This window comes from Triticum aestivum, chromosome 5A, assembly GCF_018294505.1.
Source record: "Triticum aestivum cultivar Chinese Spring chromosome 5A, IWGSC CS RefSeq v2.1, whole genome shotgun sequence".
In the NCBI taxonomy this organism is placed as follows: Eukaryota; Viridiplantae; Streptophyta; class Magnoliopsida; order Poales; family Poaceae; genus Triticum; species Triticum aestivum.
In genome coordinates, this window is record NC_057806.1 from 649,156,644 (window position 1) to 649,228,732 (window position 72,089).

At 44.6% G+C, this 72,089-nt stretch overlaps 1 protein-coding gene and 1 pseudogene across 3 annotated transcripts; both read right to left on the minus strand.

Moving 5' to 3' along the window:
• Positions 1-32,625: 32,625 nt before the first annotated feature.
• LOC123105619 (putative pentatricopeptide repeat-containing protein At5g43820) lies at positions 32,626-37,671 on the minus strand. Of its 3 annotated transcripts, none has more exons than XM_044527714.1 (4): positions 35,891-37,671; positions 35,086-35,152; positions 33,884-33,938; positions 32,626-33,031 (listed from the first exon to the last, which is right to left on the minus strand). In XM_044527714.1, exon 1 carries the CDS (start codon positions 37,598-37,600, stop codon positions 35,999-36,001), a length of 1,602 nt encoding a protein of 533 aa, XP_044383649.1. In that variant the 5' UTR covers positions 37,601-37,671; the 3' UTR covers positions 32,626-33,031; positions 33,884-33,938; positions 35,086-35,152; positions 35,891-35,998. The 3 variants fall into 3 exon arrangements, with proteins under 3 accessions (XP_044383649.1, XP_044383650.1, XP_044383651.1); XM_044527715.1 differs by having other exon boundaries at positions 35,086-35,193; XM_044527716.1 differs by having other exon boundaries at positions 35,884-37,671.
• LOC123109311 (uncharacterized) lies at positions 33,364-33,459 on the minus strand (annotated as a pseudogene).
• Positions 37,672-72,089: the final 34,418 nt, after the last annotated feature.

Genomic DNA, 72,089 nt, shown 5'->3' on the forward strand with positions numbered 1-72,089 from the left:
CCCGTTCTGGTAAGGCGTGGTCCAGCAGCCATGCCTTCTTCGTCCGGGTCGATGCCACAGCTATCAAGTAACCTCTTAGGTAATTTCTGAAAACAGTTGACATGATATATGATCATGTCACGTGCAATTATTAACAAAGCATACACTTCAAGACACATATATCATTGGATTCAACACTGAGCATATATATCATCACATCACTACACTATACGCCAAGCATCAAATTACTACAGTAATTAGGCATATCATTAGATTACTGCGTACACTAAGCATATCATCGCATATTACTACACTACATGCATGTCATAAAATTCTTCACTAAATGAATTCTAAACTAGGCCTCTCATCACAGTACTACAACATGCATATCATATGAACTACTACACTAACTAAGCATGCATATCATGTAATTACCACACTAAGTAACATACCATGATATGCCGTTTAACATTCGTCCTTGTGAGACGGGTCACGAATGGCTTCCCTATGTAGTCTTCACGTAGCGGAAGCATGTCCTAGAGGTTGTCGATTTCCTCGTCGCCCAGTTTGAGTCCTTGGGCATACAGGTATTCAATAAGTGGGTTCTCATCATCATCTGAATCAGCACCATCTTCCTCCTCAGGAACTTCATCCACTATTCGGAATCAAATTTAGATAGATAACAGAAATCCTGGGCCTATCTCTTCTGAAGGAGAAGCTGATCAATTCACCCCCACTAAGACGCATGCGGGCGATGAAACGATCCCAATCATCTCCTCCTATCTGGGTTGTCTTTCGCCCCTTCTCGACCTGCATAGTGTATGGGCCCCCAAGAGCGTCGAAGGTCACGGTGTCTGCGACGAGCTCATTGAATGCCAATCTCACATTGCATGGTATGATCTGTGTAAGATAAAAACAAATAACAGACACAATACATTAGTGGAAATAGCAAAAAAAAAACAAAAAGAATGTACTGTCAGAAGGTTCATATAAATTGTTACCGCGGCAAAATCAAAAGAAGGCTGGAAGTAGATACCGAACATCGTGGCAGTAGAAAGGCTGGTCCGGCACTGTGAGTTGCAGCGTCCACATTGTGCTTCCTCCATTCTACACAGAACATGTTGAACTCTAAGTTGAATTGTACATAGTACAATACAAAGATCATACATATAATAAATCATAGTGATAACCTATACTGGCAATGGCCAATCAATCTATTTTATATCATCTACGTAATAAAGCAATGCCAATGACAATGGCAATGCCCGTCTCATCTAAACCGGGGAATAGTTCGGCATCCAAACTAAAACCAGTCCAATCCACGGCACACATCAAAACCAAACCAATCCAGATATTTTCATTTAGAATCTAGACCAAACTGAACTATACATGCTCGTCATCCAACCCAGTCCAAACCGTTTTCAACTTTTGGATTGAATCAAAGGTTCAAACCGTGGACAAAGCCATATGCGAGGCCACGTCATGAATCTAGATCAGACATGGCGTCAAAACTCGAGAGAGCCGATGAGCTCCGGCCGGCAACAACGGCTCTTGGATTTGAAGCAGTAGTAGGTGGTAGTGGCGGCTCAAACTAATTGATTGATTTGGTCTCAAACCATATAAACCAAATCAAGATCCAATCCAAAAACTAAGTTTCAGTCCAAACCAATCGGCTCAGATCCGCCTCCGTAGGGAGACACGGTTGGGGAAGGGAAGAAGAGGGGAGATCTCACGTACTTGCCGGAGTTGGCGGCGGCCGCACCGGCAGCGAAGAGAGGGGTCATCGGGAGATGGCGGCGGCGGCGGTGCTGGTCGAGAAGGGGAGAAAGAAAGATGTGGAGTGGTCGAGACGGGGAGAAAGAAAAATGTGGTACATGTGGTGGCTCGGTTGTGTGGATGACAAGGGGACCCACTTGTGAGACCGATAGCAATTGATGGCAAACCGCAGGAGGTGCACGACTGCATGCACGACCGCCACGTCCCCACGTGGAATGGGGACGGCCGTGTGGGTGTGTCAAGTCAAATCGGCACCCGCGGCTTCTCTGTACGGCATAAATGGCATGATCCAGCATGCCTTCAGCACTGGCAATGGACATGGTAAGAAGCATAAAGCCAGTACTCTAGCTAAACATGCTGCCTATGCACGCTTGCTCGAGATTGTCAAAGTCAATGAGCCCTACAACATGCATTGAAGAAGGAAGAGAAGTGATGTGCTGCTAGAGTGCTGCTGCTGCCCCAGGACCATCGTGTCCTGTTATGTTTGTTTGTTGTTGGAGTCTAAAACGGATGTCCTATGGTGTGTCTGAACCTATGCTGAGCGGTGGTTGATCTGCCGTTTATGTTAAGAGTTTGCTGCTACTCTGGTTTAGTGTTCCTAGTTGTTAATACTATTTTGGTGATGCATGTTTAAGCCTTGTACGATGCTAGATGCTTAGGGTGGTGCTTAGAAAAATAAACAGGGTATTTCTGAAGCACCGGTGCCTATTTCTACAGGAGAGACGCCTAGTTATGCGTCTACCCTGTATAAATAAGCACATGTGCTTAAGAAAAGCCTGGTTTATTTCTATAAGCAACTCCCCTAAGCACCTTGCATTGTACAAGGCCTTAGCAACTCAAGTATCGTACGGTGGTCTATGTTATGGTTGATGTGTTATTCTGCCGTACGGTGATGCATGCTAGGAACTCTAATAATATGACTATGGTAGTTATAGCTTGGCATGACTATGTTTAGTGTATAACTCAGCATGTTCCTGCCATATCTATGAGAAGTTACAACTGAACTATGCATTAATTTTTGACAAAATTAAAGCATGCAAATGATTGCCGATTCCACCTATTACCAAATCAAGCTTTGTACTGATGATGCATTAGATATTGCAATAAGTAGAGGATGCTCATGATTGCCAAAAGTACCTATTTCCACTTTCTGATAAGAACTAAACGTGTATCAAATGATGCTAAAAGTAGAGCATGAGCATGAGAATGTATCAATGCATTAGATATTGCAATAAGTAGAGGGTGCTCATGATTGCCAAAAGTACCTATTTCCACTTTCTGATAAGAACTAAACGTGTATCAAATGATGCTAAAAGTAGAGCATGAGCATGAGAATGTATCAATGCATTAGATATTGCAATAAGTAGAGGATACTCATGATTGCCAAAAGTACCTATTTCCACTTTCTGATAAGAACAAAACGTGTATCAAATGATGCTAGAAGTAGAGCATGAGCATGAGCATGTATCAATTGATGATCAATTGATGCTACCTATTTGTGTTTGAATGGGCTCAATAAAGCTGGTGCTGGTTTATGCTCTCTGCATGACCGTGATGGTAACGAAGACACTTGGTTGGCTATGGTCTTGCTGTCAAATTTAAGTTTTAGTTCTTTAAGACTCTTTGTTTTTGCTGCTTGCTCGGGATCGACTAGTTTTCTCGGGCGTCCACGTGCTCTCTTCCTTTTGGGGGAGTTGGGTGCACCATTTTTGGGGGAGTTGGGTGCACCATTTTTGGGGGAGTTGGGTGCACCGGTATCCTTCTAGGAGTTGGATGTGTCAGGTTCGTTGGAACCATCAGGATTGTTGACTAATTGTACGTCCTCTTCTGAAGCATCAGGTAGAACTTCTTGCTGGGCATCGTACACCTTCTTCTGTATAAGAGAGAGTGCTGCGTTAGTTCTAATCATGAGACTTATGAAATAAATGATATATTCTTCATGTAGCGCTAACCGTTATGGGGAACTTATATGATTCGAGACGAAGCGCATTGCAATTTGAATGCAGTAAGGCTGTACATATTTTCCACCTGAAAATACCTATCCTTGCCTATATTGTATAACCGACACTGACGTCAGCATAGCTTTCAAGATAAACAAAGTACAAATTTAAATTAGGCATTCAATTACCTGGTTCAAAATATCGGTCATTTCATCCCCGTTCCATGACAACATGTACTGCAGTGTCCAAACCGCACAGGAAGTCCTGCGGTGTTTAGTTAAAGATCAGTAATCTTATTCGTGTACGCAAATAATAATTTATGAGGCCATGCGTACCCATCGGTCTGTTGTGGTATGTTCTCATAGCGTTTTTTGGTCCATTCGGCAAAATTGATGTTATTAGCCGGTGATATCAACCCTTTCTTGACAGCTTCGTCAATGCAAAATTGAATCGAGTCCACCTAGGGTACGACGAGTTATATATAGGGTTACGGTACTTTTGGAGCTCATGTTCCATGCGGATCAAAAGAGGCAGCAAGAGAACACTTACAAGAGAATCTTCCTTGGTCTTGTCGCAATGATAATTCATGGAGTTCAGAGTCTGAATTTCTTTTTTGTCAAAATTAAACATCATTAGCATCCAATGGTTTTGGTGTACATTGAGTGGGACATGCACCTGCAGTAAAATTTGGGTTGGGTTGAGAACCGAAATTTGTGGTGTACAGTGTGTACGTAAACTATGAAAGTGTGGAAAACGTGTACCTTTCGGTGCCCTACAAATTTTCCTGCTACACGAGCTAACCATGAGGCTGCACGTCCAACAGGAACCACCCGCTTCATTTGTAACAGCTTTTCGGTTTCTTGAGGGGATATGATTGAGGTAGTATCATTCTCAATTTGGCTAATGCGAGCATATGCCATAATAACCTGCCAAATTTTCAATCATACAATAATAAGACAGTTGTTGCAGTAATGATGTAGAATAGAGTATAATGGGCTTACATCACCATAAATGTATTTATCGTCCAAATTTCGCTTCAGATTTTCTGCTGTGAGGGAAATGTCTTCGATTCTAGCTATTTCAACAGGGTCGTATGTTCCGCGGATGTAAACGGCTGTCTCTATGTCCTCATCCGTGAACTTGTAATCATTACCAAAGACAGGCTCCATCGGAGTTAATTGTGGTTCCTCATTGTTTTCCGTCACATGCCTTGCACTTGGTGTACTCGAAGTCCCTGTCATGAATTGGCTAGCCCTAGGAGTTCCTGTCAGGGATGAATTGCACACATTGACTTGATCCTACAATGAAGAAAGGTAGTTCATCATTAGTTTGTTACTTTTAGATATTGACGTGTTGGGCCATATTGATCACCTGCACGCGTCCTTTCTGTGACACTGATTGTCGGTTGCTTGTAAATTCGTATTTTAATTCCTGTAACAATGCAAACAATAATGAACATGAAGGAACATATTCATAAAAAATACAAAATGCATAGTATGACATACATGGAGTTCCCTCCTTAAGTCTTTAATTTCATCCTCGGCCTTCGACAACCTAGGATTAGTGCCAGTTTTAGTCTTCATGTCGATCAAGTCTTCACCTAGAGTCTGGTATTTGACATCAAATCTGTGCTCCATTTCCATTAACTTTCTGCCTACCTTATTTTCATGATCAACAATGCGTGCATTCATGACTTCAACTACCATTTCAATCTGTGTAAACAAAATAAAACCCCGTTGATAACAATAGCTAAATGAATGAGGTTCCATGACACCTATTTGTGATATTGCAAAAACAAATAGTCCTTGGACTACATACTTGTTGGCTACTAAATTGCTGTCCTTGTGATGGTGCTCTATACGAATCATGTTGATGCACATGTTCATATTTTTTTTCTTGGAAAATTATTAGAATTCTCGGATGGTCGTTGAGGAGCACAAATTTCCATGACAGCCTATTTTTATAAAATATAATGAACCATTTGTACCAAATTAAAAATTGGATATAGAAAGTTCAATTGTAGATAGGTACCAACCCGTTATGAAGACCTCCTTTCTCGTAAGCATCGCTTCTTAAAGTAGCCATCATTTCGTCCCATCGTGCGATCAATGGAGGGGGTCTAGAAGCATACATTAATCGACCACTACGCACGTGCTCCCAGTACCAATACTACACAATAAATTAGTTCATCACCATACAGATATGCAACAGAACAATAATTAAAGGACATTAAGTAGTGATCTATCACTAACCTGGAGCAGAATTAGATTTCCTTGTAGATTTACATGATCTCGATTTCTAAACTTGTGAATGGACTTGAAGAAGTGATTAAGTGTGAAACATCCCCAGTTAAATTTCCGAAGGTTTTCAAGATCTGTAACAAGGTTGAGAAATTTCGAGTGCACATAATGTTGTGTTGTTGGTGCTAGAACAGTACCAATTGCGTACAGAATGAACCGTCTCAGGAAATCGCCGTCTGGGGCTTTGGAGGCTCGGATCGCCGTTTCAAGGTTAGAAATCAAAATTTGCCCATTGTTTGCATAGGCGGTAAACAATTCTGTGTCAGTTTGCATTTCCAGATGTGGCTCTATATCCTCCCCTTCTATCGGAATGCCAAATATACCTTGCACGTCCTCTTTTGTTATAGGAATTGGCGTTTTACCGATGCTAATGGATTGCGTGTCCATATCTATGCTCTTGGCTAGTCTAACCAACATTATGCGCCGTAGAGTCACTTCATGCATCTGGGTTAGACCGCCAAGACTGGTTTCTGATATGATGTACTTTTTGTGGTCTTGTGACAACAGTTTCATGGTTTTTACGAACCTTGTCTGTGAGCATACTAACTTCATATGACCATGCTTTTCGGCGAGTTCCTGTTACATGGCATTAAATTATACTAAGTACACGTGAATTATGTGTACGAAATGATTGTACACAAAGAGTCAATTACTTACCGCGTCGGTAATTTCGGAGATGGGCTTTTCTCCATTATGAAGGTTCGTATCTGAAACTGACATTGCTGGCTCGTATGCAACGATAAAATCCGGCTCAATTAATCTGAAAAAATTTGGAAAATGTATAACAAAATTAGCAGAGAATTAATTTTCACAAAATTAACTGGGTCATTTAACATATGATCCACTTATGGGTTTAAGCACAAAACCTATTTGGGTGCAAAACCTATGAGGGCTCAACTACTAAAGGAGCGGCGGACAACGATTATAAAGAGTTACGATCAGGTAATACCTTATCTCGGAGCGGTGCCACTGAGTAGATGGCGGCGGTTAGTGCGTGGGAAACTATAAGTGCCGGTATAGTGTGGTCGACGGCACAAAGGAAAAACGGCGCGTTCACGCGAGGAGGAGGCGGCGAGAAGAACACTGACGTCCGAGCCCTCAGATCACGTTGGCGGTGGGCGGCAAGTGGTGGCCGCCGACTCCAATATTCCGTGGGCGACCGGCGTCTCTGATCTGATCTTGCAGCGATCGTGGGAGGTGCGGACGGCCTGGGTGGTTAGAATGCGGAGCTGTAATCGCGGGATTTAGGGAGGGGTGGGCCGCGTGAGTTATGTGAGATTTGGATAAATGATATAAAGAAATAAGAAAATCTTGTCAACTCGTTTAGGGGTTTAGGGGTTTAGGGTTTAGGGGTTTAGGGTTATTAGGGTTTAGGGGTTTAGGGTTATTAGGGTTTAGGGGTTTAGGGGTTCAGTGTTTAGGGTTTAGTGGGGGGGGGGTAGGGTTATCAGGGTTTAGGGTTTAGGGTTTAGTGGGGGGGGGGGTGGGCTAGGGTTATCAGGGTTTAGGGTTGAGTGTTGACATGCAAGCCCGGAAATGCGCGTGTCAGAGATCGTACTTGCTTGTATATGTACTAATGATCCCAAACTTTCTTAATGGCACCCCATGACCACATAGAGAATGCATGCATGATGGTTTCCATGTGGGGCAAAATTTTGAATGTTTTTACGGTTTAGTGGGGGGGTTTAGGGTTATCAGGGTTTAGGGTTTAAGGGTTTTAGGGTTGACGGAACTATGTTTGTCTTACGGTGGACGTAGCACACACACCGGACATTGGTGGAGCGTTGGTCTACAATGGATTCCCTCCGGTAGCATCGATCCGGTCTGTTGAATGGCTCAGCCGACAAACTTCGTGCCACTTAGAGCATGCATCCATCCACTGGACCGGATCAATGTTGGGTTGGTTTCATACAGGTGAGGAACCCAGCTAGTGCTTTCGGGGTGTTGACATGCTAGGCCAGAAATGCGCGTGTCAGAGATCGTACTTGCGTGTATAATCCCAAACTTTCTTCATGGCATCCCATGACCCCATAGAGAATGCATGCATAATGGTTTCCATGTGGGGCAAAATTTTGAATGTTTTTACGGTTTAGTGGGGGGGGGGGGTTAGGGTTATCACTGTTTAGGGTTTTAGGGTTGACGGAACTATGTTTGTCTTATAGTGTACCTATCACACACACCGGACATAGGTCGAGCGTTGGTCTACAATGGAATCCCTCCGGTAGCATCGATCTGGTCCGTCGACTGGCTCAGCCGACATACTTCGTGCCACATAGAGCATGCATCCATCCACTGAACCGGATCAATGTTGGGTTGGTTTACATGTACATGTACAGGGACCGAAAATGCGCGTGTCAGAGATCGTACTTGCGTGTACATGTCCTAATGATCCCTAACTTTCTTCATGGCATCCCATGACCCCATAGAGAATTCATGCATAATGGTTTCCACGTGGGGCAAAATTTTGAATGCTTTTACGGTTTCGTGTGTGTGTGTGGGTGGGTGGGTGGGTGGGGGGTTAGGGTTATCAGGGTTTAGGGTTCAGGGTTTTTTGGTTTTTTGGGTTTAGGGTTGGTTTACAATGGATTCCATCCGGTACCATCCGACAACCTTCGTGCCACATTGTTCACATTGTCCAATTAACACTTTGTATAGATTTTTTGGGTAAAAAATGAACGAAATAATGCAACTAATCTGAATGTAACGTTTGGCATGTATCAAACCAAGTAGCCACTATTCCTAAAAAAACCCAGTTAGCCACTAATTGCGCCAAACGTATCTCGTAATTACTAATGAAAATGGGTTGACAATTATTTCTGCAAATTCTTGGAATGAATTTATTGCTCTTCCTTTTTTGGAGAAGAATAAGTTACAAATTTGCTAACATAACAAATTTGTTGTTCAAACAAAAACTGCCTCATCGTGTTGTGCCCCAAGACATGGCAGAATATGGTCATACAAGGCATTAAGCACAAATTTTATTTTGGAAACAAGAAATCAGTTTTCAATTTTATTTGTCCTTTCCAATAGATTACAAATGAGCTTTTCCTTGGTCTGGTCATACAAGGCATTAAGCACAAATGACATTGCTTATACAGAAGCTGACTGAAATAATTTGTTAACAACTTCTAATGAGTGATGATCAACAAGTAAACAAATCCCACAACAATTATTAAAAAATAAAATCCTGCGGCCATCAGATTTGCGTGCTTATTCAGATCAATCAACTGCCTTAAGTTATTGTTCATCTTCTTCAATTCCACCTTGAGTTCCGCATCCGCCACCATCAGAGGAACATTGGCATAGCCCTTATTATCCACCGCCGATGGCAGATCTGCCTCTAGGGTTGCCCCGTGCCTCAAATCAATGGGAAAATCAATTAAGCCATCCGTTTGAAGCCTCTCAACGTATTCATCCAGCCAATCAAAATGCTTGCATGTTTTCAGCTTCTGAAATAGGGAAGGGAAACCCTAAATCACAATTCCGAGGAAATAAATATAAATCTGGGGTCAGAATTCAAAGCAAAAAGACACAACAGAACATAGATTTAACCTTCCCCGCTTCTGGTTTGCTCTCGCATTTCACAAATTCCCGCCCATGGTTTCCATTCTTCTCTGATATGGTTGTCAAACGCTTCAGTGGCGCGATGCGTGGGCAGTCGGGGCATTTGGTCATCGGCAGTGAACCATACCGCGGCCATGATGACGGAGAGGCCGAACTAGACATGGACATCTCTCGTTTCTCACCGTCCGCCAGTGATGGCAGGCTTCGTCGCCGGAGAAGAATAACAATTTGGTGGGGCAAGGGAAAGGGAGGCAATGGTGGGCGGCGGCTTGGCACGGGCACGGCGATGGCTCGGGCTTCTGTGATATGTGGTTGGACCCGCGGTCAGTGCACATGTTTTGGAAGCCCCGAAAAGATCACGATCGTTAAAAAAACTTGCATCGAAGCGCATTACTTCAAAATAACTAATTAACCCTACAATCACGGATATATACCTTCCCATTATACAACATATCTACCCTATCCTAACCACCCCCATCTACCTTGTTTCTCCTCACATAGCCATCGCCGGGATCGCGCCATCGCTTCTCAAGCGACCACGCCGACGCCGGATTAAAAAGGTCTCCTCCACGGCTCCTCCCATCTTCGATTGCAGTGCTGATTATTTTTTCCATTGATTCGACCAAGAAGTCATTTCCGAAGAGATTAGAAAATCCAGGTTTTGCCATAGTTGAGTAGTTCTGGTGTAATTCGAGTACAGTATGTCATGCAAGAGCTTTTTGATTGATAGTTTGTAGTAGTTGATCGTACGAACTAGTTCTGAATATTTTTTCATGATCGTATTGTTTCGAATTAGTTGGATGAGGTTGTGGATACAGTTTTCATACTATGGGTATATGTGTTGCTGTAGGGACCATGGTCTCAGAGGCGCATAATAACCGTGCGGAGTACGACAAGTCTTTGCATGAAGCGCGCCGGGAGATCGGCTTGAAGGTGCAAAAGGATCGCGATGAGGTAGATAAGAAACTGGAAAAAAACGTTCATACGTGGACAGGATGATAAAGGAGGAGCGTGAGGAGTTTTCCCGTAAGATGGCGAAGATGCGTCTTGAGATTGAAGAAAAGTATAAGCAGGACTATGAGTACATGAAAAAAAAAGTTTGTCCTTGGCTACAAGGAAATGCATCAAACGTTGCAGAAGGACCGGAAGCTTGTGGACAGTATTATACAGACAGAGCGAGCCAGGATGGATGCGTATGTGTTGTAGGCACGTGCGGATATGGACAGTAAGCTGCTACAGGAGCGGTCGGACATGGATTATAAGGCCATGCTGGAGAAGGTCCGCTTGGAAGGACATATATTAGAAGACCGTGCGGTCTCACGGCCACCCCGACAACATGTCTTCAATTATTCTCCCCCTATAAGTATCTCGCACCGATTCTATATATTAAGGACCTACGTATTCTATGATACAAACATCTTCAATTTGTGGCAACCTTATGTCGGCGATTGTATGTAGGCTAAGCATCATGAGACGGCACAGTCGCCATTCACTCGAGACATTGCGATAGAGTCACCCGTTCAATGCCACATCAGTCCACCCCAACAACATATCGTCAATTCTCCCCTTGTAAGTACCTCGCAACGATGCATACCCAAGATATGGTATGACCTTTCAAAACTTGTGTGTAAACCCACTGTTGACGTTTCATATGCAGGATAAGAAACCTGTGATGGCAGAGTCCCCAGTCACACCACATGAAGGATACATTCCACATAACAAGGTGAGAAGGTTTGAGATGGCACAATCCCCAGTCACTCCACATGAAGGATACATTCTACAAAAGCAGGTAACAACGCCGCAATGTTGCTATGCGCATAAAAAATTATGTTTGCCCCTTTACTCATTGAATGTATTAACTCTGATGTGAGATACTAGGTGCTGGTCATGGAATTTTTTGTTAGTAGGGATGATGAGATGTCACATGTCCCGAGAGCATACTTTGATGAACACCCGGCAGAAGTCAGAATTTTTGAACCCGCCAAAGTGACCTACGATCTCATTATGAGTGAAATGAGAGATACTTTTGGTTGCAAACTGGGAGCAGAACTGTACTACTTCTTACCCGGGTCTGCGTGGAAGCTGCTAGAAGGAATGTTCTTGATTGCAGGACCAGATGATGTACAAAAAATGCTTTCTGATCTGAATGGCAGCAAGACATGTCACCTGTACATTGTGTACAATAGAACTACGGGTTGTTTTCCCGAGGATGACATTGATTCAGAGGTTCAAATTTTACATGTTACATGCATCTAGTTTATGGCTACGTCTTTTTTGAGTTCTTCCTAATACAATTCCTATGGTTTTCTACAGGAAGTGAGAATCTAAGAAATGGAGGGTCTTGCTAGAGAGTTGGCAGAGAAAGACCAAGAACAACTTAAGTTGTATGGTTACATTGATGTTAAAGAGAAAAAGATTAAAGCACATGGGTCGTCGCCAAGCCCGACGCAATCTCCAACGACGCAACGCAAGAGGTCACTGGATTTTGGCAGTGCAGAAGACAATATGGAGTAGGTTCAATTGTTTTTCAACCAGTTTAAGCTTCAAACCAGGATTATTTTGTTGCAAACAAACATTTTTTTTCTGTTTCACACTATGTTCGCAATTATGGTACAATTTATTCATGAGACAGTTCTTTGAACAACAATGCATGTGTTTTATGATCAATCATACAGTTGTTTCTGAGTTGTTTTTGAGATGGCATTGCGTCTAAAGAAGTTTCCATCTATAAAACTTGGCACGCAGTCGCATCGGAATCGCGTACCGCGCGAGAGGCGTGAGTCGCACGGGAGCGCGTCGCACGTGAGTTACCTGCGTCGTGGTCGTGGGGAGTTGCCAGTGGAGGGGAGATGTGGGGAGTTGCCAGTGGAGGGGAGACATGGGGAGTTGCCTCCAAAACTCAAACGTCCTGCCCTTTGGCCCTCGAAAACTCTGGAGGGGAGACGTGGGCCCTTTGATTTCTCCTGTTTCTGAAACAAAACAAAAAAATAACAGCCGTATTTTGCTCTAAAATTAATGATAACTGCAACCATATTAGGAGATCAAAAATGGCACCAAAACAGTCACTGCAGCCATCCAAAATGGCACCAAAATAGCACCAAAACAACATCAGCCAAAACAACATCCAGTGGCGCACCAGTAGTGCGCCATTAGAAGGCAAAATCGGTGCGCCACTAGCATGCCTTTTCCTAGTAGTGTTGGCAAGAACAAGCTAGAGTTGTACACACCCTGATTTAATGCTGCATTTTCCAATTTTTTGTATTTTTTTGAATTTTTTTGTATTTATAATGCCCTCTAGACTGACTGCTAAAAACATCAGTCTATGCCTCAAGGGGGCATTGTAAAATAAATTTTTTCAAAATTTTCTTTCATAGACATGTTTGGCACATGTGGGTCACCATGTACAAGAAAATTTGGGTGATTTGGAGGTGGTGGAAAAATTCACCTTTTTTAAAAAAACTGGCTTAAGTTAGACCAAATGGTCCCTCCGGAATGCGGGCATTTTTTCGACCACCTCCAAATCACCTCAATTTTGGCACAGATGATCTCTTCCACAAACAAAACTAGGTTTCCAAGTTTTTGTATTTTTTTGAATTTATAATGCCCTCTAGACTGACTGCTGAAAACATCGGTCTATGCCTCAAGGGGGCATTGTAAAATAAAATTTTTCAAAATTTTCTTTCATAGACATGTTTGGCACATGTGGGTCACCATGTATAAGAAAATTTGGGTGATTTGGACGTGGTGGAAAAATTCACCTTTTTTTCAAAAACTGGCTTAAGTATCGGTTGTTCTTAACAACGATGGCTACTAGGATCTCCCCCTTATCCTAGCAGATCGGTACCCAGACCATATCCTTGGGCAGCTCGGATGTATCTATCTTTTCGTTCAGATCACATCATCTCGAGCGCGGAATCTTATTAGTGGATCAGAAGACTATGGTGACCCGTAGATCTTCAGATGTTCATTTGCAAAGCAGGGCCGGACAGCAACTGAATCATAGTCTGACACCGTCGATGGTTGGCTGTCGTGAGGAGGGTGCATTGCAGCAGTTGCTGGTAGGATTTTGGTGTTGCTATGTTCTTGCCGCAGATGATGATATATGTAGATGGGTGAGGTTTTGGACTCGAGATTGCCGAAACCTAAATGTAAAGTCAGCAACACTTCTAAATGCCACTTCTTCCCGCCGCATCCGTCTTCAGGACGATATAGTCACAGGTTTTCACTTTTCAGTGAGTGAAAGATTTGTATCCGGGTCTAGACCAAATGATCCCTCCGGAATGCGGGCATTTTTTCGACCACCTCCAAATCACCTCAATTTTGGCACAGATGATCTCTTCCACAAACAAAACTAGGTTTCCAAGTTTTTGTATTTTTTAAATTTTTTTGAATTTATAATGCCCTCTAGACTGACTGCTGAAAACATCGGTCTACGCCTCAAGGGGGCATTGTAAAATAATTTTTTCAAAATTTTCTTTCATAGCATGTACAAGAAAATTTGGGTGATTTGGAGGTGGTGGAAAAATTCACCTTTTTTCAAAAACTGGCTTAAGTTAGACAAAATGGTCCCTCCGGAATGCCGGCATTTTTTCGACCACCTCCAAATCACCTCAATTTTGGCACACATGATCTCTTCCACAAACAAAACTAGGTTTCCAAGTTTTTGTATTTTTTGAATTTTTTTGAATTTATAATGCCCTCTAGACTGATTGCTGAAAACATCGATCTATGCCTCAAGGGGGCATTGTAAAATAATTTTTTCAAAATTTTCTTTCATAGACATGTTTGGCACATGTGGGTCACCATGTACAAGATAATTTGGGACCTGCATGCAAGAGTCGGGAACCTGCATGCAAGAGTCGGGGACCTACATGCAAGAGTCGGGGACCTGCATGCAAGAGTCGGGGACCTGCATATGAATAGTGATTCATCAAGGCCTTGACAGCTACTGGCACAGCGGCTGCCGCCCGATTTGCATGCAGCGAAGATGAACGTGCATGGAGGTTTCTCAAAGATTTCCAATCACACCCCAGTGGGCCCCGCTTATTTAAAAAATACGTCAGTCATTATTGCTCTGTAAATGAAGAATATGCATGACAACCATAGTAAGGGTGAAGAATCATATTCATCCTACAATGAGGACCAACGCTTTCTAAAATCACCTCGATGAATGTATTTAAGTAGGTAAAGGAGCTGCTCGAGGGGCGAGGTGGGACTATTTTTAGTTAGACGAGAACAACGTGCGAGATCGTATGGGACGTGGGCCGTCTGGAGCTACAACCTCAGATGGGCCGGTGTTTGGATTGACGTAGGAAAACGGCCTGCCATGCATGCATGGCGTCGGTAGTCTCGCCTAAACGATGGACACGCACCGAGCCAGCCATGCAGACCGTGGGATCGCGCGAGAGATTCGTCTGGCGGCCGTGTGTGCGTGCAGAAATACATCACAATAATTATTCTACTCGACAATAACAAGTGCTCCATGCTAGCCCTTATTCCTTTTCGAAATACATCATCATTCTTAAAGTTGGACATCAAATGATACACACAGAAAATGGAAACGAAAGATGTCGAACTAATATAGTAACATGGCAGTACAACCGCACTTCACTAAATTACTGTCACGATGAAATAGAATGTAAAGACCATGTCACACAAACCTGAATGGCACACGACGTTCTCTGACTCATCGTCGGTTCATGTTGTATGTAGATATCACAGTTCAGCCTCAAGATCCTACACAGAAGAATACAATAAATCACATGGACATCAATTATGTGTAAAACACATGCAAAAAAAAATATGAACATATTTCATACCTCTAGCAATTTAGCGCATTTACGTCGATTGTGACCTGGTTTCTTGCAATAGCCACAGATATTCTGTGATCTTGACTTCTTTGTCTTTGCCTGCAGCCTTTTCTTTGGTGCACCTCGTCCTGGCACATGCACGGGATCCAAAACCTTATCAACTTTCTCCGAGTGCGGCATCAACGGGCCAAACCTAATGCTATTATGCTGAGCATTAGTTGACTCCTTGCTGTCAGCTTGTTCAAAACTTGATTGCTTGCCATGATGTTGTGCTTGCAAAAGCATCTTTAGACGGTGATAGTCCTCATCAGAGTGGCATGCCTTGAAACTTGCGGCATGACTACAATTCCGCAACTCGCGGTACCTCTGCAGGCTTACCGAATGGTCATACATCTGGTTTTTTCTGGTAGGTGCGTATGCACATTTTGCATTCATAGTCCACCTAGTGGGAACGCAACAACCTGGCAGAATTGTTTGTTTTAAAATCCCCAATATGTAAAAAATGTGGGAACATGGTGTGCCTGCGCATTCCAGCTTACGGCAAGAACAACTCACCCTGTGCAAAAGACCTCCTTGCTCTTCAATGCGCACTCCAAACTTTTTATCCATTCTTTCCTGCTTGGACACAACATAAGTGGAATCTTCTGATCCATCTAGTATCTCTCTGATCTGACATTTGCTGACAGCATCTATGCTCCATAAGACCATCTTAAAGACACTAGGTGTGAAAACTGTTGCGGCGTGTTTCTCAAGCGGCGAAGCATTTTCCTCTGTAAATGGAACGGACTGCAAGGCTTCGACGTCATGGAGAGCTTCGTTAATCCGTCGCGACGCAAGGCAACGCTCATAGTGCTCTAGCATTTCAAACAACGACATCTTACCCTCAAGATACGTATGTAGCACAGAGTTCAAGCTCTCACTCCTCTGATTGCTGCTCAATCCTAGGAAACAACGCCCCTTAAGATATGGAGCACACCACAACTTTCTCATCTGATACATCTGATGCAGCCAAGACTCCTCACTGTTACTTTATTCCGTTGTAAGAATTGTATCCATTTTATCTCATGCTCTTCAATGGAAGAAGTATCATAAATGAAAGATCTGAATTCCTCCTTTACGTCATCATCATGCAGATGGCATACAATGTTCTGCTGAATGTGCCATATACATAGTCTATGGTTTGAGTCTGGCCAGACCACCCTTATTGCTCTCTGCATTGCAAGGTCCCCATCTGTGATCACAGATATCGGATGCTTCTGTGCCATGCAATCAGAAAAGGTCCGCAACATCCACTCTTATGCCTGGCTTGTTTCATGAGAAATTATACCACAGCCAAAAATAACAGTGTTGCGGTGGTGATTCAACCCGACAAACGACACGAATGGCAGATTGTATTTGTTGGTTCTGTATGTGCTATCGAAAACAATGACGTCTCCGAAAGCCTCGTAGTCAAGTCGCGACTGACTATCAGCCCAGAACAGTCCCTTTAGATGGCCATGCTCGTATACCAAGTACTTGAAGAAAAAATCCACATCTCGCTCTCGCCTCACCATCATGTGCATGATCACCATATTAGCATCATCGGCACTGATCGTCTCCTGCTTATTAGCATGGCAGAAATTATAAACGTCCCTCTTTATGCATCCAACCTTATCAAATCCACCGTATTGAAAGCACAAAATATCCATAATACGGTATTTGCGGATCCCACATTTTTCCATGTCCGCAATGTCCGCTTTCTGCTCATCGCTAATTCGTCTGTGCGAACGCAGCAGACAAGAAAGATCCCGTGGGGCTAGAGGATGGCTGTGCTCATCGATGAAATCCTTGACAAACCACCGACCGGTTTCCTCCTGTCACGTAATGACCAATTTAGCATTACACCCAACATGAGTTAAACTTCGTGGCCTCCTCTTTCTATCTTCCATCTTTCTTTTCATGTGCTTCTCTTCGTGAAACCCTTGACTACTACACACAATTTTCCTTAAAATTATGTATTTGTTGGATCCATCCCACTCAAGGTAGCTTTTCCTCACACTAAAACCTTTTTCAAGAGCATATTTGTTGTTGAATTCATAGCCTTCAGCCTCACTATCAAACATCTTGCTGACAACATTTACATACTCGAACATACTCTCATCACTTGCATACGCCATGTCTTCCTGCATATGACATGTGAGGGAAACCAATCATCAACATCTTTCTGTTTATCAATGTTGCAGGTGTAAAATAGCTCATAGGCAAAGACAAGTGCATGGAAAAGACTTTGCTCGTTTGACATGTGAGGGAAACCAATCATCAACGTCCAACAAGTAGTATCTCATCTTCCTTTAAACTATATTTCATGCACTATGCAAACCTAGAGTGATGATGACTTTAATAAACTAAATTAAGTGAACTATGGAACCAGTATCTCATCTTCCTTTAGTATATCTCATACGTCAAGTAAGTCACTTTTTTTCTGCGGTACCAAAGGAAGTAAGCAATGCCCTCAACATCTTACTTCAACAAACATGATGCGATTAGCTCAAGAGAAACTATGTCACGATGAAGCTTTCCATTCGTTGTTCTAGTCCGTACTCGGATCTTGTGGGGTTGAGGTTGTACTGCATGCACGGTGGAGGGGCGCAACGGCCAAGAGAACGAGCAGAATGCCAAGCCGAATTCATACCTTAAGGATGGTATGCGCGAAGAGATGGGATTGCCCGCCGCGGTCGCCACCGATTCAGCCGGCACAGATCCGGCCTTCTTCTTCTTCGGTGACGGCGTGGGGGGCTGGGGTTGGTTGGGTGGAGGACGAGGACGATGAATTTATTCCTCTCGCCGGGCAGGTCGAGGACGGAGAAGGTCAGGAGCGGCAAGCGGCGACGAATAAACCGAAGGAGGATTCTGAACTGGATCGAGTAGACATGGATCTGGACCTCAGATGATCGGTTCAAGAAAAGATATTTCCCCCTGGACCATTATGCCCTTATCGCAATTAACATATTAAATTTAATCAATTAAAATTCGCCGCAAGATCTGACGGCTAATAAAAATCAGACGTGATCAGACATGTAAATACTGCTAAGTACTCCGAGTACTAACCCAATCACCCGTTTGTTAGCTGCAATGTCGAGGGATCCCAAATTTGTACTACCTGGATTCTGGACAATAAGCAGTAATGTGCAAATTTTATTGTTTCCAATGTACTAGCAGAAGATGCCACGATGGCTTTCCCTCGAAAAAAGAGAGGATATTCTATTGTTATGTGAACCTTCCTCGGTCATTTACGGTACAATTTTATTTACATTCTTGACGGTGGGGTTTCCATCCTTGCTAGTGTAGAGAATGCACATGAACTTAGCTCCTCAACTGGTCCTAAACACAAGGTCTACAATAAGCAAATAAAGGGAAGTTGTGTAATTATTTTGCGTTGTGACACACAATCTGCGATTGGATCTCGCAAAACTCTCCCCCCCCTGCAGGCTCTCTAGGGTTCCCTCCACCCTCCCCCGCCGCCGCCGGCCTTCCTAGGGCCCCTGCCGCCGCCGGCCACCGGCCGTCCCCGCCCCCTCCCTCTCCCCCTCCTGGATCCGCCCCCGTGCCACCTTCCCGGGAGGTGGCCGGGGCGGCGTGAGCCCCTTTCCTCTTCGGCCGCCCTCCTTTCCCCTTCCCTCCCTGCCACCTCCGACGGTCGCCCCTGGCGCCTGGCCGGGTGGTGTCGGCGGCGGCAGGAATGCATGTCCCCGCGCGCGCAGCTCCCTGCCCGGGGCATGGGGGCGGCGGCGGTGCTCCTCGGCTCAGCGACGGCCCGGCGGCACGCGAAGTGGTAGCGTGGCCCCTTGGCGGCGAGACGGTGTGGTGGCACAGGTTGGCCGGCGGCGCGCCCCCGGCCCGGATCTGGGCCCTGCGGGTCCCATCTGGGTCCTAGCGGGCCAGGCCCCTGGCGTGGCTTCGTCGTCGTCTGTGTGGTGTGGAGGAGGAGCAGCTCGGATGGGGGGCGGCGACGCCGACGGCGTGCCTACTGCAGCGCGATGGCGGGAGCTTTACGGGCGTGGAGGTCCCGGCCGGGCCTGTGGGCCCACGAGCCTGGTATGCTCCTGCTATTGTGTCTAGTCGGCTACCATCGTTGACGGTGGAGGTTGTGCCCCCCCCCCCCCCGCGCGTGCCGACGATGCTGCGGCCCCTAGTCCCGGCTCCTATTCCCTGTTGTGCGGGCCTCACTTCATGGTGCCGTGGTGAGACGGCGTGGAGGCTTCATGACCGCGGTGGCGCAAGATGGTGATCGGTTTGGTGGCAGGCTCTGGAGCATCCAGGTGAAGGTTGGGATCGGGGGAAACCCATGTCGGCATGTCCGACACCGACGCGGCAACGCCTGTGGGTGCCGCCGGACCTTCCTGGAGGGCGTCGGGGGCGACCCTTCCTCTCGCCTCGTCGCATACCGGGGGAAACCCTTGGCAGCACCGTCGTCATCGCCGCGGTCCTTCTTGAAGGTGTTGATTGGTACCGGTGCTTCGGAGCCTTGGAGCTTGGTGGGAGACCTTCGGTGGGCGCAGTGGTCGTGAAGCTTCTTCGTTTCCGTCGATCCGCTGTTGTCGGCATTTTTTCTCTTGTTATTTCTCTTTCGTTTCTTTTGGGTGTGATTGTACTGCTTCCGCCCCAACACCTATCGTTGGTTGTATCGGTTGGTTGCTTTGTAATACAAAGCGGGGGAATCCTTTTTCAGTTAAATTATTTTGCATTGTCACTGACTAAGTGACTATGCTACTGGTACGTACATTTATATGCGACGGCATGATTATCGACCTTGTAATGAGAGTTGCAGAAAATATATTTGTTATAGCTTGTGATTTAGCCGTCCTCGTGACTTTTGGAAGTATAAACCGTATTTTCAGCATTTTTTCCGCCAGTCTTTAGATTATTTGTTGTTTTCATAATTACAGTTATAATGTCAAGAGGAATAAGAAAGAAAGGAAAAGAAACTAATGACAACAGTGTCGGATCGACAAAAACGATGATGATCTGTAACCGCTATGCTCTCAGGAGATTTCCACCACACTTCTAGCATTTCTCACCACCGCATACCAAGCAACACCTTCAGGAAGGAACGTGACAATGATGACGCTACTGCCTGGACTGGTCCTAAGGTTTCCCCCGGTATGCAGAAGGGCGAGGGTGAGAGGGATATCCGACGCCCTTCAGGAAGGAACGATGGCACCCACGGGCGTCGCCACATCGGTGCCAGCCAAGTCGACATGGGTTTCTCCCATCCACCACACACCCACCACCACGACCGATCCGTCGTGCTTCACCACACTTGCCTTTCACCAACATGCGCCACCACGATCTTGGAGTCACCACCGCTGTCTCACCATGGAGTTCGAAGCAGGACCGACGGGTCAGAAAAGGAGCAGCCGGGAACGAGGAGCGACAGCGTCAGCAGTGAGGACAACCTCCACCGCCATCAGCGGTCACCGACCGGACACAGCAAAAGGAGCAAACCAGACACATAGGACCGGCCGAGCCCTAAACCTTAAACCCCTAAAATTGGCTGAGGCAAGCCAACGCCAACAGCTAGCGGGATGTGGCCGTCTGGTCATCAATTCCCGTTAGGCACTTTGGCTTAGGTGTTAACGGGAGGCTACGAGTGGAGGAGAAAAGATTTTAATCACGGCTGTAGCATGCCTTTTGCCTCTCCATGCTAAAAAAAAGAGCCCTGTCATCCCTCACGAATTCATGTTATGTTTGTGATAAAAAAAATCAAGAACACACAAGCTGTGCGTCTTCTGTATTAAGATGGGGGAACAGTACAAATTTTGTTTACACATATGTACAGAACCTTCGCCCTAAGGGAAGCATCCACCAACGACTGGGATGTACTGAACCTAATTTCCATCATCATCTCACCTTGGCAAGCATCCAAAGGGCAAACTCGTTCCTGACTCTTGACGTTACAATGGACTCAATGGCAGCAATATTGTCGAACACTCGGCTGTTCTTCTCCAACCACAGCATTCTGAAAGTGTAGCACACCAACGAATTGAGCACTGTGATGTTAGAATACCTCCTTTACTGTGTGGTGTGGTACGGGCCACTTCCATGCCACGACATGGGCACCACTTGATGAATGTGGTGGTGTACTATGGAGATGACTTCCTAAATAGTATCTGCTAATGTCTTTCTGGTTTGGCGTGCAGTATTGGCTTGTGCAACTACCGAAAGATCTGGCACCAAGATGTTTATTGGAGCACTACTTCAGGGTAGAGAGTGAAAAAGTTAAGCTCTGGCCTTTATTTGCCAGGCTTAGTAGCAATGAACTTGCATTGTTACCTTATTGAAGGTGTGTCACCCTGTTGTTGCGCTGGCTTTCATTGGTTTGTCTCAGCAAACAGGATAAAAATTCTTGTGAAGGTCATTTTGGCCTGACATGGCGACAACGATGCGAGGGCGGCCACATCCCGCTAGCTGCTGGCGTTGGCTTGCCTCAGCCAATTTTAGGGGCCCGATGCACTACATTTTGTTGGACCCGGTGCACATGCTACAACCACTGCTATGTGTTCCGCAAGCAAACTTCATGAAGCTCTACCACTGACCGTTTTTGTCCCAATATTTGATTGTCCAACAAAAAATTCAAACCTCAAGTGCGAATAGTCTTTGCAACACACTGAGTCTAATCATCCGGATACATCGCATTCCTATCTTGCCGGCATGGTACTCCACACGTGTCCTTGTGTTAATCGACATGAATCTGAATGTGAAGATATTTGTATGTGTAACTTATAGTAATGAATAGACTAACCCAACTGCTAGCTACAAGAACTGCATATTGAGCCATAGACGACACATCCTTATATAGTTCACCACTAGGCACCAGACTACTGATGATTTGCCTCGCATCAGACTAGTCGTATGCCGTTTGATTGGAAGCACGGTGGTCGTCCGATGTACTTGTTAACCCACCAGACTTAGGCTGGATTAGTTTAATTTGTTGCTTCTAAATGACCCGCTAAACAAGCCTGGGACTGCTCCCGTAAATCACGTGTGCATGGGCCTCTAATTACGTGGAATTAACTGCCATGCATTGCCAAACAACTTACAGGTTTTAGGCAGGCTGCTTCCTTACGGAGCAAAACTTGCAACCACCGTTATTCAAATTTGCATCCGATGCAATTATTTCGTGCTTCCGCCCTTCTTAGTAATGTTATTTATTAGTCCACCTTCCTTTTCAACAAAATAATTTATGCTTCCGTTCATTGGAGAATTTGCTTGTGTGGTGAATGAAATCTACTTTGATATATTTCTAATTATGTACTATGTAGCGTGATATTTTGTTTCGGAAGCATCACTATCTTGATTCCATCAACCAAGGATTTGCTCAGAACATGCGTACATCAAAAAGGAAATTATTTCACATGTTGGAGAAGCAACACAATCTTATTTCCCTCGACTAGAGAATTGCTTCCAACTAAATATTATCATGCTTCCATCAAAGGTACAAATATTTCCAGTCATGATTACACATGGTTCATAGGAACTAGGGATTTGTTTGAAAAGAAAGAAAATTTTGCTACTATCAAATGAGGAGTATGCTTCAATGGGCAAAGTCAAATTGCTTCCACGCATCAAATTTCACTAATTCAAAGCCATCATTTGATATTAGGCGTGATCCACGATGCCTGTGGGTAGAAGTTGCCTTGATCTTCTTCATTGTGAAGTCTTTGAGGTTGTATAGCCAAGAGCCCGAACGTCTGAGTCATGACGATCGCTATGCGAACTGGTCACGTCGTCTCTGAAATAGATGCAGCCAGCCATGATCTCCGGGTGCCCCCTAGCCGACATAGAACCATATGTGAGAAATAAAAAACTAGGAAGCATGGCTAACACAAAAATCTATGGTTTGATCCTATGATGCACCAGAAGCATATAAATTGGTTTTGAGAAACCTACATGCTTGATGGGTAAGTGCACAATTTTAATGTTTTGGAAACATTGTTGTGCTACGGCACTACATGTCTACATTAGAAGCATATGGTAAAAATCAAGGAAGCATGATTAACAACAAGCACTAATCTGGTGCTATTCAGTAATTGAAGCATACTATAGCCTGAAGCAGCATATGTATAACAATGTAGAAACACAATAGATAAGAAGCATGAAAATAGTGATCTGTGTACATAAGTAGTATTACTTGGAAGCATGGATATTAAAAATAATATAAGAAACAAAAATTGCAGCCAACATGGGGAAGCATATTTGTGTCATGTACATACCAAACACACATATATTCATGGATGATTATGTGATCCACTATATAATGTGAAGAATGAAAGGAGCCCCGAAAAAGGGAATAAAGCAATATATGAGCATTGAGATATCAAACAACACTATCGAACATGATTATGTTATCAAATCGACAAGCATCATACCAAGATGACAGGACTCAATACATAGGTCGGATGAGGATGGTGCATGTGGGAGGGGCAAACCTTGCAATCTTCGATGGCTGCCTTCATTCCTGAACCGAGATAATGCTCTGGCGAGGTGGACCGGAGGCCATGGGCTCGAAGCTGGTGGAGATGACCAGGATGGCGAGGGGGTACCGATCAAGCGTGTGCGCCGTTGTGGATCATGGCTTTGTTTAAAAAAAAAGATCCTCCAAACAATGGAAACACATACACTAAATCAATAAACATGATTGTAGTTGTATCTATACATAAGCACAGATGCTCTGAAGCAATGAACTTTACATCTATACACCTAGGAAACATCGCAAGAGACTGAAGTTCCATAGCATGGAGAAGCATCCGTACACAAGAATCACCTAGGAAGCATCGATGCTAATGTTGTGAACAAATATTAAAACCTAGGAAGCACATCAACAGATTGAAATTCCATCTGTACATACGAAGCATGGTCGATTCATCAGTACACAGGAACCTACATGGAAGCAAGGCAATAGAATGAAATTCCGTCCATACATAGGAAGCGTGAATTCTGTGAACCAATACTTATCACTACATAAGTAAGCAGTATTGGAAGCACAAAACTTTGCAGATGCAAAATAACATGCTTGTAACAAATATTCGGATGCAGACATTTATTATCTACAAACGGGTCTCATCTACAAAAACATAAAATTAAAACAGATCTCACCCCAGTGTGCCTCCCAACCACTTAAAATCTGCAAATACGGGATGGAGGAATCTTTCCCCTCCCCTTCCTCTCGCGACCGCGTCGCCCCCCCCCCCCCCGGTGGGCGACCGGCCGCACGTCCTTCCTCCTTCCCTCCCTCCCGCCGCCGTCGCCGGCGCCGCGGCCGGCCTGGCCCCCGGGCCGCTGGTGGCGGCGGCCTCCCTGCCCTTCCCCTTCTGGTCGCTCTCCGGCGCGGCCGGAGCTGCTCCGGGGGGTGCACTTCGGCGGCGACAGTCTGGCGTGGCGGCGGGGCTCCGTGGCGCGACGCAGGCGGACAGCTGGGCGGCGGCGCCGCCAGTGCGATCTGGTGTCGTCCGCTCGGCCCAGATCTGGGCCCTTCGGGCCCCATCTGGGCCTGGGCGGGCCGGCGACGGGGATCGTCTCCGGCGTGGCTTCTAGGAGGCAGGGGAGACGCGATGAGTGGCTGGGTGTTGGCGGAGCTGGCGCCGACCTGCTGCATCGTGGTCGGCGGGGCTTAACGGGCCCACTTCGGGCCTGGCTGGGCCAGGGGTGGCCCGGCATGCCCCGCGGCCATGTCCGGACGGCTATCGTGACAGTGCCGGAGGCATGGGCCTCCCGCACGACGGAGGTGGAGGTGGTTCCCTCCCGCTTGGTGTCGGTGTTACTGCTCCCGTCGTGGTGCACTTTTCTCCGGTCCTCTTGACCTCGTGGTGGTGTTCGTAGTGAGGCAGCATTGATGGCGGCGCTACTGCGTTGGCGCATGGGGGTGGGCGACGGTTTGGCGGGTTGGTTTCATCTGGTTGGGCGGTTGGGTCTGGGAATGCGGGAGAAATCCCTACCGGCTTCGGCCCCGACACAGTGACACCTGCGGGTGCCACCATTCCTTCCTGGAGGGTGTCAGTGGTATTCACCCTCCCCCCCCCCCCACCTCCCTCCGCATGCCGGGGGAAACCCTAGGACTCGTCCGGGTAGCAGCATCATCGGCGTCGCATTCCTTGGAGGTGCTGCTTGGTACGCGGCGGTTCAGAACCTCGGTCTGTGGTGGTTTGTATCCGGTGCGCGCCGTGGTGGCGGGTCATCCGCGCTTTGCCGAGCTGTCATGGTTGGCATTTGTTTCTTCTTTCTTTTTTTTGGTGTGTTGTGCTGCTCGCCACAGCGATCTTTGTATTCGGTATTGGTTGCTTTGAAATACAAAACGGGGGAAACCCTTTTTCGGTAAATACGGGATGGAGGAACGTAATCTGGGCAAGGTACGTAGCTACCTGGGTTGGCAAGAAGAAGATGTAGGAGTACACTAGAGAACGACGGGGAGGTGGGTTCGCTGGGGACGCGGTGGAGAACAGCGTGCGCAATGGTCCGGGGTGCCGCATCGAGAATTAGGACGGGTCAGAGATCGAACCTGGACGCCTCGCAAAGAGTACATGGGCAGCGCGGTGGATGTGGATCCCAACAAAGAGGAGGGTCGGAGGAAGGTGAGAGGAACGGCGGTGGTCATTGATTCTGGAGAAAGGTAACGGGGTCGGGGCGAGGGATTAGGCTGGTCATAGTGGGAGTAACATAGATAGTAACATAGATGCCACATAAGCAAAATTGGTGATGTGGCAAGTAGTTAATGAGGAGAGAGGCAAATAGAGTAACATAATATGTTACCATCACATAGCGGTTTCCAATGCATAATGAGTCTACAAAGTAATAAATGAAGGCAACTATGCCTTACCACACCTATGACACTACCCACTATGAAGGTAGTAACATAGACTAGTAACATATGTATGTTACTAGTCTAAGTTACTCTCCACTATGACTAGTCTTATGGGAAGGTGCCTCCGTGAAAGACGGGAGGTTAGAAAGGATTTTGTTGTGGTCTCTTGGCCGTGAGATGAAACATCAATCAATGGCTTACGTGTGGTCTGGCGTTGGTCTCGTATCAGACTACATATAGTACTGGGGCTGTTTGGATTGTGACTATCTTTGCCATATATTGCCACATGATTTTTGCCACACTTGCCAAACTTGTCTTACTTGAATTGCTCAAATTGTTAGCCACACTTTGGCTTGCCTAAGGAAATCTTGCCATTTTGTGTCTATGACATGTGAGGTTCACTGTTCATAAAAAATTCCTTGCCTCAAGTGTGGCTAGAACCAAACACCTACCTAACTTGGTCAAACTTGCCTAAGGTTAGGTGTGGCAAAGTGTGGCAATGTGTGGCTAGGAACCAAACAGCCATGTGTTTCCCGATATGTATTGCTGCACCAACCACATGCATTCATTGCATACTTGTTGAATACTTCCTCCGTCACGGTTTAGAAGGCACAATTAAATTTGCGTGCGTTTCCACAATAGACAAGGTTTAGGGCACATTGCATTTATTTCTAGTAGATAATTAGTACTCCGATATACTATTTCTATATGCATGTGTAGTGTGAATGCTATTTTTTAGCCCATCCCACAACCAATAGATAACTACCTAGGTCCCAGAGAATTTCCAAGCGCGTCTTCTAAACCGTGATGGAGGTAGTAGCTATGACTCACGCATTCTCACAATTAAGAAAGAGTAAATACGAGAGAAAAAAATTATAACTAGCCAGCGTGCAGACTGCTCCATATATACTCCCTCCGTCTACAATTACTTGTCAGAGAAATAGATATATCTAGACGTACTTTAGTTCTAAATACATCCACTTTTATTCATTTCTGCGACAAGTAATTCTGGACATAGGGAGTACCATTTAAAAGATGCATAACTGATGGCATGAAGGACATTGCAACCATGAATGAATATGCATATATTTGTTGTTGAGAGAAGTGCATATTTTAACCCCGAACTTTTGCCCTAGTCTAATTACAACCCCGAACTTCAATACCGTCTAAATTACAACCCTCAAGTCTCAAAACCGGTCAGGATTCAACCCTCCCCTCTTTGTTGACCAGTTTGACCTGGGGTGACCAGTTTTGACTAGTCAATGGGTCCAATCAGCATGCCACGTCAGATTCTTTTTTCAAAATTTCAAGAAAAAGTAAATAAAAATCTACAAGATCAGGAAAAAAATATGAAAAAGCAAAATTCCGAAAAAAATTCACGAAAAAGCTAGGGAAAATAGAAAAGATGATTTTTTGTTTTTTTTTTCTGGAAATACTTTTTTTTTAGGAATTTGAGGTTTTGTTTTTTTGGAAATTCTTTTTTATTTTCCCCGTTTTTCGAAAATTGGATTTCTTATTTCTTTTCCTGGATTTTCTTCGATTTTACAGATTGTTTCCTTGGAAATTTTGCATTTTTGGCTGATGTGGCATGCTGACTGGACCTGTTGACTGATCAGGTCAACCAGGTCAAAACAGGTCAACAGAAAGGGGAGGGTTGAATCCTAGCCGGTTTTGAGAGTTGGGGGTTGTAATTTAGACGGTATTGGAGTTCGGGGTTGTAAATTAGATTAGGGCAAAAGTTCAGGGTTGAAATATGCACTTCTCTCTTTGTTGTTAGTGTGGTGCATATCTTCTATATCTAAATAGCTAGTCCCCACTAACATATTTCTCTCAACATGCAAGCATGCCACATTATCATTCAACTTGCATAGGAAAGACCCACCTCAACATGCAACTATGCATATTAAAAATCTACTTCAACATGCAAACATGCATGCATGTAAAATTCCATTCTATTATGGTATTAGATTTAATTCTTATATAATTTTAAAAACTATTATTTCAATATTCATGTTCCATATAACCAAAATCTCACTAAAATACTGTAAAATATTCCCGCAACAACGTGCGGGGCATCATCTAGTTCACTTAATGGGTATGCACATCTTCATGTGAAATCCGAGTTCAGTTTCTTAAAAATGTAATGCAACAACTACCATGAGTTTCCCATGTAAAAATGTATTTCAGACAAACTATTGGTATGTTCATCCCATAATACGCATAGCAATTAGTTTTTTCAGTTTCATTTGAAGTGTAAGAGTTTGAATACTTATAAACAACAAGGTACACATTAAATATGACCACATGTGAAAGATCTACTCACTAATACCAAATGTAGTTGTATGACTCTTTGGGATTTTTTGAGCTCGAGTGTAGGTGCGCCCCTTATCTGGTCCATCAACTTTCACATCAACATTTGTGCTATTTCTAGATAGAAATGTCTTTTTCATTTCTCCCAAACAAGAAAATATCTGACTTTGGAACTTTATATGTCAACGTCACACATGTACTACTTCGATCATGAAGGAAAATTCCTGCTTTTTTATGCAACATAAATGTTTCAAATAAAAAATCTATAATAAACTTTATTATTTTAGATATTTTTGTTGCGCCGAAAAAAATTCAAAACATTTTTCTACATATGATAGTACTTAGTGATGTCGACCTACAAACTTTCAACAAATGTTTTATTAGGAGAAACAAATAAGAAAAAGTTTTACGCACAAAAATTGATGCAAAGTTTGACGCTCCAGGTAAGAGGTGCACCTGTACTCGAGCTCAAAAAAAAACTTTCCTGACTCTTAAGAATGTAGGCTTGTAGCCACTGTGTTCTTTTGTATTCAGGTAAAGCTTTTGAGTCTTGCAAGTATGCTATCATCAACACCTTCTCTATCCAATAATAAGAAACCAAACTATCATTGAATGTTGAGAGCAAATTGGGAATAATATTAAAACTTTGGAAATAATTGAAGCATCTTGAGCTATTGCAAAATAGTTAAGGAAGTACAAATCAAAAGTGGCTTGAATTTCTCTTTTTTCTTGAATTCCTATGCTTTATATGGTTTCCCCATAAATTTATGTCATATACAATTTGCTTAACATTCATACTTGGGTGATCAGACGAACGAGTGTGTTGAATAACCTTTTAAGTAGTGCACACACTGTGACGAATGGCATGAATATTGAAACATCTCAAAGCGTCCTAGAGCATCTACAACCGGACCCCTATACCCGCCCCAAACATCCAGACAGACTGTTCGGTCAGTGGTCGGACGGAAAAACGCCACCCAACCGGCCTCCCCATAGCCAGCCCAAATGACCAGACTGGCCAGCACTCCCCATATCCAGCACAAATCTGGGGCGGATATGGGGACGCCCGGACGTGCCCATTACGTTGGATCCGGCCCACACTGACCCACCCGACCCCACACAGAATGAACCCTATCCGCACTCCGGCCAAAACCCTAGCTGCATCCCACTCCACTCCGCTTCCCTCCGGTCAGTGGCGTAGCTAGGCCTAGGGCTGCCCGGGTCGTGACCCTGGGTGTGGAGAGGAAATCCTTCATGTACTGCAACTATAGTAGTTCACTGTAGCTAGATTGCATACCGTGGCAATGAGGCTGGCCTGGGGCGTGGAGATATCGTGCCTACGCCACTGCTACCACTCCACTCCCTCCACCGACAAGCTCACGTCCGGCGATCTCCTACCTTCTTTGACATGGTAGATAGCGGATCGGAGTCCCACAGCTCCAGATCCGTTGACTCTGAGGTTATCCCACGCGGCCCCGAGGAGGAATTGACCGCCCACCTTGCGCTCCACTGCTTCCGGGAGGAGGCCGCCCGGCGGCAGCGCTCGGACTCCTTCCGTCGGGAATACATTGTGTTCGTCCAAATGACACATCTTGTGTAAATATCGTCGCTTTAATGACTCGTTTCTTAGCAAGTGTCATGGCACCATTTCGGTGATGTGGATGAAGGAAATGTGATGGCAGACTCCATGAAACTATGGCGGAGAAATCGGCTCGAGGACCCGGCCATTGTAGGATCACTGTCGGTGGGGTAGAGGGCGCGGCGCCGGTGGTGGTGAAGCACGTCAGAGACGAGGGCGGGAGCGGGTGGCCCCGACAGTTGGTTCAGATCTCGGCATGGGGCACGGGAGCTAATCCGGCCAACGAGCAAAATCTACAAACAGTCGGATCCAAATTTCAATCCGCGCCAATTCGGCTTCGATCACCCTGCGCGCTGCTTGGTTCCTACGCTTCCCGTCCCGCTCCGACTCCAACACGTACGTACGTACGGCGAGCCTCGATCGTGCTCGCTTGATAAATAGCATAGCGTCTCCCATCTTCTCATCGCAATCTTCTCGCCGATCGACTCCTCCTCCGCAGCCACCACCAAACACCAAGCCATGCCCGCTCTCATGGCGAAGCGCTCTTCCTCGGAGCGGTGCGCGATCCGCCGCGAGCTCCACCGGCGCAGAAAGCTCGCCGCCGCGCCCAAAGGAGGAATCGTCAAGAAGTCATCCACTGCCGCGTCGATCCACATGTCATCCGCGGACGAGCCAGCCGGACCGGCGACCACGAAGCCGCCATCCATGCAGACGCCGCGCCCACGAGACGGAGCCGCGATGTCGCCTGCTGCATCGATTCTGCAGCACGCGCCGGCCGGAGTGGCCACCAAGAAGCAGCTTGCCGCCGTGGCCAAGGGAGCCAGCGGGGTCGCCAAGGAAATCGCCGCCTCTGTGCCGCTGGGGCAGATTGCCAAGAGGTGCACTGCCCCACCTCGCCGATCCGCGCTCATCCCGGCCGCGTCCAAGATGAAAGTTTCCGCCGTCAAAAGGGTCTCGGGAGTTCCCAACAAGTCAGCGTCACCCTGCCGATCCTCCACGGAGCTATCCTCCACCGCCGGAGCAGCGTACATCAAGAACATGCCAATCATACCGGCCCGGCCGCGCTCTTGGTCGATCTCGGTGAATAAGGGCATGACGGTGAAGGTGCGCACGCGCGCCGGGATCCTGCCGACGGGGCACTGCCTCGTGCTCTGGCTCGCCGCCCGCGTCGTCTCCGACGCAGCAGACGACGACGGCTTCCTCGATGTGATCTACAACGGCAACTTCCCCCGCGACGATCCCTCCCGAACCGTGCGCGTCGCCATGGACGACGTCAGGAGCATGCCGGCCGTCAGTGAGAGTTAGAGTCGCTGATCATCAATTCAGACTGCATGCAGGTCATCTTCATAATACTGTAGCCTGCCCGATTGTTAGCTGCCAATGTCGAGGGATCCCAGACTTGTATCTCGACTGGAGATCACCCGGCCGGACTTTATTGTCTCTCATCGTAGTAGAAGATGTAATGAAACTATATTTGAGAATCAATAAAGCTGCCATGATTGCTTTCCCTCGAAAAAGAAGAGGAGATTCTATTGTTACCTGAACCTTCGTCAGTCATTTACAATTTCATTTACATTTTTTTAGGGACAATTTCATTTACATGCTTGGCGGTGGGGTTTCCATCCTAGCTAGTGGAGAGAATGCAAATGAAATTAGCTCCTCAACTGGTCCTAAACACAAGGTCTATAATGTAAGCAAATAAAGGCATAAATCAAGTTAACTATTAACAGCCTCTTTGTGATGAACTGACAAGCTTTCATGATCTTCTATTTTCAGTTGTCACTGACTAGGTGACTATGCTATTGGTCCGTAATATATGCGGTAGCAAGATTATCGACCTTCTAATGAGAGCTGCAGAAAATGTATTTGTCATGGGTTGTGATTTAGCTGCCCTCATGACTTTTTGCGGTACAAGCCCTGTATTTTCAGCATCTTCGCCTGTCTGTTGCTGTTTCCATAGTTACAGTTATGATGTGCTACCTTTTGTGCAAACAAAAAATTTGCGCTCAAATGCCTGTAAGTATTACCTAGGGATGCAGGGCGGCGCCCGATCCACCCCGCTTCCCGTTCAAAACGAGAAAAAAGTGTTTTAGCTGGATTAGAGCACATTACAGTAATTTGTACTGGCTGGCGCTTTTGCGGGACGCCGTTCTGCATCCCTAATTATTACTTATACAAATACCATGTAAGCATCAACCCCTGCATGCTGAGCTCTATAAAAGGTTAATGTAACAACTTCTTCTCAGGGTTTAAGCAGCATGAAGAATTTGTTCTAGTGATCCAAGCAGCGAACATTTTGCTGCAGAGGATTCAGGACATAACTTAGTTTTCTGTTTAACTCAAATGATGTCATGATTTTTCAACATAACTTACCTGCATATTGTTGTTTGGGAACCTGCCCTATATGAGCAACAAGAACACAGAGAAGGTAGACTCCACAGTAACATACAACCACAAAGAACTTGGTGGACATATCCATCAAGCCCAGAACTTTCTGGCAACATTCCCTCACATTTTTTCCAAAACGAAATATCAAAAGGCATCATAGTATATATTGATCAGAATAAATTGTCTCGCATACGCCAAGCATAGGTTACATAATTTGATAGAAATAAATTGGTCCAAAAGTAATTCATATGGCTTGGCTTTGAAAGTATATGCAGATTATTTTCAGCAAAATTTCCTCACGTGTCTCTGAAACAAAATGATCAAATGCACCAGGTAACATTATAGCTTAATCTAAATAAACTGGTCAGCCATAAATATCTCGAGGACAACAATATATCTCGAAACAGCAGAGATTATTTCATCGACACTTCCAAGTTTGTGTGCCGCCAAGTCGTCTTTAGCTCTCGCGTCAAATCAGTAGCACCCTAACAAAACTGGTACAAGTAGAAGATCTGAAAGGGACCGAATCTTCATAATGTGCCTTCTTCCTGTGTATATAAATTGGAAAGGAACCTCAATTTTCAGATATGAATATACACCATAGTTGAAAGGTCTTTCAGGGAAATAAACAATTTGTTTGTTCTGCAATCTCTTTCACAAGCAGCAAGAAATATGTAGCACATGAAAACATGAAAGAAGGTAAGGAAACAGCATAAACGTTGATGTTTCTATCTCACAGTCTATACTGCAATAAAAAGGAGACATGTGCATCACTGCATATCCACTGTTGGCAAAAATTACGGACATCTTAACATGGGCAGGAACAACGTGACGACAAAATGGAAGGGATAACAGGATCAATAGATCAATGACAAACAAGAGCTCAGAGGGTTGCTAATCTGCTCATGGAAGGGATAACAGGGCAAGTTCTGTCTCATACAAGAGGTGTCAGAAGTAAGCAATGCTCATCAAGGCCACCACCGGCTTACTAACAACACTAGAAACTCAAAGATATCCAGGCAAAGAATAAAAGCCCAATATTGGTAAAAGAAGCATTCAAGAAATCCAATTATCCAATAGTTCATTTCACAAACATAGTATAGTCTTTGATAAAGATGTTAAGAACATATTGTTAAATGCTGAATCATATCCATGAATAATTTGCCTTCCAAGTTGATATCAAAGATGACACACTAACCAAATCTGAGCATAGATAAATGAACAAAACTCAAGTGGGGCCTCAGAAGCCGTTCTAATGTAGACAATATCCACACTAACACAAATAACCATTGTCAAGCATGCAGCTACATGGCACACGCACAGACACACGAGTCAAAGGCTAAACTTCCATATTATCCATGGAGGAAAACCTGGAAATGTGGAAACTAACTGAAGCATACCTCTGATGGAAGGATCCAAATATCAAATGATCCCAGGCGACAAGAAGTTGAGGACCTTCACAGATCAGCAAGTGGAACATGCCAAATTGTTAATATATATAAATAACCCAGATTCAGATCAAACTAAGACCACTTGTTTACAGGAACAAACAGAGAATCTTGATAGGACAAAGATGCACACATACAGGAATTAAGCAGCATACACACATCCACAGAAAAGGGGAAAAGGGGAAAAGTTCATTATGAAGTCAGAAGTCCCCAAAAAGTGAAAACGGAACACACACACACTAAAAAAAATTCTGCAAATTCCAAAAAAGTCTAAAGATAATAAGTACGGGTTAGTTTTTGGTTCCGATGTGAAAACCCAAAATTTCATTAACACACAAGTTATAATATGTTTGTGCAAATACTTCTTTCTGACAGCCACACACATCTTTCTTCATCCCTTTTTCCCCAGCGCATCATTGAACATCTGAAGGGATTTTCAACAGCTAAACCTCAGGGAAAAAAAGGATACACATATCAAATATGACATACAGTTGCAGTGCAACTAAACCTGTCCCAGTCCCAGCCAAACACAACCAAATTCCAGCAGGAGGCGGACACAGACAATTACTAACCAGAATTTAGCTAGCAATGAACTACCTTGTAAATGTTAATAGCTATCAAAAGTTCAAAACTGGAATATGCATTTCTATCCATAGCTGCCAAATATCATCAGAAGATAACAGAGACAGGTTGACTAACTGCAAAACTCACATTTTTTAACTAGCAAAAATGCACAAAACTAAGATGGATAACTACTACTCCCTCCGTCCCACAATATAAGATCGCTTTTCAAGCTATGTTAGCTTGAAAAATGATCTTATATTGTGGGATGGTGGGAGTAGTATTCATTTCATATACCCGAGGCTTTAAATAACATGGAAACAATAGTGACTGAATGTACATTTCATCCTCTTTACTCTTTGCTAGCAATTGTGTTCAAGCGCAGTATCTGCTGATACCTTGCTCGAAAATAGCACCTGACAAAGTAACAAACCACAGAGGAGGATTTATCGTATGGGATTTCATTTCATTCCGTGGTTGCAAGCCCCCCGGATTTCATCATTACTATAATAAAATGTCCTGTCTTTTCATTTTCTTCTTGTGTAATAAGCACTTCTCTTCTTTGACCTCACGTGATATATCAGTCCTCATACCTGATAGCAACAGTTCTTGGCAGTTATCTCCTGAATCCATGATTGCATCTTCATTGTAATCAGCAGCCTACATCATGTGAAGACAAAAGGCATAGGTAGTTACAGAACCTACAAAAATGAACTGAAAATTTTATACCGAGCAGAGCAAAGAATATATACAATGAGAACAACGCTACGGAAAATATGCAACTAACAGATTATATTATCAATGGATACAGACCATACATAAAACTCACAACAATTGAACAAAAGCAGTCAGCAACAGGATAACTGGGACTAAACTGAATTTTGCAGATGTGATGTTCCATTCCAGGTAGGATGTGGCTGTTTACCAGATATTACAAGTTCAGTTCAGGGTCGGTCTACCAGTTCAACCTTCAAGTATTGCTGTTCTTTTGTAACTTGAAGTCCAGTTATTCGAGGATACATCAGGCTAATTTCTCAGCGACTCCTAAACGGACCCCAGTTCTGATACTTGAGATCCAACTGATTTATTGTAATAGTTTCTCTGCATTTCCCCCAGGAACCCAAGTTCTAAAACTTCAGGTCTAATCTGATGTTTGTAGTTCTCTAGAGCACCAGAAGTACACAAGAAAACAGTACATGTCTATCCATTCCATTCTACCGATTTGATTACTTTGTCTCATTGTTTGATGTAGCTTTCTGCTACTTAATCCACTACTCATCAGGCAGGATTTTGTCAGAATAACCCCATTAAAACTAGCCAGTAAAAAGATATAAACGATAACATGGTATGACTGAAATAGCCAGTCAAGAATAAGTACATGGCAAACTTACGTTTTACCTTTGCCAAATTTTCCGCAGAATGCAAATGAGGGTACTTTTAAACCCATATGGAACTGCTTTGACCAGCATAACAAATAGTTGCGCGCCAACCAAGTATGTTCACAAATCACAAGTGCCAACCATTAGCACGACAATAGTTGCGTGAATTAGCAATTGTGCGCCCATGTTTGATTTTCTTTGACAAATTGTATGCAGTCTCCACTTTGTCCATCTCCAGTAGCCTGTCGTTCAGTTTGCTATAAACAACTCTCCCTAGACAGAAGCCTTTCCTAAGTGATTCCTCCACCACGGAAACAGCAGCATCAACCTTACCCACATTGCAAAGCCCATTTACAATAAACTCGTAAATTTCTTTATCGGATGGATACCCGCTCTCTTGCATCTCCTCCCAAATGTTCAACACTGTCCCGCTTTTCCCAAACCCGGCAAGCCTTTCAAGGAGAAGCTTGTATACTTTCAAGGATATCGTACAGCCAGCCTTCCTACTCTTTTGGTAGATCATCAAGGCAGCATGAGGAGGCCCAAACGTGCAAAGTGGCTCAATGAATGATGTAATTACCCCTGTATCTGGCAGAATACCTTGAGCCAACATGTCATCAAACATTTGAAGTGCATCAGCCACCCTGCGTGCTTTCAGATGGGCTCTAATCATCTTACAGTATGTGTCACTGTTTGGAGGACAATTATTGTCCACCATATCCTTGTAGTACTTCATGGACCTGTCCAAATCGCCCACTGAGATAAAATTGAAAACAAGTGCATTGTAGGCCATCGTAGTTGGACCATATCCCTCTTGCACCATTTTCTCGAACACCCTGAGCGCCTCCTCGGCCTGCCCTGCCCTTCCCAATGCCTCAATGAGATGGCAATGTGAAACATCATCCGGCACTAGACCATCCTCCATCATCATTGCCCAGAAATGCTCCAGCTTATCAACCCGCCCAAACCTCGCCCAACCGCCAAGCACGTCATTGTACACTTGTTTATCAAGATTGAATGGTTGTCCACGGGCGGCGTGTACGAGCGAGCTGGCAATGCCGACATGTGACCTTCGGCAGAGGCATTCGATGAGAGCAGAGAATGCCTCCTTTCTGTGGCAAGTTTGCTCGATTCCTAACCCAAATTGGTCGCTCTCGAGCAGTTGGACGGCCTTGTTGACCTGCCTGGCGGCAACCAGAGTATCCATGATTATCTGCAGCGTGGTTAGGTCTGGAAAGATGCCATTTTTCCGCATTACCTCCAGGGCAGGCTCGAAAAAGGCGAAAAACCTCCTCCTGCCCAGAGCCCTGATGACAATGTTGCAGCTGTGTACGGAGGAGGGGAGCTTGGCGTTGGAGATGGCCCAGTCGAGGAGGTCGACGGTGGCGGAGCCGCTGAGGTTGCCGCGGCCGACCACGTCGGAGAGAACCTCGGGGGAGAGGGCGTCGATGCCCGTGGAGGAGAGGGCTCGGTGGAGGGCGGCGCGGCCGGGGGGCTTCTGGAGGAAGACCCCGCGGAGGCGGTCCGCCGGGGACAGGAGGGTGGTGGTAGGAGGAGGATGGGGAGGAGCTGCTCCTGGATCGAGATTGCGGTTAATTGGCTGAAGGGGAGCGGGGGCTGGGGCTGATTTGCTAGGGTTAGTGGCGGAGAGGAGGCGGATGGAGGAGACGACCATGTCCGCGGCGGAGGAGGAATATCTGAGGCTACGATGGAGAAGGCGGCGGGCCATTTGGAGGCTCACCGGAGTTTGGAAGGTCAAGGTCGTGTCCGGCAGCGGCGGCGGAAGTTGCTAGAGTGAAGTCTGAGGTCGACTTGCCTCGACTTAGCCACTCACAGCCATCGGATTAGGAGTCGACGAACCAGATCGATGAACCGGGAAAAAAACTCGGAAGCAAAATTTATTTTTCAGATACCTACTTTTGATAAGCGTAACTTTATTTTTCAAATACACGTTGATTTTAATTAAATGGTACGAATTTTTTTCAGCTGTGGGAACATTTTTTCTACACTGTACAATTTTTTTTCATATATGAGGATCACATACATTTTTATGAATGGACAAAATAACATTTTTGAATTAGGTGAACATTTTTATTACATTGTATAAACATTTGAAAGTATGCATGAACATTTTTTGAATCACGTGAACATTTTAAAATGTAATATACATTTTTTAGTGCTATCAACATTTCGGTTGAGTTGTGAAACATAAATTTACATTGTATAAGCATTTATTGAGCACGCATGGACTTCATTTAAATTGAAAAAGTTCACTATAAAAATATAAGTAAATATAATAAAACAAAAAATTGGGGAAAAGTGTGTTGGAGAGCCAGAGCTCCTCCGCGCTGGGCTGACTCATTTAGGGGGCGCCTGAGGCAAGCACTACGTACGTTCTGCTGGCCGAAAACAAGGAGAGACATATCCCTTCCCGTGGATGACGACTTGTTGGTTGGTCAAGTCAAAGTTTGTAAAGCTTGACTAACTTTGTAGGCAAAAATATCAACATCTACAATACTAAAGCTATATGATATGAAAAGTAATTTCATGATGCATTTAACAATATTGATTTCATATTGTGAATCTTGATATATTTTTTTATAAATTTAGTCAAAGTTAAGATTGACTTTGACCAATCTTATATGCAGATTAAAAAAAACGGAGGAAGTATAGACACAATCCATTGGGTTTAATTATTTGTATTTTTCTCTCCTGATGTCTCGCAGATGATTCAGTGTAGTATAGTCTCTTTTTTTGCGGGTGAGTGTAGACTATAGTCGTACATAGTGTATAGCACACTTGGTATAGTCCTATTACATAATACTGGTCCACTATGGTTGTAATTAAGAACAATTTTTATTATTATTAGTGTTCACTAGGAAACGGGAGAGAAAGTATCACACCACCTAATTCAGTATGAGGGGTTCACTTGTGCACCATCATGGTGGATCCCGCATACTCCTACCCACACACACCATACCAACTCTCCCCCTGGCTCAACACTGCCACTCTACCGACCCAGGAACACCACCCGTGTACCGCCCTCCCCTCGAGCATCTCCTTCTCCTTCTACCCCATGTGTGTTGCTTCATAACGAACTAACACATACTTCTTGCCCGTATGCCCTGCAGTGCTGTCTGTCAGCCCCTTACTTGTCATGTGCACCCACTTCTTTCCATTCATCCTCGTCCCACCCGGCCATAAGCAATCTCCGCCGCTTCTCTATCTCATCCTTTTTTTCTCTTGCGGGATCTCTCGGCCTTTGGCTCCTGTGGCCTCCAAGCTCCATCACCAAGCCATCATGTATACCTTGGACACCGCGATCCCTCGCATTCAATGTAGTCTTCCATTGCATTGTGATTTTTCATCATGCATCCTACTCCTGCTAGGCTGACAAGTACCGGTGGCCTGGTGGTATTAGAGGATTCCATCAGGACGGCTCTAGACAAGCACATAAGTGAGTATTGTTTTTATACTTTCCCTCGATTCAGATATAAACAACACATGCATATATATACACGTCCATCAGGACTCCTTATCAAATTTCAAACTTTATTTTTTTCTAATCTAATCACCTGCGCACACATTGATTGATAGGACTTTGGGTGTATGGGAAAATCAAGCGAGGCATACATGGTGATATTCAGAAACATATGATTTTCATTAAGATTACATACCCATAGATAATGGGAAGTACTGAGGAGTATGTTGCAACAGGAATAATCATTCTAGTACAAAGGACATATGTTGTTCTCGCTAGGAACTGAACTGCTCAGACACCACCGACGAAGCAGAAGCTGAGGCTGTTTCGTGCTCTCACTCATCCACATGAATGGTAACTGGCCTGGTAATCTTGAAAATTGACAGCTCGTAGTTTTTGAGGCACTGCAATTCACTGGGACCTGCAGATCAAGACTGTTTGTCGGGTATGTGGATATTAGGGAGCAGATGAATTGTTTTCAGTAGTGTTGCACATCCCTGATGCGTCGAGAGTGCAACCAAGTAGATCATGGGCTGGCTAGCTATGCTAGATCTCATGGATTTGCAAATAATGATGAAAAGTCTTTTAAACCTAAAAATATCCTGAAGGAAAGATTTTAGTTAGGCGTGCAACAATTGACCAACCAAGTCTTAGATATGAACCTTACCGGAGGGTAATTTATCAATAAAGTAGAACTACGCCTAAACTTTGTATCAAAGCATAGCGATGCGTTAATAAAATCGCAAGCTAAATTTGTTCACGCTTGCTGGGCATCATAGATCCTAGAATACATACATACATACATACATACATACATATATATATATATATATATATATATATATATATATATATATATATATATATATATATATATATATATATATATATATATATATAGACACACACACACATATCCACTATATGTTGTATACAGACCCGCTTTTCAGAAGAGCACAACAATATCTAAGGGCCATTAATTTCCCACTATTGTGTATATGTATATGAACCCTCAAAAAATTCGACTTCAATATTTGGAAAACTTGCTTGTTGAGTAAAGTTCAGAGCAAGTGTTACAACTAAATCCTTTAGCTATTTCAGCAATATCTACTACTGGAGCACCAGAGAGACGGGGTTTGTTCCTTCCCGATCTGCTGCCTAGAGCAGAACTCCCCATAATTTGGTTGGTAATGACTCACCATGGAATCACGATTGATTCTGAAAGTGAAAAGTAGAAGTACAAAAACCAACTGACAAAGGCACGCACCTGTTTCCTCCTCAAAGCGCCACCACCCCTCGCACTAGAGCACAACCCACCATTGACACTGAACCGGATTTTGAGCACGGTCACTGGCCGACCGCCAGTCACCCCGGAGTCGTGGGTTGGAGTGGGGGATCTCCGTCGCGACGTTCCCATGTCTATGTCCATCGCGAACTACGTCAAGCGGAGGCAACGGGTACATGTACCATAGCGGCGACGGCTAGCTCCACGCCGACGAAGAACAACAGCACACCGAGCAGCGTCAAGATTAGTACCGTAAACTACAATATCATGTGAAATGTTAAAACCGCTTCCGATTTTCAAAATATGTATACAACTACGTGTGTTAATTTTTACCATCAACAGATGAAGGAAAGAATCAAAATTGTAAAATCAAAACAGGAAAATTTCCCCTGGATGCTGAAAAAATCAGTTCCTTCATATGTACACCAAGGCATGCTCACGTTTCATCCCAGAATAGTTTTCATCGATGTTCATATGTGCTCACAGATAATAGAAACCAAAAAGAGCTTAATGGGTGTCGATTCAACGATACATACCAAAACGGCTGACCAAACAGTACAGTACTCCAACCTTATATATACTGGCCAATAAGCAACTTCAAACAATTTACACTACTTCAGCACCCCATGTTGATTGTGAATGCAGACCAAAGAGTACAAATTTCAGTCTAATATGCATTGAACAAGAAAGGAATTTCCAACCATGTACTACTGCGCATAATTATTTGTTATATTAACAACATTTTTGTTTGCTCATTACAAAATAAGGCAAATCCTACCTAATGTGTTGGTATGGTAGGAAAATTTTCAAGAGCCGAGATCTGCAATGCTACACAACTAAAAGGATTAACCTTTACAATTGTGATCCTAGATTGCAAATAAGCATACTTGACAGGAACTATGAAAAACTACATCCTAGTTCTAAATTTGTAGCAGTGCTTTCTTGATATCTTAGGGTCTGCGACTAAAATCAACTGTTCCTATTTAATCAACCATGACAAATTTTATGATCTTAAACAACAGTATCAATCATGGTCAATCTGAATCACGAACATTGCAAAATCTGGTAGTACTCTTGTATCACAATGGCATATGCAAGCATTGAAAGATAGAACTGCGAGCATCACAGTACCTGGGACAATCATTTCTTCAGAAAAGTACCCATCAAAGTAGTCATCAATAATTCCTGCCAATGTCATGTTATACCATCAAGAGATTTAATATACTATGTAAATGAGCTATCTTGATATCTTAGGGTCTGCAACTCCAAAGTAAGATAAACGTAGAACAAACTATCCTGGTGGGTGTACCCAAATGTGTTCTCTTCTGCTGTCAATAGAAGTAAGAGACCAACAATTTCAGAGCAATAGTTGCTATAAGAAAAATTAAAAATGTCCAAGCATAAAATTTTGTCTACTACATCACAGTAACACGAGAATGTTGATCAAGACTTCTACAATAACATGCAATTTTTTTGGAACCATTTAGTAGTAGGTTTTGGGTCTAGTAGTAGGGTTTGTGAGTTGGAGTACAACAAATTTACATCAGATGTTTTTCAAAGAGAGAAATAACATCCAACAACAACTACTCAGGATAACAAAAAGGATAATAATTTTCCATGACAATGAACACGACTGTGTACCTTCTTTATTTTCCCTCTATTTTAAGACGAAAATCCTGACAATACTTCAGGATTTTTATCACCACCTTTATGAAGCCAAAGAATCTGGACATCCACTATCTTCTAATGCACCTTCAGAAGTAAGTAGACTATCATAATACCCTTCTCTGTGAGCTCCAACATCAGGAACATCTTGTTTCCAACCATGAAAAAAAACGTCCCAATAACACCTAGAACAAAAATAAAAGAACCCCAATAATAATACAGATCTTGTTTGCTGAAGACAATCTCACTATACAAAATCTGAGGAGTTTTATTAAAACTCAGCCATATGCCTTTCCCCAAAATAATAGTATTTCATATGAAAAGACACATAACTAACAATATACAATGATTTGCATTTGCTAACTACTATAATGAGTTGTTTGCAACACCGTGCCATCTCCTACAGAGTGAATCCAGTATGTTCAGAAGGCAAAAGCAAAGAGATAAAAACTACCAATGCATATGTTTGAAAAGTGAGTTCCTTATAAGATGAGATCGTCGTCTGGACTTCCAATCAAAGCAATTCATAGGATCAACACATACAAAGATTTCAATAAATGTTATCATTGTATTTGATTGATTACAAACAGATTTCTGCCAATTGCACAAAGCCCATGCTTGTAATCTGACGGGACCTATTAAAAAGAAGTGAACAGGTCAGGAAAACATCTACTGATCTCCATCCAATACGCCATGTAAGTTGGTTCCCTTGGAGTTCAGGTAATACATAGACAACCAAATCACTTGAATAGAGAAAGCAATCTGCATTGTACTGGTAGCTAAGAAAGACCTACAGGAGCAGAGGAACATGGTTTGATCAAGGAATTGGGAATCTTAAAAAGAAAGAAAGAGGGAAGGCTTGGGTGGAAGGGATCTCACCAAGATGTAGCTATGCAGGAGGGACAACTGGAGGAAGCAGCAGGGGTAATTGCACGACTCGGTGGGCTCCGGCCTTGGGGCAGCGCACACACCATCCTGTCATCGCGAGCAGTAGTGCTGCAGTCCTTTCCCAGCCTCCGTCACGCTCGTGGCTCCGAGTCACCGCCGCCGTCATCGCGCTCGTGGCTCCGGCGAAGCCCTGCCCGAAACCCTAGCCACGGGGGGTGGGGTTGTGAGCGGGCGGTAGAGGATGGGAGAGGAGAATATGGACGGAGGGGAGGGAGGCGCGGACTGTGGGGAGCTTGGGGGCGTGCTGCGCGACGCCGGAGGTCGCCGGAAGCGGCCGGCGTTGGTGGTGGCGGGGGCGGCGGCGATGAGGGAGAGGAGGCGAGCCCGTGCTCCTCGTGTGGTCGCGTTTTTCTTTTCTTTACACAAATCTGCTCGGACAGTGGTTTGAATATCGCAAAAGACAGGGCGTTTTGTGCAAAATCGAAGCGTTTTCCCAGATCCACTTAAACAGGGACCGCGGGTTGAATTGTCAAAAATAGAAGGGTTTTTTTGCAAAATTACAGACAACGTACGACCAGGCCCAATGGACGCTTTATTAGTAGGCAAAGATTGTACTCCCGTGATTGAAGATGAATAGATCGAAAGTTTCCTAAAAAAATAAAAAAAAGGATAGTAAGGGCATGTACAATGGTTGATAAGATAATCTTATCTTAAATTTTGCATGTAATTTAGAGATGACAAAGAAAAATGTTTACAATGGGTCATCTTTTAGCCTTATCTTCAATAACTAGCAATTCCTAAAAATGTGGTGAGACATATTGTGCTAAGAGATCATCTCTTGTCTTATCTTAAATAAAAGAAGACAAGCCTTCTCTTATGAGTTCTCTCTCCTCCACCTCATCATTTATCCTACGTGGCACTCCTAAGATAGCACCATTGTATATGCCCTAACGGGGCTAATCTTAGCAATAACAGTTGTTGGCTACACTCGAAATGATCTCTATTGTTAGAAAAGGGCTATCCGTAGTCGTTATCGTTTTGTCAGTTTTGTGGGCAAACTATTAATGCCGAAAATTGTTCTATCTTGCCTAGTCTCTGCCTTGTCCACAACTGCATGCAATTAATTAGGCAAACAATTAATTACACATGTTAATTAGTCAGACATTAATTGCAAACCAACCTATGATTGGATGGTTAAAGGGATTGTGGTATCCCTAGTCCAGCAGAATTCAAGTCCCGGTGCTCACATTTATTCTTGGATTTATTTTATGATTTCCGGCAATTGCGCATTCAGTGGGAGGAGCGTTCCCGTCAACCACAAGGTGCCTACGGTGACTTCATAAATTTCAAAATGATATGTTGGCTCAATCTTTTGGAGGTGCTCATAGGAATGAATGTATGCGTGTGTGCTTACGTTTGTACTGTGTTCAAAAAAAATTAGTCAGACATTAATTTATGAAAAATATCATCAAGCATTGCACGGGAGGATCACAATAATTATGAAGAGTATTGTGAAGATCATGTTATTTATGAAAAGTATTATCGGGCATTGGACGGTAGGCTCACGTTAATTATGAAAAATATCATTTAGAAATGTTTGCCCCCGTTGCAACGTCCGGATAATTAACTAATAATACTAGTACACTTTTAAGGCTTGCTTGACAAGTCTCTAATGTGGACAATCTTTTTCAACAATCCATATGTTGTGGCAAAAAATCTGGTTATACACCCAACCCAATGCAATGCAGCGGGCCTTTGTGTCTGTTCTATAGACTTTTTTTTCCTTGTCAAGTGTTAAAGCACTCTGACAAACGTCAATCCCTCACCCAGGAGGCCCGGACACTGGCACTTCGAGATCAAGTCTTCTAAATTCATTGGCCATCACTCATCCGCGATCCCGTTATATAGGGCCGCGTACCCAGTTTCCCGGTCTGGCCCTGTGCAGAATGCCTCCCATTTCTATGCCCTATGATATATACCTTGGTAATGCAACTTCATAGCGATCTAAGTAGCCCAGAGTTTCACTCATCTCTCATCCGTGATCCCGTTATGTAGGGCCGCGTACTCAGTTTCACTCATCTCTTATCACAGTCCATTCGTCGCTATTAATCCACCGGCGGAAATCGTGGAATTATTTTTGTTCTAGCTGATTCGTGGGTGTTCATTTATGTGTCCACGGTGCGAGCACAAACCGGGCAATTGTGGTCTTGGTCAGTCGGAAACGAAGTTTTATCTCACCACTCCGGATGACTTCAGGGAGCGCTCGGTATGTTCAATCTCAACCTACCACGGTCGGCATGGACTAAATTTGTGAACATATACCGTCTGTTGCTACATTATTTATATATTTGCATCAAATCTATTATTATATTTTTTTACTTTATATAAGTTCTGTCAGTTACTGCCATATTTGCATTTCCGAAAAGTATATGTGAATGACATATTGTTGATCGGAAATAATGTAAATTTTTTTGAAAATCACAAAGGAGTATTTGAAAGGAGTTTTTCAAAGAAAGACCTCGGTGAAGCTGCTTACATACTGAGCATCAAGATCTATAGAGATAGATCAAGACGCTTGATAAGTTTTTTTTTCAATGAGTACATACCTTGACAAGATTTTGAAGTAGTTCAAAATGGAACAGTCAAAGAAAGATTTTTGCCTGTGTTACAAGGTGTAAAATTGAGTAAGACTCAAAGCCCGACCACGACAGAAGATAGAAAGAGAATGAAAGTCATTCCATATGCCTCAGCCATAGGTTCTATAAAGTATGTCATGCTGTGTATCAGATCTATTGTATACCCTACACTGAGTTTGACAAGGGAGTACAATAGTGATCCACGAGTAGATCACCGGACAGCGGTCAAAATTATCCTTAGTGGAATAAGGATATGTTTCTCGATTATGGAGGTGACAAAAGGTTCGTCGTAAAGGGTTACGTCGATCTAAGTTTTGACACTAATCCAGATGACTCTAAGTCTCAATCTGGATACATATTGAAAGTGGGAGTAATTAGCTAGAATAGCTCCGCGCAGAGCATTGTTAACATAGAAATTTGCAAAATACATACGGATCTGAATATGGCAGACCCGTTGACTAAACTTCTCTCACAAGCAAAACATGATCACACCTTAGTACTCTTTGGATGTTAATCACATGGCAGTGTGAACTAAGATTACTGACTCTAGTAAACCCTTTGAGTGTTGGTCACATGGCGATGTGAACTATTGGTGTTAAATCACATGGCGATGTGAACTAGATTATTGACTCTAGTGCAAGTGGAAGACTGAAGGAAATATGCCCTAGAGGCAATAATAAAGTTATTATTTATTTCCTTATTTCATGAACAATGTTTATTAATCATGCTAGAATTGTATTAACCGGAAACTTAGTACATGTGTGGATACATAGACAAACAGAGTGTCACTAGTATGCCTCTACTTGACTAGCTCGTTGAATCAAAGATGGTTAAGTTTCCTAGCCATAGACATGAGTTGTCATTTGATTAACGGGATCACATCATTAGAGAATGATGTGATTGACTTTACCCATTCCGTTAGCTTAGCACTTGATCGTTTAGTATATTGCTATTGCTTTCTTCATGACTTATACATGTTTCTATAACTATGATATTATGCAACTGCCGGATACCAGAGGAACACTTTGTGTGCTACCAAATGTCACAACGTAACTGGATGATTATAAAGATGCTCTACAGGTGTCTCCGATGGTACTTGTTGAGTTGGCATAGATCGAGATTACGATTTGTCACTCCGATTGTCGGAGAGGTATCTCTGGGCCCTCTCGGTAATGCACATCACTATAAGCCTTGCAAGCAATGTGATTAATGAGTGAGTTGTGGGATGATGCATTACGGAACGAGTAAAGAGACTTTCCGGTAACGATTGAACTAGGTGTTGAGATACCGACGATCGAATCTCGGGCAAGTAACATACCGATGACAAAGGGAACAACGTATGTTGTTATGCAGTTTGACCGATAAAAATCTTCGTAGAATATGTAGGAACCAATATGAGCATTTAGGTTCCGCTATTGGTTATTGATCGGAGATGAGTCTCGGTCATGTCTACATAGTTCTCGAACCGTAAGGTTCGCACGCTTAACGTTCTGTGACGATTTGTATTATGAGTTATGTGATTTGATAACCGAAGTTTGTTCAGAGTCCCAGATGAGATCGGGGGAGTCTCGAAATGGTCGAGAAATAAAGATCGATATATTGGAAGGCTATATTCGGACATCGGAAAGGTTCCGAGTGATTCGGGTATTTTTTAGAGTATCGAAGAGTTACGGGAATTCGTATTGGACCTTAATGGGCCATACAGGAAAGGAGAAAAAGGCCTCAAGGGTGGCCGCGACCCTTCCCCATGGACTGGTCCGAATTGGACTACGCAAAGGGGACGCCCCTTCCTTCCTTCTCTTTCTCCCTTCTCTTTTTCCTATTCCATGTGGGAGGTGGAATCCTACTAGGACTAGGGAGTCCTAGTAGGAATCCACACTTTGGGCGCGCCCTATGAGGGCCGGCGGCCTCCTCCCTCCATCATTTATATACGTGGCCAGGGGCACCCCATAGACACACAAGTTGATCATTGATCTCTTAGCCGTGTGCGGTGCCCCCTCCACCATAATCCACCTCGGTCATATCATCGTAGTGCTTAGGCGAAGCCCTGCGCTGGTAGCTTCATCATCACCGTCATCACGCCGTTGTGCTGACGAAGCTCTCCCTCGACACTCTGCTGGATCGTGAGTTCATGGGACGTCACCGAGCCGAACGTGTGCAGATTGCGGAGGTGCCGTACTTTTGGTGCTACAATCGATCAGTCGATCGTGAAGACGCACGACTACATCAACCGCGTTGTCATAACGCTTCCGCTTAGGGTCGTACGTAGACAAAACTCTCCCTCTCGTTGCTATGCATCACCATGATCTTGCGTGTGTGTAGGAAATTTTTGAAATTACTACGTTCCCCAACAGTGGCATCCGAGCCAGGTTCATGCATAGATGTTATATGCACGAGTAGAATACAAGTGAGTTGTGGGCGATAATAGTCATACTGCTTACCAGCATGTCATACTTTGATTCGGAGGTGTTGTTGGATAAGCGGCCCAGACCGACATTACGCGTACGCTTACGCAAGACTGATTCTACTGACGTGTTTCACACACAGGTGGCTGGCGGGTGTCAATTTCTCCAACTTTAGTTGAATCGAGTGTGGCTACACCCGGTCCTTGTTGAAGGTTAAAACAACACATACTTGATGAAAAATCATTGTGGTTTTGATGCGTAGGTAAGAACGGTTCTTGCTCAGCTCGTAGCAGCCACGTAAAACTTGCAACAACAAAGTAGAGGATGTCTAACTTGTTTTTGCAGGGCATGTTGTGATGTGATATGGTTAAGACATGATGCTAAATTTTATTATATGAGATGATCATGTTTTGTAACGGAGTTATCGTCAACTTGCAGGAGCCATATGGTTGTCGCTTTATTGTATGAAATGCAATCGCCATGTAATTGCTTTACTTTATCACTAAGCGGTAGCGATAGTCGTAGAAACAATAGTTGACGAGATGACAATGATGCTACGATGGAGATCAAGGTGTCACGCCGGTGATGATGGTGATCATGATGGTGCTTTGGAGATGGAGATCAAAGGCACAAGATGATGATGGCCATATCATATCACTTATATTGATTGCATGTGATGTTTATCCTTTATGCAGCTTATTTTGCTTAGTTAGACGGTAGCATTATAAGATGATCTCTCACTAAATTTCAAGATATAACTGTTCTTCCTGAGTATGCACCGTTGCGAAAGTTCGTCGTGCCGAGACACCACGTGATGATTGGGTGTGATAACCTCTACATTCACATACAACGGGTGCAAGCCAGTTTTGCATACACAGAATACTCAGGTTAAACTTGACGAGCCTAGCATATGCAGATATGGCCTTGGAACACTGAGACCGAAAGGTCGAGCGTGAATCATATAGTAGATATGATCAATATAGTGATGTTCACCATTGAAAACTACTCCATCTCATGTGATGATCGGACATGATTTAGTTGATATGGATCACGTGATCACTTAGATGATTAGAGGGATGTCTATCTAAGTGGGAGTTCTTAAGTAATATGATTAATTGAACTTCAAATTTATCATGAACTTAGTCCTGGTAGTATTAGCATATCTATGTTGTAGATCAATAGCTCGCGTTTAGCCCCTGTTTTATTTTTGATATGTTCCCAGAGAAAACTAAGTTGAAAGATGTTAGTAGCAATGATGCGGATTGGATCCGTGATCTGAGGATTATCCTCATTGCTGCACAGAAGAATTATGTTCTTGATGCACTGCTAGGTGACAGACCGATTGCAGGAGCAGATGCCGACGTTATGAACGTTTGGCAAGCTCGATATGATGACTACTTGATAATTTAGTGCACCATGCTTTACGGCTTAGAATAGGGGCTTCAAAGACGTTTTGAACACCACAAAGCATATGAGATGTTCCAAGAGTTGAAATTAGTATTTCAGACTCATGCTCATTTCGAAAGGTATGAGACCTTTGACAAGCACTTTGCCTACAAGATGGAGGAGAATAGCTCAGCTAGTGAGCATGTGCTCAGAATGTTTCAGTACTACAATCACTTGAATCAAGTGGGAGTTAATCTTTCAGATAAGATAGTGATTGACAGAGTTCTCTAGTCACTATCACCAAGTTACTAGAACTTCGTGATGAACTATAATATGCAAGGGATAACAGAAATGATTCTCAAGCTCTTCATGATGCTGAAATCGACGAAGGTAGATGAGGGAGTCCTGGATTAGGGGGTGTCCGGATAGCCGAACTATACCTTCAAGCCGGACTCCTGGACTATGAAGATACAAGATTGAAGACTCCGTCCCGTGTCCGGAAGGGACTTTCCTTGGCGTGGAAGGCAAGCTTGGCGATACGGATGTTCAGATCTCCTACCATTGTAACCGACTCTATGTAACCCTAACCCTATCCGGTGTCTATATAAACCGGAGGGTTTTAGTCCGTAGGACAACATATACATCAACAATCATACCATAGGCTAGCTTCTAGGGTTTAGCCTCTCTGATCTCGTGGTAGATCAACTCTTGTACTACCCATATCATCAATATTAATCAAGCAGGACGTAGGGTTTTACCTCCATCGAGAGGGCCCGAACCTGGGTAAAACTTCGTGTCCCCTGCCTCCTGTTACCATCCGGCCTAGACGCACAGTTCGGGACCCCCTACCCGAGATCCGCCGGTTTTGACACCGACATTGGTGCTTTCATTGAGAGTTCCTCTGTGCCGTCGCCGTCAGGCCCGATGGCTCCTACGATCATCAATGGCGATGCAGTCCAGGGTGAGACCTTCCTCCCCGGACAGATCTTCGTCTTTGGCGGCTTTGCACTGCGGGCCGATTCACTTGGCCATCTAGAGCAGATCGAAAGCTACGCCCCTGGCCGTCAGGTCAGATTCGGAAGTTTAAACTACACGGCCGACATCCGCGGGGACTTGATCTTCGACGGATTCGAACCACTGCCGAGCGCGCCGCACTGTCACGACGAGCATGATCTAGCTCTGCCGCCGAACAGAGCCCTGGAGGCCGCACCCGCATCGGCTCCGACCCCTAGTTCGGAGCCGGCCGCGTCGATCGAGGATGGGCGGTTGGACGCCACCTCGGGGGCTGCGATCCCAACGGCGGTTGAGCCGAACACCAGCCCCGTACTCTGCAAGACTCGTGACTCCATGGAGCCGGATTCTTCTCCGGACTCCGAACTCTCCGCGCCCCTGCCGAGCGAATCCGATTGGGCGCCGATCATGGAGTTCACGGCCGCGGACGTCTTTCAGCACTCGCCTTTCGGCGATATCTTGAAATCACTAAAGTCTCTCTCTTTGTCAGGAGAGCCCTGGCCGGACTACGGTCAGCAAGGTTGGGGTACGGACGATGAAGAAATTCAAAACCCACCCACCACCCACTTTGTAGCCACTGTCGACAACTTAACCGACATGCTCGACTTCGACTCCGAAGACATCGACGGTATGGACACCGATGAAGGAGATGATGAAGAACCAGCGCCTACTAGGCCCTGGAAAGCCACCTCGTCATATGACATATACATGGTGGACACCCCAAAAGAGGGAGAGGGCGATGGAACAGCGGAGGATGACCCCTCCAAGAAACAGCAAAAGCGCCGGCGTCAGCGGCGCCGCTCAAAATCCCGCCAACACAAAAACGGCGATTCCAGCACGGGAGATAATAATACCCCGGAAAGCGCCGAAGAACATCCCCCCGAGCAAGATTTAGCACAGGAGGATGGAGAAACCAGCCCTCATGAGAGAGCGGCCGACAGAGAGGTCGAGGACGATAATTGTATGCCTCCCTCCGAAGACGAGGCAAGCCTCGACGACGACGAATTCGCCGTGCCGGAGGATCCCGTCGAACAAGAGCGTTTTCAACGCAGGCTTATGGCCACGGCAAGAAGCCTCAAGAAAAAACAGCAACAGCTTAAAGCTGATCAAGATCGGCTAGTCGATAGATGGACTGAAGTCCTTGCGGCCGAAGAGCATAAACCCGAACGCCCCTCCAAGTGCTACCCGAAGCGCAGGTTGCTACCCCGATTAGAGGAGGAAGCACTCGACGCGGCCGACAGGCCACCTCGTGGCCGCGACAGAGAGGCCTCATGGCCCTCCACCCAAGCCGCACCCCGTACCAAGGCACGGGAATATGCGCCGGACTTACGAGACATGTTGGAGGACAAGGCAAGGCAAACAAGATCGATCTACGGATCGCGTAGGCGCCCCACGGCTCGAGACGATAACCGTCACGCCGGCCACAAATTCGGCAGGGCCGAACACAGTAGACAAAGCTCATTGGAGCTACGTCATGATATCGCCCAGTACAGAGGCGCCGCACACCCATTGTGCTTCACAGACGAAATAATGGATCATCAAATCCCCGAGGGTTTCAAACCCGTAAACATCGAATCATATGATGGCTCAACAGATCCCGCGGTATGGATCGAGGATTATCTCCTTCATATCCACATGGCCCGCGGCGATGATTTCCACGCCATCAAATACCTCCCACTCAAGCTTAAAGGACCAGCCCGGCAGTGGCTTAACAGCCTGCCAACAGGGTCAATCAGCTGTTGGGAGGACCTGGAAGCCGCATTCCTCGACAATTTCCAGGGCACTTATGTGCGACCCCCAGACGCTGACGACCTAAGCCACGTAATTCAGCAGCCAGACGAATCGGCCAGGCAATTCTGGACACGGTTCCTAACAAAGAAAAATCAAATACTCGACTGTCCGGACGCAGAGGCCTTAGCAGCCTTCAAGCATAATATCCGTGACGAGTGGCTTGCCCGGCACCTAGGACAGGAGAAGCCGAAATCTATGGCAGCACTCACGGCACTCATGACCCGCTTTTGCGCGGGAGAAGACAGCTGGCTTGCTCGTAGCAACAATATGACCAAGAACCCTGGTCGTTCGGACACCAGGGACATTAGTGGCAGGTCGCGTCGCAACCAACAGAAGCACTGCATCAACAGCGACAATGCTAAGGATACGGCAGTTAATACCGGATTCAGAGGCTCTAAATCCGGTCAGCGGAAAAAGTCATTCAAAAGGAATCCTAGGGGCCCGTCCAGCTTGGACCGAATACTCGACCGCTTGTGCCAAATACATGGCACCCCCGAAAAGCCGGCCAATCACACCAATAGGGACTGTTGGGTGTTCAAGCAGGCAGGCAGATTAAGCGCCGACAATGAAGACAAGGGGCTGCATAGCGATGACGACGAGGAGCCCCGGCCGCCGAACAAAAATGGACAGAAGGGTTTTCCCCCACAAGTGCGGACGGTGAACATGATATACGCCACCCACGTCCCCAAAAGGGAGCGGAAGTGCGCATTAAGGGACGTATACGCGGTAGAGCCAGTCGCCCCAAAGTTCAACCCATGGTCCTCCTGCCCAATCACCTTTGATCAAAGAGACCATCCCACTAGCATCCGTCATGGCGGATTCGCCGCATTGGTTCTCGACCCAATCATTGACGGATTTCATCTCACTAGAGTCCTTATGGACGGCGGCAGTAGCCTGAACCTGCTTTACCAGGATACAGTGCGGAAAATGGGCATAGATCCCTCGAGGATTAAGCCCACCAAAATGACCTTTAAAGGCGTAATACCAGGTGTAGAGGCCAGCTGCACAGGCTCGGTCACACTTGAAGTGGTCTTCGGATCTCCGGATAATTTCCGAAGCAAGGAGTTAATCTTCGACATAGTCCCGTTCCGCAGTGGTTATCACGCACTGCTCGAGCGAACCGCATTCGCCAAGTTCAATGCGGTCCCGCACTACGCATACCTTAAGCTCAAGATGCCAGGCCCTCGAGGAGTAATTACGGTCAACGGAAACACCGAATGCTCCCTCCGAATGGAGGAGCACACAGCGACCCTTGCAGCGGAAGTACAAAGCAGCCTCTCCAGGCAGTTCTCCAGTCCGGCCATTAAACGTCCGGACACAGTCAAGCGCGCCCGGAGTAACCTACAACAAGACCGCCTGGCACGTTCCGAGCAGGTGTAGCAATGCGGCCCCAACCCCAACCCCCGCAAAAAGGCGATGCCAGTACTTCACGTCCATAACTACGCTCTCGAAATACCATGGGCATAGGGGGAGGGGCACCATCACGGCACGCCCACAACACGGCTTAAACCGCACCAGGGGCTGTCAATTTTTTTACTTTTCTCTTACTTCCAGGACTCTACTCTTCGGAAGGCTTGTTCGGCAGTTTAATTGCCGCACAAACGATGCAAGAACCAGGGAAGCAGACAAGCCATGCCGCATTACGGAAATCACAGGTGGTCTCTATCACGAGCAGTATACCTGTTTCGCATACTATTCCGCAGCTTGCCCCTGGAGCAGACATGTTAAATAGTCCAACTTTTCATTTATCGCATTACTTGTATCGTTCTGCTTCGATCGCAGCTATTTTAATGAACAATGCATAGCTTTTGTCTATTTTTTGCATTACCTTTATATATATATATGTTCCTTAATTACATGTTGCACCCGTACACTTTGGTACGGCCAAAATACGCCAGGGGCTTCAGTACCCCTCAACACGGTGTAAGAAGTCCGAACACTTTAACAAGTGCGGCACCCCGAACTTATAGCATTATATGCATCGGCTCCGAATCATGTCTTGGGTCAATAGTTGGGTTTGCCCGGCTCCTATGTTTTGGTGCCTTACGTTCCGCTATATCGGCTAAGGTAGCACTAGGAGAACCATTGCGATTGTGCCCCAGTTAAGCTGGGTCGAGCACCTCAGTGGAGAAAGCTAAAACTGACCGTCATGATGAGGCGAGAGCTGGTCGCTGTTCGAGAGGTCTTTTCGAGTCCTTAAAGACTTATGCCGCTTAGGGCAAGGAGTCGGCTCTGTCTGGCCAAGGCGTGGATAGCGCCCCGAACTCGGTCTTCCGAATACTAGGGGCTTCGCCGAAATTTAAAATTATAGAATTCTATGGCTAAGTGAGAGTGTTCATGCATTATAGTCCGATTGCCTCGTTCGTTGGGCTGAGCGCCTCCCTCGAAGGACCCAAATATGGGAAAAAGAGCGCCCAGGTTTATCCCCGAACACCCCAGCACTAGCGGCAAGGGGGCAGAAGCCGACGACTCGCCATCTCTCAGTATTGATAAACAGCCGCACAGAAGGTAATATTTTAAATTCAAGCAGCATTGCTTAGCGCATATGAACAAGTTTTCAGCGCACAGGATAACACGAGCGGGTTTTACTCAAAAAATACATCCTTGGTACATTCATCCGCAACAAGGCGGGCACCCTTCAGAACATCCTTATAATAATTCTCGGGCTTGCGATGCTCTTTCCCCGGTGGTGGCCCGTCCTTCACAAGCTTCTCCGCATCCAGCTTGCCCCAGTGCACCTTAGCACGGGCAAGGGCCCTACGGGCACCTTCAATGCAGACGGAGCGCTTGATGTCTTCAAGCCTCGGACAGGCCTCCACCAGCCGCCGCACCAGCCCGAAATAGCTCCCAGGCAGAGCCTCTCCAGGCCACAGCCGAACTAGGAGGCCCTTCATGGCCTGTTCGGCCGCCTTGTGGAGCTCGACCAGTTGCTTCAGCTGGTCGCTCAGGGGCACGGGGTGTCCGGCCTCAGCGTACTGAGACCAGAACACCTTCTCCGTCGAGCTGCCCTCCTCGGCTCAATAGAATGCGGCGGCATAGGATACACTCCGGGGAAGATCTGCGAATGCTCCTGGAGAGCTCCGGATTCGGGTAAGTAACAGGTAACTCACGTTTATGTGTTTGCTTTGCATAAAGAATGCCTTACCCGCCGCAATCTTCTTCGCCTCATCCAACTCCTGGAGGGTCTTCTGGGATTCAGCCTTGGCAGATTTGGCATTTTCAATAGCCACCGCAAGCTCGGACGCTTGCGCCTTCGAGTCACGCTCCAAACTCCAATGTTTTTCCATGAGAGCCTGAAGCTCTTGCTGCACCTTGCCAACCTCAGCCTCATACCTCTCCCGCTCGGTGCGCTCCGCGGCCACACTCTTCTCAGCCTCGAGCATCGATTGCTTAAGGGTCGCCACCTCATTTTTTGCAATTGCACCTTTTTTATATACATATTCAAACAGGGTATTTCTTACCTTCCTTCTCCTCGAGCTGCTTCTTGGCACGCCCGAGCTCTTGCTCAGACTTCTCGAGGCTCTGCTTCAGCATGTCCACTTCCGCAGTTAGTGCGGCGGACGCTAGCAGAGAAGCCTGCATACGCATATGGATTCCTTTTGTTAGACTCCTGCGAATTCTTTGATCCTCTATTCGGCTTTTCTTCCCGAACGCCCAACAGAGCATCAGGGGCTACTGTTTATGCGGTAACATTATTTGAACATTCTTTACTTACCTCAAATCCTGTTAAAAGGCTTGTAAGCTTCAGTCAGTCCGCTTTTGGCGGACTGAACCTTCTGGAGCACCGCACTCATAATAGTGCGGTGCCCCTCGTCAATGGAGGCACCTTGAAGCGCCTCCAACATATTGTCCGGCACCTCCGGTTGGACGGAGGTCACCGGCACGGTAGGCTTGCTCCTCTTGGAAGGAGGTCTCCCGCCGGACTCTGGAACCCTTGAAGATTCCAGAGCTGTGTCCGGCCTTAAGCCGGACTTGGAGCCCTGGGGGGTTTCCTCCCCTTTACTCCTGGAGTCCGGGAGGTCGCCTTGCGGCGCCTCCAGGACCACCTCCTCCCTGCTTGGAACCTGTTGGGACAACACTACGGTGTCGCCCGTAGGGCGTGGGGAGGAAGCCGTCGGAAGCGAGTTCACCTCCGACGAGTCCAGTGAGCCGCTCGACGACGCGTCGAGCCGGTCTTTGGGTGGGCTGCATAAACACATTCTACATAAGGGAAAGCTGTGCAATAAACAAATACTATGAGTCACTCCGGTATCCGGATACTTACGATTTCGCCAAGGGCTTGGCCCTGGGCTGCCACTCCTCTTCGTCGTCGTCGGCGTCGGTGGAGCAGTCCGGAGGAAGGGTTTTCCCCTTCTTTGACCCTCCGGCCTCCTTAGAGAGGGCAGCCTTCCTTTTCTTCTCTCCTCCTGCTGGAAGGGGAGAGGTCTCTTCTTCTTCCTCCTTGTCTTCACGATAGGAAGGCGCTTCGGGACCGTCGGATGACGAGTCCGACACCTCCTGGCGCCGGGCACTCTTTCGAGTCCCCATGGCCATTTTCGTGGCCTTCTTCTCCGGCACCGCATAGGGCGTCGGAACCAGCAGCTTCGCCAAGCGAGCGTCTGCTGGGCCTTCGGGCAGAGGAGCCAGACAGTTGATCTGTCCGGATGTCGCCACCCAATCCTATCAAAGATAAGGGAACTCAAATCCCGCATAGAGTCAAACTATGAAAAACTGATACCCTGTAAAAGGACAAAAACGGCTTACCGCATGAGCATGATGTTGAGTACTGAATCCGCGATCCTCGGCAGCGGATGCGGGAGCCTCGGCGCCCTTGAAAAGCATCTTCCAGGAATCTTCGTATGTTGTGTCAAAGAGTCTGTTTAGAGTTTGATGCTGCGCCGGGTCGAAATCCCACAGGTTGAAGGCCCGTCGTTGACACGGGAGGATCAGGCGGATGAGCATAACCTGGACTATGTTGACAAGCTTGAGCTTCTTGTCCACCAGGGTTTGGATGCATGTTTGGAGTCCGGTCAGCTCTCCTTTTTTACCCCATGACAGGCCGGTCTCCTTCCAGGAGGTGATCCGCGTAGGGGGTCTGGACCGAAACTCGGGGGCTGCGACCCATTCGGGGTCGCACGGCTCGGTGATGTAAAACCACCCCGATTGCCACCCCTTCAGGGTCTCCGCAAAGGAGCCCTCGAGCCACAGGACGTTGGCCATCTTGCCAACCATGGCACTGCCGCACTCCGCCTGGCTGCCGCGCACCACCTTCGGCTTGACGTTGAAAGTCTTTAGCCATAAGCCGAAATGAGGGCGGATGCGGAGAAAAGCCTCGCACACGACGATAAACGCCGAGATGTTGAGGACGAAGTTCGGGGCCAGGTCGTGGAAATCCAGGCCGTAGTAGAACATGAGCCCCCGGACAAATGGATGCAGAGGGAAGCCCAGTCCGTGGAGGAAATGGGGGAGAAATACCACCCTCTCATGGGGCCTAGGAATGGGGATGAGCTGCCCCTTCTCGGGGAGTCGGTGCGCGATGTCGCTGGCCAGGTATCCGGCCTTCCTCAGCTTTTTTATGTGTCCCTCCGTGACGGAGGAGACCATCCACTTGCCTCCCGCTCCGGACATGACTGGAGAAGGTCGAGGTGGTAGTGCGGACTTGGGCGCTGGAGCTCGAGTGCGCAAGAATGGATAGGCAGAGGAGGAAGAAGGCGTGGGTGAAAATGTGGATCCTTATCCCCTTATATGGGTGGACGCGGTTATGTGTCCCCACCAGCCTGGTAAAACTTGCTTATCTCCAAGCGCCGTAATCAAAGGCGCAGTTGGGTTACCCACACCCGTATTGATGAGAATCTCGGAATAAAGGGACATGATCTCTGCTTTGACAAGACGTGCGAAGGAAACCGCCTCGCATAACGCGCTGAGGTGGGATAATGAAACGATTTGGATAAAGGCTTGGCCGTGGCGTGTCGCACCACGGAATACGTCAGCAGATTAGATTTGTGTTAATATTATTATTCTCTCTATGGCAATATGTGGAAACTTATTTTGCAGAGCCGGACACTATCTTTGTGTTCAAGATCTTCTATGAAGTATTTGGAGGAGGAACCCGCCTTGCAATGCCGAAGACAATTTGCGCGCCAGACTCGTCGTCATTGAAGCCTGGTTCGGGGGCTACTGAGGGAGTCCTGGATTAGGGGGTGTCCGGATAGCCGAACTATACCTTCAAGCCGGACTCCTGGACTATGAAGATACAAGATTGAAGACGCCGTCCCGTGTCCGGAAGGGACTTTCCTTGGCGTGGAAGACAAGCTTGGCGATACGGATGTTCAGATCTCCTACCATTGTAACCGACTCTATGTAACCCTAACCCTATCCGGTGTCTATATAAACCGGAGGGTTTTAGTCCGTAGGACAACATATACAACAACAATCATACCATAGGCTAGCTTCTAGGGTTTAGCCTCTACGATCTCGTGGTAGATCAACTCTTGTACTACCCATATCATCAATATTAATCAAGCAGGACGTAGGGTTTTACCTCCATCAAGAGGGCCCGAACCTGGGTAAAACTTCGTGTCCCCTGCCTCCTGTTACCATCCGGCCTAGACGCACAGTTCAGGACCCCCTACCCGAGATCCGCCGGTTTTGACACCGACAGTAGAAATTAAGAAAAGCATCAAGTGTTGATGGTTGAAAAGACCACTAGTTTCAAGAAAAGGGCAGAGGAAAGAAGGGGAACTTCAAGAAGAACGTCAAGCAAGTTGCTGCTCAAGTGAAGAAGCCCAAGTCTGGACCTAAACCTGAGACTAAGTGCTTCTACTGCAAAGGGACTGGTCACTGGAAGCAGAACTGCCCAAAGTATTTGGCGGATAAGAAGGATGGCAAAGTGAACAAAGGTATATTTGATATACATGTTATTGATGTGTACTTTACTAGTGTTTATAGAAACCCCTCAATATTTGATACTAGTTCAGTTGCTAAGATTAGTAACTCGAAACGGGAGTTGCAAAATGAAAAAAGACTAGTTAAGGGTGAAGTGACGATGTGTGTTGGAAGTGGTTCCCAGATTGATATGATCATCATCGCACACTCCCTATATTTTCGGGATTAGTGTTGAACCTAAATAAATTTTATTTGGTATTTGCGTTAAGCATGAATATGATTTGATCATGTTTATTGCAATGCGGTTATTCATTTAAAGTCAGAGAATAATTATTGTTCTGTTTACATGAATAAAACCTTCAATGGTCATACACCCAAGGTGAATGGTTTATTGAATCTCGATCGTAGTGATACACATATTCATAATATTGAAGCCAAAAGATGCAAAGTTGATAATGCTGGTGCAACTTATTTGTGGCACTGCCGTTTAGGTCATATTGGTGTAAAGCACATGAAGAAAATCCATGATGAAGGGCTTTTGGAATCACTTGATTATGAATCAGTTGATGCTTGTGAACCATGCCTCATGGGCAAGATGACTAAGACTCCGTTCTCCGGAACAATGGAGCGAGCAACAGACTTGTTGGAAATAATACATATTGATGTATGCAGTCCGATGAGTGTTGAGGCTCGCGGCAGGTATCGTTGTTTTCTGACCATCACAGATGATTTGAGCAGATATGGGTATATTTACTTGATGAAACATAAATCTGAAACATTTAAAAAGTTTAAATAATTTCAGAGTGAAGTGGAAAATCATCGTAACAAGAAAATAAAGTTTCTGCGATCTGATCATGGAGGAGAATATTTGAGTTACGAGTTTGGTCTTCATTTGAAACAATGTGGAATAGTTTCGAAACTCATGCCACCTGGAACACAACATCGTAATGGTGTGTCTGAACATCGTAATCGTACTTTATTAGATATGGTGCAATCTATGAAGTCTCTTACCGATTTACCACTATCGTTTTGGGGTTATATGCATTAGAGACAACTGCATTCACGTTAAATAGGGCACCATCTAAATCTGTTGAGGCGACACCATATGAACTGTGGTTTGGCAAGAAACCAAAGTTGCCGTTTCTTAAAGTTTGGGGTTGTGATGCTTATGTGAAAAAGTTTCATCCTGATAAGCTCAAACCCAAATCGAAGAAATGTGTCTTCATAGGATACCCAAATGAGACAGTTGGGTACACCTTCTATCACAGATCCGAAGGCAAAACATTCGTTGCTAAGAATGGATCCTTTCTAGAGAAGGAGTTTCTCTCGAAAGAAGTGAGTGGGAGGAAAGTAGAACTTGATGAGGTAACTGTACCTGCTCCCTTATTGGAAAGTAGTTCATCACAGAAATTTGTTCCTGTGACTCCTACACCAATTAGTGAGGAAGCTAATGATGATGATCATGTAACTTCAGATCAAGTTACTACCGAACCTCGTAGCTAAACCAGAGTGAGATCAGCACCAGAGTGGTACGGTAATCCTGTTCTGGAGGTCATGTTACTTGACCATGACGAACCTATGAACTATGAGGAAGCGATGATGAGCCCAGATTCCACGAAAATGGCTTGAGGCCATGAAATCTGAGATGGGATCCATGTATGAGAACAAAGTGTGGACTTTGGTTGACTTGCCCGATGATCGGCAAGCCATAGAAAATAAATGGATCTTTAAGAGGAAGACGGATGCTGATAGTAGTGTTACTATCTAGAAAGCTAGACTTGTTGAAAAAGGTTTTTTGACAAAGTTCAAGGTGTTGACTACGATGAGATTTTCTCACTCGTAGCGATGCGTAAGTCTGTTCGAATCATGTTAGCAAATTGCCACATTTTATGAAATCTGGCAAATGAATGTCAAAACTACATTTCTTAATGGATTTCTTAAAGAAGAGTTGTATATGATGCAACCAGAAGGTTTTGCTGATTCTAAAGGTGCTAACAAAATGTGCAAGCTCCAGTGATCCATGTATGGACTGGTGCAAGCATCTTGGAGTTGAAATATATGCTTTGATGAGTTGATCAAAGCATATAGTTTTATACAGACTTGCGGTGAAGCCTGTATTTACAAGAAAGTGAGTGGGAGCACTACAACATTTCTGATAAGTATATGTGAATGACATATTGTTGATCGAAAATAATGTAGAATTTTCTGAAAAGCATAAAGGAGTATTTGAAAGGAGTTTTTCAAAGAAAGACCTCGGTGAAGCTGCTTACATACTGAGCATCAAGATCTATAGAGATAGATCAAGACGCTTGATAAGTTTTTTTTCAATGAGTACATACCTTGACAAGATTTTGAAGTAGTTCAAAATGGAACAGTCAAAGAAAGATTTCTTGTCTGTGTTACAAGGTGTGAAATTGAGTAAGACTCAAAGCCAGACCACGGCAGAAGATAGAAAGAGAATGAAAGTCCTTCCATATGCCTCAGCCATAGGTTCTATAAAGTATGCCATGTTGTGTATCAGATCTATTGTATACCCTACACTGAGTTTGGCAAGGGAGTACAATAGTGATCTAGGAGTAGATCACCGGACAACGGTCAAAATTATCCTTAGTGGAATAAGGATATGTTTCTCGATTATGGAGGTGACAAAAGGTTCATCGTAAAGGGTTAGTCGATCCAAGTTTTGAGACTAATCCAGATGACTCTAAGTCTCAGTCTAGATACATATTGAAAGTGGGAGCAATTAGCTAGAGTAGCTCCGTGCAGAGCATTGTTGACATAGAAATTTGCAAAATACATACGGATCTGAATATGGCAGACCCGTTGACTAAACTTCTCTCGCAAGCAAAACATGATCACACCTTAGTACTCTTTGGGTGATAATCACATGGCGATGTGAACTAAGATTACTGAATCTAGTAAACCCTTTGAGTGTTGGTCACATGGCGATGTGAACTATGGGTGCTAATCACATGGTGATGTCAACTATTGGTATTAAATCACATGGCGATGTGAACTAGATTATTGACTCTAGTGCAAGTGGAAGACTGAAGGAAATACGCCCTAGATGCAATAATAAAGTTATTATTTATTTCCTTATTTCATGATAAATGTTTATTATTCATGCTAGAATTGTATTAACCGGAAACTTAGTACATGTGTGGATACATAGACAAACATAGTGTCACTAGTATGCCTCTACTTGACTAGCTCGTTGAATCAAAGATGGTTAAATTTCCTAGCCATAGACATGAGTTGTCATTCGATTAACGGGATCACATCATTAGAGAATGATGTGATTGACTTTACCCATTCCGTTAGCTTAGCACTTGATCGTTTAGTATATTGATATTGCTTTCTTCATGACTTATACATGTTTCTATGACTATGAGATTATGCAACTCCCGGATACTGGAGTAACACTTTGTGTGCTACCAAACGTCACAACGTAACTGGGTGATTATAAAGGTGCTTTACATGTGTCTCCGATGGTACTTGTTGAGTTGGCATAGATCGAGATTAGGATATGTCACTCCGATTGTCGGAGAGGTATCTCTGGGCCCTCTCGGTAGTGCACATCACAATAAGCCTTGCAGGCATTGTGACTAATGAGTTAGTTGCGGGATGATGCATTTCGGAACGAGTAAAGAGACTTTCTGGTAACGAGATTGAACTAGATATTGAGATACCGACGATCGAATCTCGGGCAAGTAACATACCGATGACAAAGGGAACAACGTATGTTGTTATGCGGTTTGACCGATAAAGATCTTCATAGAATATGTAGGAACCAATATGAGCATCCAGGTTCCGCTATTGGTTATTGACCGGAGATGAGTCTCGGTCATGTCTAAATATATAGTTCTCGAACCCGTAAGGTCTGCACGCTTAACGTTCTATGACGATTTGTATTATGAGTTATGTGATTTGATGACCGAAGTTTGTTCGGAGTCCCAGATGATATCGGGGACATGACGAGAAGTCTCGAAATGGTCGAGACGTAAAGATCAATATATTGGAAGGCTATATTCGGACATCGGAAAAGTTCCGAGTGATTCGGGTATTTTTCGGAGTACCGAAGAGTTACAGAAATTTGTATTGGGCCTTAATGGGCCATACCGGAAAGGAGAGAAAGGCCTCAAGGGTGGCCGTGCCCCTTCCCCATGGACTGGTCTGAATTGGACTAGGGAAAGGGGGCGCCCCCTTACTTCCTTCTCCTTCTCCCTTCCCTTTTTCCTATTCCATGTGGGAGGTGGAATCCTACTAGGACTAGGGAGTCCTAGTAGGACTCCACACTTTGGGCGCGTCCTATGAGGGCCAGCCTCCTCCTCCCTTCATCCTTTATATACGTGGCCAGCGGCACCCCATAGACACACAAGTTGATCATTGATCTCTTAGCTGTGTGCGGTGCCCCCTCCACCATAATCCACCTCAGTCATATCGTCGTAGTGCTTAGGCGAAGCCTGACGTCGGTAGCTTCATCATCACCGTCATCACACTGTCATGCTGACGAAGCTCTCCCTCGACACTCTGCTGGATTGTGCGTTCGTGGGACGTCACCGTGCTGAACGTGTGCAGATCGTGGAGGTGCCATACTTTCGGTGCTAGGATCGGTCGATCGTGAAGACGTACGACTATATCAACCGCGTTGTCATAACGCTTCCGCTTACGGTCTACGAGTGTACGTAGACAAAACTCTCCCTCTCGTTGCTATGCATCACCATGATCTTGCGTGTGCGTAGGAAAGTTTTGAAATTACTATGTTCACAATAGTTGGATGCATAGTGAATGATCTGCATGTTACTAAGTGTACCAAATTTCACTGGAAGGACTTGAAGCATGTCATAAACTTTGTTGATAATCTGACAAAGATAGCACAGCGTATGAACGCTGGATTTTGGATGGGATTAATTAGACCTATGGTGCACACACTGAACAAGACCAATTGTGTGCGCAAAACGTTGGTAAAAGGTCTTATTTTAATGTTGATGCTCATAAACTATATATATCTTCAACGATATGTTACAATTGTTTTTATTCTACATGTCAACAGAAATTCCCCCCTGTAGCAGTTCCTGGATCGATTTCCCAACGTGGTCGAATTACATTTGTGCCTGCTAATAACGCCAAAGTGATTGCATGGTACTGCATTTCCCGTAGAAATGGAACCATTCAAATTAACAAGTTCTCGCTTCTCGTGGCAATGCATCCATATTGGAAAATTGGAGACACTGTTCTACTCATGATCTACCAAGGCACGGGAGGGCTCTTCCTTTTCATTGACGAGATGCCGAGTCGCCGTGATCAAGCTGCTTCCAGTGGATAGTTGTGGTTGTTGGCCCTCAACCTCTTAAAATGTGCTAGTTGTTACTGTATATGTTAAGTATGTAGATATGGACCATATGGTTGTTGGCCCTTAGCCTCTTAAAATGTGATACTTGTTACTATGTTAAGTATGTAGATATGGACCATATGGTTGTCAAAACCGTGTTACGAAGATCCTCCTTTTGTCGAATAATGTAACCACTGTATATATATTACTCAAATGTTGTTACCCAATTTCATAAATTTTGATGGAAAGTATTAGTATCGTACGCAGTTCATTGAGTTTAAGCGTGTGCCCGATGACCAGAAGGCATTTGCATATTAACTGTCCATATTGTAAATTCACATACATGTTAACCTAAGGAAACATATGTGTAACATACTAATCATCGCACACGAATACTCGCAGACGCATTGTGTGCGATACTCCGCCACCGCAAGCAAGTAGTTTGCATTTTTCAAAGTTTTTTGTACGCACATAATCGCACACGAAGTAACTGCATTGACCGTCTGTGTTGTAATTTCTCATCGCAAACAGTTCATCTGAGTCGGCTGTTTGCCACGTATCACACACATCTTGTTTACACGACTCGTTTGTGTCCTTTTGGCTCATCACAAACAGTTCATCCATGTGAACTGTATGCCGCATATCACACACATCTTGTTAGGTTGAACCATTTCTGTTGTGTTCCCTAATAAAAAATAGTTCGTCCGAGTTAAGCGTATGACGTATATCACACACACATTGATATGGCTGCCCGTTTCTGTTGTTCTACCTCATCGCAAACAGTTCGAATGGATTAACCGTGTGTCTTGCATCGCACACACATTGTTATGGCTGCCCGTTTCTATTATTCTGCCTCATCGCAGACAGTTTGAATGGATTAACCATGTGCCCTGCATCGCACACGCAACTAAAATACGAACTGTGTTTGATGGCTCTGCCATTCCAACATTTTGCACCTTTTTTGACAGTTTTTTACACCACCATTTGCGATTATTGCATCGCACAGAGTTTCGACAAAGGGTCTCTGATCGTAGTGTCGCGTTAGCAGTATCCTGCAATAGTGCTTAGGCAATTCATATCTAGGAAGGCTAGTTCTAGCAGGTGTTTCAAGAGGTTCAGCTTCAAGCTCATCATCAGATTCAACAACATCATGTTGTATAACTCTACCAATTTGTTTATCAAGAAATTCACCAAGTGGCACAACATCATTATCAAGCAAGGTACTAGCATCATCATAAGCATCATTCATAGCAGAAGTAACATCATCAATAACTTGCGACATATCAGAATTAATAGCATGTGGTGGTGTTGCAAGTTTACTTATAACAGAAGGTGAATCTAAAGCAGAACTGGATGGCAGTTCCTTACCTCCCCTCGTCTTTGAGGGGAAAATCTTAGTCTTAGGATCCTTCAGATTCTTCATAGTGATAATATGATAATAATCCCAAGTGACTCAACAAATATAACTATGCTCCCCGGCAACGGTGCCAGAAAAAGGTCTTGATAACCCACAAGTATAGGGGATCGCAACAGTTTTCGAGGGTAAAGTATTCAACCCAAATTTATAGATTCGACACAAGGGGAGACAAAGAATATTTGAAGGTATTAGCAGCTGATTTGTTAATTCAACCACACATGGAGATTAATTATCTGCAACAAAGTGATCAGTAGCAAAGTAATTTGATAGTTTTAATAGTAGTAGTAGCAGCAATAGTAACAGTAGCAGTGATAGCAGTAATTTTGTAGCAAGTGTAACAGTGATGATAGCAGTAGTAACTTAGCACAAACAATATGGAAAAGTTCGTACGCATTGGATCGTTGACTTGTTGGATGATATTCATCATGTCACAATTATAACCTAGGGCGATACGACACTAGCTCTAGTTCATCGATATAATGTAGGCATGTATTCCGTAAATAGTCATACGTACTTTATTAAAAAAACTTGCATGACATCTTTTGTCCTACCCTCCCGTGGCTGCAGGGTCCATATTGGAAAATAAGGGATATTAAGGCCTCCTTTTAATAGAGAATCGAAACAAAGTATTAACACATAGTGAATACATGAACTCCTCAAACTATGGTCATCACCGGGAGTGGGCCCGGTTGTTGTCACTCCGAGGTTGCCGGATCATAGCACGTAGTAGGTGACTATAACTTGCAAGATCGAATCTAGAACATGGATATAATGATGATAACATAAACGGTTCAGATCTGAAATCATGGCACCCGGGCCCAAAGTGACAAGCATTAAGCATAGCAAAGTCATAACAACATCATTCTAAGAACATAGTGGATACTAGGGATCAAGCCCTAACAAAACTAACTCGATTACATGATGAATCTCATCCAACTCCTCACCGATCAGCGAGCCAACAAAGAAATTACTCACTCCCGGTGGGGAGCATCAAGGAATTGGCGGTGGAGAAGGGTTGGTGATGACGAAGAACGAAGATCACCCTCTCCGGAGCCCCAAACAGACTCCAGATCTGCCCTCCCGAGGAAGAACAAGGCTTGGCGGCGGCTCCGTCACATGGATCACAATAATTCTTTTCCCCCTATTTTTTCTCCAAAAATAGGAATTTATAGTGTCACGGTTGAGGTCTGCGGAGCCACCAGGTGGGTACAACCTACCTGGGCGCGCCAGGAGAGGGGGGCGCACCCTGGTGGGTTGTGACCACCCAGGGCCCCCTCTCCGGTAGGTCTTGACTCCAGAAATTCTTATATATTATATAAAAATTCCTCGAAAAGTTTCGTTCCATTCCGAGAACTTTTATTTCTCCATAAAAACAACACCATGGTAGTTCTGCTGAAAACAGCGTCAGTCCGGGGTTAGTTTCATTCAAATCATGCAAATTAGAGTCCAAAACAAGAGGAAAAGCGTGAGAAAAAGTAGATACGTTGGAGATGTATCACTCCCCACGTATATAAAGGAGGAAGGGGGAGGAGGCCGGCCCTAGGCGCGCCCAAGTAGGAGGAATCCTACTTGGGCTCCTAGTTGGATCCCCCCTTTCCTTTTACCGGCAGGGGAAAGGGGGAAAGAGAGAGAGAGAGAGAGAGAGAGAGAGAGAGAGAGAGAGAGAGAGAGAGGAAGAAGGAAAGGGGGGCACCGCCCCCTCTCCTCGTCCTATTCGGCCTCCTTCCCTGTGAGGGGCGCGCCACCCCTTTGTGGGCTGGTGTGCCTCCCTCCTATGGCCCATATGGCCCATATCTTTTCCCGGGGGTTCCCGTAACCCCCCCAGCAGTACTCCGATATGTACTCGATACAATCCGGAACACTTTCAGTGTCCGAATACTATCATCCAATATATCAATCTTTACTTCTCGACCATTTTGAGACTCTTGGTCATGTCTGTGATCTCATCTGGGACTCCGAACAACACTCCATCACCAAATCACATAACTCATATAATACAAATCGTCATCGAACGTTAACCGTGCGGACCCTATGGGTTCGAGAACTACGTAGACAAGACCGAGACTCCTCTCCGGTCAATAACCAATAGCGGAACCTGGATGCTTATGTTGGTTCCCACATATTTTATGAAGATCTTTATCGGTCAAATCGTAATGACAACATACGTTATTCCCTTTATCATTGGTATGTTACTTGCCTGAGATTCGATCGTCGGTATCTTCATACCTAGTTCAATCTCGTTACCGGGAAGTCTCTTTACTCGTTCTGTAATGCATAATGTCGTAACTAACTCATTAGTCACATTGCTTGCAAGGCTTATCATGATGTGCATTACCGAGAGGGCCCAGAGAGGGCCCAGAGATACCTCTCCGACACTCGGAGTGACAAATCCTAATCTCGATCTATGCCAACCCAACAAACACCTTCGGAGATACCTGTAGAGCATCTTTATAATCACCCGTTTACGTTGTGACGTTTGATAGCACACAAGGTATTCCTCTGGTATCCGGGAGTTGCATAATCTCATAGTCAAAGGAATATGTATAAGTCATGAAGAAAGCAATATCAATAAAACTTAACGATCATTATGCTAAGCTAACGGATGGGTCTTGTCCACCACATCATTCTCCTAATGATGTGATCTCGTTCATCAAATGAAAACACATGTCTATGGTCAGGAAACTTAACCATCTTTGATTAACGAGCTAGTCTAGTAGAGGCTTACTACGGACACTGTGTTTTGTCTATGTATCCACACATGTATCAAGTTTCCAGTTAATACAATTCTAACATGAATAATAAACATTTATCATGGTATAAGGAAATATAAAAAACAACTTTATTATTGCCTCTAAGGCATATTTCCTTCAGTATACAGAGCAAACATCTTCCAGTCAATCTAGCTAGTAACAGAAATCAATCAACCATCATACAAGCCCCTTAAATTTGGGGGGCCCATTTATAGGTCAAGTTTTATCTATATATCCTTTATTATTATTTTTGTTTTGGGTCTTTATATAACATATTAAAAAATATTTAAATGTGAGTATGCTTAATTTATATTTGTTCTTTAGCTATTATAATTTTTAAAATTTCATTGCCCCCTTTTTGCATTTCGCATCGAGGCCTCTTCCCATAAAAGAAAAGTTGCACACCAAATAAGTGAAGATCATCACCAATGGTGCAGCGTCTACCATCTTTTCCATAGTTTAGTTGCTAGTCTAGGTTTTAATTAACAAGATATAAATTAGGAAGAAGCGATAGATATAGATTAGAACAAGCTATTAAGTGAATTTGAAGCTTAACTTTGATGGAGGGTGATGTTGATGTACCTATAAAGTATAAGACACCATGTGGAGGATCAGTTAGACGGACGGGGCCTTCGAGGCGAAGGATTCAGCCAGGTGTTTGATAACTCTCAGGAGCAGCAGTGTTAAATGGGGGCAACAACACCGGAGGAATTCATTTTTTGTGGTGCTCCTTGGGTTCCAAGCCGTGATTTTCAGGGTGAAAACCTAAGGTCTGACGTGTCTAACAATTGTCTTGCTGAAGGATTTGTTTTGAGAGCTCGAACTTCTCCAGGGTCAAAACCTAAGATTTTGGATCGGGCAACGACGATGCTTGTGCACTGTTTCCTTTTTGGAGACGTTGTTTTTGGAGACATCTATATGTTTTTCGGGTGTTGTATTTGGTGGTGGTTTGTGTGCGGCTGCTAGCAGAGGAGTCTATCGTTGTGGCGGGACCTTTGTTTTTTTTCTTTGGCTATGTGCATTTTGAATGTCTTTGCGACATCTTATAGGTACAAAGGCTGGGTGTATCTTTGCAACATCTTGTAGGCACGGAGGCTGGATGTAATTGGTATCTGCATGATATTAATATATTCTCTTTAAAAAAAGTTTAAGCGACTATATATAGCTAAAGGAAGCCACTGATGTCCCAACACAACTTTATATCTGGTCAATATTTTTCCTTAGCTACCTAGATTTGATCAGGAACAAATTTATAAAAAACATAACATTTTTTGTGAGGAAGAAACATTCTTTTTTGTCTCAAAAAGAAACATTTCATTGAAAACAGAACAATTCATACAAAGAAGGAACAATGGTTTCATAAAGAAGGAACAAATTCTCTAAAATTATATAAACAAGGAAAATTATAAATTATGTATGATTTCATTGCCGATGGTACAAAGCACTTTCAACATCGCAAAAAAACACTTTCAAAGGAGTCATCCTCAAAAGATGCAAAGCTATTCCATCGTGCTAGTAGGTCGTCCATATGATTCGTGTAAAAAAGTAATAAGTTATAGGTTAAAGACTAGCTTTTCGAGTTATAGGTTAAAGACTAGTGTTTAGTTTAGAGAAAGAAATCAATATAGTTTTTTTACTGTTTTTAGTAAGTGTTTAAAATAATTAGTAAGTAAATTAATAAACTAGTTGAACTAGTTTAGTTTTAGTAAGAACTAGTTGAATTAATAGAACTAATGTATTTTTAGTAAGAAAATTAATATAACTAGTTGAACTAGTTTATTTTTAGTTTATTTCTATTAATAGTAAGTTTATATTTAGTAAGAACTATTTGAATTAATAGAACTAGTTGAACATGTCACATTTGTTGTTATTTTTTTAGTTTAATCAATTATTCCCGCATCGATGTCGTTCGCTAGGGTTTTATTTATAGGGTTTTTGTTTTTGCAGAAATCAAGGAGCCCCTCCATCATCCCCGCCGTCGTCCCCGTCACCGACCCCCTCCGACCTCGAGGTGAGACCGGCCAAATCTCCATGTCAATATGAGTCCTATAAGATATGATGTAGATAAAAACATGTATATCTTGTGTTGCTCAAATATGATATGTGGTTGCCCAAGTGGCCGGTCATGTTCAGCTTACACCTCCGAGTGGCCTATGTTTTTCCGGAGTGTTGATTAATTTCCGTTCCGGCAAATTTCAGGCGCTCGATATGTCATATTTTAGCAAAAGGTCATGCCGGATTTTTTCGTGAATTTTGGCATGACTTGTGCTATAATATGTAGGAAATATCAAGTGGCCTGAATTTTCTAGAAAAATAATTAAACGACATTTCGGGTTGACATTAAGTCTGCCGAGGCTCCATCACCGAAGGTCAAAAATTCAGTGAGGGAGTGTATCCACCATATATGAGAGAAGACGAATAATCCCGACTGTTGTCGTGGGGGTCGTTTCTCCTTCTTTTCCTTGTGCTAGACCTTTGTTATGCACTAGGGAAAGGAGTAACGACCATCACCGACGGTCGCAAATGTCAGAGAGGAATCAGTGAGGGAGAGTCTCCACTATATAGACTCGGCAGACCGATAGTCAACCTGTGATGAATAATAATGATCTAATTTAATTTTTATAGTACATATATTAAATTGTACAAATTTAATATTCGAAATATGAACATAGGAAATGTCGTACTAGGACGATGAAAGTCTCCTGGGGGTGTGCTCCTGGTGCCACGACGACCGGGGTTTCTGCGACAGCCCTCACCTGGACGAAGATCGGCGCTTCAGCATTAAGCTCGAGGAGGCCTTCAATTGTGATACGGTAAGCTATGACGCAAAGTGTTTTTTCGTAATTAAGCTTGACTTCTACTACTTCAACGCGTAATTTTTGTCTTTTACAATTCGACTAGCTTATCCCATGCCATGCAAGACGCTATGTCTTGAAGAGGATGGGTTTTGAAGATCATGAGAGGAATGAAACAAAGAAAATTAACCTAAGGACCCATCATGGTATGGATTTTGAGGTAAATCTATACAATTCTAAGAGCGTATCCCATTTTGGTTGCCTGGGTTGGGAAGCACTTTGCAAGATGTATGATTTTCAAGAGGGTATGTTTGTCACCATGGATCTTGGTGATCCTGACATCGACCAAGACAATTTGGACATTTGGGTCCTTATTGATACGCTTTCAATTCTACCGCTATGTGAGTTTCTCAAACATAGTTATTAACTAATTTATATTGTTCATTTCAAAATAGTTGACAACTTATTTCCATTCATAGCTTATTTTAATTGTTCAAACAATGTGCGGAATA

Coding starts and splice junctions, on each gene's coding strand:
- LOC123105619 (XM_044527714.1), bottom strand. CDS start 37,600: ATGGCCCGCCGCCTTCTCCATCGTAGCCTCAGATATTCCTCCTCCGCC.